General features: G+C 41.4%; 1 protein-coding gene across 1 annotated transcript; it reads right to left on the reverse strand.

Moving 5' to 3' along the window:
* Nucleotides 1-26,068: 26,068 nt before the first annotated feature.
* On the reverse strand, nt 26,069-58,002 carry LOC141478402 (tyrosine 3-monooxygenase-like). The gene is made up of 12 exons (XM_074167491.1): nt 57,805-58,002; nt 56,727-56,901; nt 52,842-52,930; nt 49,818-49,885; nt 48,594-48,644; nt 44,795-44,940; nt 39,196-39,331; nt 38,470-38,539; nt 36,752-36,808; nt 33,630-33,725; nt 27,820-27,953; nt 26,069-26,228 (listed from the first exon to the last, which is right to left on the reverse strand). Exons 1-12 carry the CDS (start codon nt 58,000-58,002, stop codon nt 26,069-26,071), a joined length of 1,380 nt encoding a protein of 459 aa, XP_074023592.1.
* Nucleotides 58,003-60,948: the final 2,946 nt, after the last annotated feature.

A 60,948-nucleotide genomic window follows, 5' to 3' on the forward strand; every position in this document is an offset into this window, starting at 1 on the left:
GCAAACAAATTTTTTACTTGATGGTGGATAGTCTTAAAGCATCCAGCCTATCTTCAGTGCTTATGTAGAATTCTATGTCTTTATTAAAAATCTGATTCTCCTTATGTCTTTTTTGTTGTTATAGGTTTTGCTGTTAAGACTTGCTTTTTTTAACATATCTGGGGAAGAAAAAGAAAAAAGTACTGTTTTGCTTTGTGAACCTAAATGCCTTGTTACAGAATGGGATGGGACATGATCCATTCAACTCTACTATGGATTACAGGATATAGGGTAGGGCAAAAGCTGCTCACTCCCAGTGCAAAGAAGGACAGCTACTACTCGTGGAGCATAATTTCATGGGAACTATGGAAGCTGGGGACACTGTTGCACCAGATAACTAGTATGCACTACTGGGTCAGGTTTGCCTGGGTAGAAATAGAAATAAAAACTAGAGGGTACCATGAAGGACAGAGTAGGGAACGCAGGGAAAGGAGAACCAAAACTCCATTCACATTCTTCCAAAAGTTTTAAACCTTCTAATTTCCAGCCTAAATTTAGCCCTAGCCAATTTACAACCAGTGACACTGTTACTATCCTTAGATTTTCAAATTTCTTCTCTATATCTACTTTTACACCCTCCCTTACATCCGATGAACTTATAATCATGGGGACATCCAGCAGCCTTTGTTTTGCTAGGCTGAATAACCTGTTGGTTTAGGTCCTCTTCTATGAGGCAGACTCTCAGCTGGGTGGCCATTCTCTGTACCTGCTTTATTTTCAATACATCTTCGTTGCACATGGGTGGTCAGAATTGTATTGTATTCATAATGGAGGGTTGCCAAAGATTTTTGCAATGACATTAATACTTCCCTTTCTTTAGCAAGACATGCTACAGTCATAGCTGTCATCTTCTTTGTGGCTGCATCTCGTTAATGACTCATTATCAACCCTTTCCCTCTTCTCCTGTCCTGTTAGAGCCGTCCTAATAAAATCTGTAGTTGTGCACTGTAACTAATAAGACAGATTTTGTTGCAAGGCTATGCCTGGGTATTGCCATGAAAGTTTCAAATTACAAGTTCTTTCTGTTTGCATTGCAAAATTCGCTGCTCACTCTGACCTCAGTAGCCAAAAGATTGTTTTAATAGGTGTGGTATTTATGGGTAAAGTCAAACAAGTGAGGTTGGTTTTGTGGTTTTCCCCCCTTTTTTTCACCTTTTTCTGGTGATTATGACAAAATATCCAGGGAGTAAGATGAGTAGAGTCAGCCTATGCCAGATGGTCCTGCTTCCACTTGATCTGGAGAGCAGAAAGGATTCGCCAGCTGAGTAGCAGGACCACATTGTTTAGGTGATCTACATCTTCCTCACAACCGCTTGACTAAGTAACAAGCAAACTACAGAATGTTCTGGTGGCAGGTCATCACCTAGTGCCATGGTGCCACTTGGCAACCGTGCACACCGTCACAGCTGGTGCCTGCTCAGCCCTGCCTGCCTTCCCTCACACCTACCTGCGGGATCTCCCTGGGCCAGCAGCATTATTTTTGAACAGGCATTCAGTGCTCATTCTCTCACTAGCACATACCTTCATGTCCCCTTGTATCTCAGATCATCATCTGCTCCCTAATGGGGCCCAATGCCCATCTCTCAAATTTGCAGCTCCGGGATGCCTATGCAACTGCAGAGATCATAGAATCATAGAATAGTTTGGATTGGAAGGGACCTTTTAGAGGTCATCTAGTCCAACCCCCTGATGTGGACCATGCGTTGGTTCATCTCGTCTCTGGGAAACATGTTTAAATCAGTCTGTGTTGTTCTGTATGTTGCAGTCATGATCATCACTATAAGCTGGAGTCTGGGACATTTGAGTAATTGCTGCAACCTTTTATCAATAGTTCCATTAAAATGGCACCACCAGTATCTGGTTCCTGGTTGATATAACGCCCTGAGACTGTTTCCCAATATTTTCAGGGAAGAGGTGTCCATGTTACTTGCAAGGATTCCAGAGACACTGACCCTTCACAAGGAAAGGAGAGTCAGTGGAGAGGCAGACTGGATCTTTTGTTAGTCTCTTAAGACACCCTTGTCTCTCCCTTATCCTCAGAACAACTGCAGGCATTTTCAGAGTGCATCCCCGTCTGCTTGTGTCTATCCTTCTGCAATGAAAGTATAGAAAAGCAATAGGAAACATTAGGCCAGAACTTCAAATGGCCCACTAAGCCAGCTCTGAAGATGGCAGAAGACTGGCAACAATAGCACCTACTTGCCCCTGCCTTTGCCTAACTCTTCACTGGTTAGAGGATTTAAAGAAGCCTGGGTAATCTTCTGCCCCAACTTCCAGTGTCAGAGGCTTAAAATCCAGACAAAATAAACCCTAGGATTAGATGGAATCCATTAGGATTCACTAGAACTCCATTAGGAATTCATTAGGAATAGAGTTTATCCCTTCAAAGCCTATTGGTATATTAATATTGCTACTGTTACTACTATAAACACCAATAATCATAAGTATCACAGCTTATACAGTATCTGAAGGACACCTAAGGCTGATGTAAAATATCATGTATATTTTGGATAACACTTCATTCAATATTTAATCTACTGCATGTCTGCCTCCCATTTGTTGTTGATGTTGGTTATCTTGTAACTGTAGCCCAAGTTGTTCTTCGAGGCACATTCTTCTCTGCCTTCCTCTTGTGATTAATTTATTTTGCTTTCCAGCTTTTTTTTTTTTTTTTTCCCTGTGGGTGGAAAATTCAGCCATCGGCAACAGCTGACCCTTTTGCGTTCAAGACACAGGGTTCTCTTTTGTGGTAAGACCACTGTGTTTGTGCGAAAGTAGCTTTACCGCTATGCTCACACTGCCGTGACCAAGAGTATTTTATCAAATCCCTCAGTGGTTTCTGCGCTACTGGAGGGTCCCTATTTTACATTGCTTGTAGCTCCCAAAAGGCTGTTTCTCTAGCTGAGGAGCAATAAGAGCATAAGGTCTTTCCAGTTAACAGCATCATTACCTTGCCACCCTACCCAAGGCAGGGAGGTGAGCAGAGTGCTACAATATTCCCAAGCTGCCATCTTTTGCATTAGAAAAACCTTCCCAAAGGCTGTGAAGCCAGGCGTGAGGTGTATTTATGTCACTGGCCTGCTGCACGGTAGTCTTGCCGGAGCTGGCAGGCTGGCCTGGACCGTAAGCGTATTCTGAGAGGCAGGCAATTCAGAAACTCAGGAGCCACTTCTCTGTGTGCTGGCCACAATTCCTGCTTCCCCTGCCAATATGCTTATGGTTTGGCATTTATAGACATACCACAGCTGTCCAGTTGATAAACTGACACACTCTGGGTGGCCCTCGTCTCTTGAGATTTTACAACTGCTGTTTGCTCCACCAGACATGAATTGAAGTCTTCCAAAATCTCCCACAGAGACTTTCCTGGTACTCCGGTGTCAAGTTCAGAACAAGAATCCGGAGCAGACATTTTATTCCTAATTACACTTGTTTTCCTACCCTGCCGCTCTCCTTCAGCTAACTGGTGCCTGTGATGAACCCAAAATTCTGCTCACTGGTTCATCCTGTTCAGCAGTAGTCAGGAGTTATTTACAGTGCCCTCCAATCCAGGAACCCTCTACCCTTGAAGGAAAAAGGACTGTGTATGCTCTACAGTGATACTCAGGATTACAGATCAAATGTATTGCTGTGCATGTACATATATATGATCCTTGGGCCTTTTCCTGGTGTTTCCTTCATGCTTATTGTCCAGGTTAAAGAAACAGCTATTATCCACTTACGTAGAGAAGAACAACCCTGAAAAATGCAATGTCCCTAGCAGAGGTCTTGAGAAATACGATTACTGGGCTGTCTGCGTTTAAGGTAAATTTTGTAGTAGCTTATAGTGTCTGGTCTGTATCTTGGATCTCTCGTGCAATTCTTGTTTTGTTCATACATTACTCCTGGAATATGTAGCTACTTCATCTAGTAGAAAAGGAGAAAAGTAGCTGGTGATGTTTCAACCACAAGGAACTGAAATAGTTTCAGTTTTAAGTGGCTACCACCAAAAATCTTGTCAGTGTTGCTCTTTTGTGGCTCCCACATCACAGCATTCAGGTAACAGTGAAAACGGATTTACAGATAACTCTAATTTCATGCCAAATTGATACCACAAGAGAGCCACTGTTGGATTGCGGACAGAAAGAGAGGTATTCATTTCCGTTTGCTTCTGCAGTAGATTCATTGAAATGTGTTAGCTCAGCTGTGTGCATATATGCTGATGTAATCAAGCCAGGTGCATGCACAGGATTTTCTAACAGGAGGTGAAGATGAGTCTGGATCACGTGAAGAGGAGATGGAGAGCTGTGCAGGATGTTTAAAGGTCACGAGAATGCTTAACATTTTGTACCAGACATGAGAGGAGGGAAAATAGCACAGGGGCGCAGAGTTGTTAATACACTGAATGGCAAGAGGGGTACGAGTTAGGCATTAAATCAGAGTTCCAGATCATGTATGGTGCAAGGGAGAGAGGAGGAGACTCTTCCCCTTTGTGAGTTTACATAGAAAAGATTAGGGAACCTGGGCTACTTACAGGAAAGGCAGGGAATGGAATAAGGATTAGCTAGGGAACATTTTACTATGCCACTTGAACCAGACCAGATTTTTTAGTAGGCAAATGTTTTCTTCCAGCAAAACAGACCTAGAAGCAGCTCTCGTAAAACATATGGGTTTTCTCAGTCATCCAAATACTGCATTCCAGTTCAGTCTGTAATTTTTCGAGGGAATGTGGTTTTCCGTTGCCTTCTCAGGAGCAGAGAGAGATAAGGGACAAGGGTGTACAGGAGGACACGCAGATTAACAAGGCTGAGCTTGTAAAGAAATTTCTCCAGTTTGATTCTTGCCACCAGAGACTTGTATACTGTTAAACTTCCTAGATAGCCCCTCAGATTGTATAAATGAAACAGACATTACATAAACTGCCAGCACTTTTCTCTTTTTCACTTTAAGAACCACCCTTGAGGGACAGTTGTAAGGAATTTAGTAGGGTTGGCTCTAATAAGTTTCTACAGATAGTACTCTAAAAATACAGACAGAAGAGGAAGCAATGCTCTTTTTTTTCTGGTTTTGTTTTTAACAGTGATAGAATTCTACAAAAGGGATACGATTCTTTTAAAAGTTTTATAGGAGACTGTGGGAAACCTTGCAATTTTCGTTGCATTCTATTACACTTTCAGCATAGAGGAGGTGCTGTTGGGAGGCGCTGTCAGGTATTTTCAGTGGAAATGGGTATGTGCTTTCAGGTCTTACCAAAACCTGGTTGGATTATGTGCTTAATCCCCACCCTTCCTGTGACCTGGTAATTACAGGCTGCATCAGTTTTGCATTCTTAACAATAGCCCACCACTTTGACAGAGACTATTACTCTATCCCTAAAATAAATGACATTGCTGCAGCCCTAGGAAGCCTCCTTGTCCAACTATAAGTTCTCTGATAGAGTTGTTGAATGGAGCAGTAAGTCATATGCCTCCATGCTGGTCATCAGGAGTGCCACTATTCCTCTGTCATCACAAATTAATATCTCCTTTGACCTAAGCAATAATTCCTTAGGTTCACCCTTTCTTCTAGAGCCTTTCAACACCTAAAAGGGGCTTCTAATGAGGGTGGTGAAACACTGGAACAGGTTGCCCAGAGAGGCTATAGATTCCCATCCCTGGAAAGATTTAAGGTCAGGTTGGACAGGGCTTTGATCAACCTGATCTATTTGAAGATGTCCCTGCTCATTGGAGGGGGGTTGGACTAAATGACCTTTAAAGGTCCCTTCCAAACCAAACCATTCTATGATTCTATGACCACAACTGCAGTCTCTTAATACTGACATCTCATGAATGGCTGCAGTTAGGGATCACAATGGCAGTAGTCTGTAGGATAGAAGAAATCCTTTTTTTCTAATTTCAGTAAAAGTTTCATGAAATCCAAATCCAGTTAATTTGGTTTACAACTGATATGGAGCTCTGAGATCAAGTTGTCCCTAAGAAGTGGAGTTTGACATACCAGGTAACAGGCATGGAAAGCAGCACTCTCATTTGTTTTGACCTAGCAGCTGCCACACTAGTGCCTGCCACTGACCTTCCTGGAGGATGCGAGACAATGCATGGCCTCCCACCATGAGACCAGCAGGTCACATAGGAAAGCCCTGGCTCTTACCTGTCCCACATCATGTCTCTCTCTTGTTCCCCCATGGGGTTACTCAAAATCAACTGAATTATGCAATGAAAGCTGACCTAGGTCTCTATTGGTAAATCCAGAATTGCAGGCCTTTGCATAATAATTCCAGGACCAGTCTTTCCCTCCATCTTCCAAGAAATTTGATAGCTATTTGACACCTGTGCAGAGTGACTTTTCCAGATCAGTGGCCATTACCTATGAAGTTCTCATCCTTTACTGAATGCTTACAGTAGCTTGGAAACAATTTCTTCTATCCCTTTTTACCTACACCATTTCGGTATTACCAATGTTACTTCCAAGGTCAAACCTATACCTGTATTCATTTTCATAAGAATCACTAGTAACCTCTTAAACAAATGACCTCATAAATGACAATCTTTGTCAAAGACATTTGGAGGAGAATGGTACCATAGACACATACACACACACACTCTGCAGCTGGGATAAAAAAGGCTCTTCTCAGCACTCTTCTTCATGCATGTTTTTTGTAGCCAAAAACTAGAGTGGGAAAGGAAAAGATAACATCTGAGTTGGGATGACCAAAGTACATAGAGAGAACAATTTAGTCTCTTAAAACAATGCAAGAAGTTAGATTCCAGTAGTAATTCAAGTGAAGGCAGGGGGTTGGGCTACATCCAAACATCTATGCAGTCCCAGTGACCCAAGCTATCACATGTGATATACCTCACTTCTTTATTTGCTTGTTTATTCTGAATGACTACAAGGGCACTTGATGTGATAAAAAGTGTACAATGTCCTGAGTTCAGCTGGAGAGAGTTAGGATATTATCTTTCTGGAGCTTCTCCCTGCAGTAATGATGATACCCGTTTTGGGGTTAATTTTCTGTTGAATAAGCACGTCAGGTTTTAAGGCACTGGTCCAGACTGTAAACAAGTCAGTCTCTTTGGAGCCTGCTTTGGCAGCTCTGCTGAGGTTACTATTTGTATTAAAATATTTGCTAACCTATTCTTCATAAAGCCAGGTATGTTTCCATGAAAAGGAGAGGCAATGTTGACATCTGTCCTCTTGCCAGCTGCAGCAATCATGTTACCTTGTTATCTCAGCTAGCTCTCCCTGCCCTCCCCCCTGGCCCATGCTAATGCACTAAATAAGGGACTGCTGAAATTCTGGCCTGGCGTGATTACATTTCTGCTCCACACACAACTCTGAGTATCTGTGCAAAAGGCAGGAGCAGCTCGGTCCCATCATTCCAGTGGCACCAAGATCAGAAGAAACCTTACTGCTGAGAGAAATCAGAGATAGAAAGCTCTGGAATGTAAATTTTACATGAGGTAGAGATTTTCACATGTGGCTGACAAGCAACTTAAAGCACTAAGGAGAGTTCAAGAGGGAGTTAAGTGGTCCACATAGATATATGGATACTAGAATAATTTGGATGCATTTAGGATGCAGGATAGACAAAGAATTCATTTCATCCCCAAGCTGTTTGGAGCTGTGACTACATTTTGGTTCTCAGCTTGTACAGAGTTTTCTATAGCGAGACTGGCCCCAACTATAATAGTTCATTTTAAAAGCTCTGTTCATATCACGAGATTGGGGAGTGGAAAGCAAACAATCTAAACAATGTAAGACCACCACAATTACTTCAATTGTTTTTATAGGTTACCCATAAAATTGTGGGCACTTTTCAGGCATAGGAAAAGGCATAGACTTGGATTTAGATCTTACAGCCCAAGGCTCTAGCCCAGTGCGTGCTTCTTGCACTTTCAAAACTCCCATTGACTGCAGCAGTAGATCTAGGATAAAATGCAGGAAGTTCCAGATTATTATTTATGACCCAAGATCAAATGAGACGCTTGCACGAAGAAAAAGGAGTAGCTTCTGGGGGACAGAAATTTGCTGTCCCTTTTGTATAAATGTTCAATCTGAAGGCATAGGAGGTTTTACGTGGTTGGGGGGTTTTGCCCAATCCTTCCAATTTGCCATTGGGTAGAGTTATTAGTGATAACTTTGCTTAGACTTCCTGTTCTCTGTTTCTTTGCATTTGATATACAGTTCAAAGTCTAATGAAGAAATATTGGAAATAATCGATCTTGTACCCACAAACAAGGAGGCAAATATGCACTCTCTTGTCTGATTTTTAAATGTTGTGAGATTTACATCTATAAGGCAGAGAATTTTTTTCTTTGAAATAGGTAAGATTTTTCAAAGCACCTAGGGCTGGCCTCATCCTGCTCCCATCAAAGTGAAAGGTTAATGCTTCCACTCGCTTCAGTAGGAGCAAAGGTAGGTAAATGATGAGTATGTTTGCGAGCATTCCCTGTCAAGCAATTAGGAATAAGCGTGCTGCTGGCCAGATCCTGAAGTGATTTATCAACTAAGGAAAACTGATATGCATCCACTTTATTCAGCTGGATCAATTTATATCTGACCCTCTCTTCTGGGAATTCCCAGTGACAGTATTGATATAGCTATGGTGGGCTAAGTATACAGGCAAAATCAGTTTTGTGGGAAGAGGTGACATGTTTATTACTCCAGCTTATATTGTTGGAAAATCAGACAACCTTCAGGGCATATAAAACCCTTTTTCCGTTTCATACCTAAAGGTTGCCCATATTTCTGAAGGCATGCTTGTACTTTTTCTAATTATATTAGTTGGACTGATGGGAGATACTATCTTTCTCTTCAAACTTAGATATAGAGATTTCTTCAAGACATGGCTGTCTGTTGCAGCTCTTTCTCAGATATCTGTCTAGAACAAGGCAGCCTCTTTTTTTTTTTTTCTCATTATTCACTGCTGTTAATTTCTGCCTTTTTTCTTCTCTTCCTCCCACTTCTGCTCATTCCCATCCATTATGGTTCCTTTCTTGTAATTGTTATGCTGAACTCCTATTTAACTTTTTGCCGTATTTGGTGGTATGGATGGGCTTGCTCCACAAAAGACAAAGCACTCCACAATATCTTTATTATTGTGTTTTGACATTTTTTGATTCTCATGTAATTATAGGCTGAGTTACTTTGATATGGACCTGATCCAACATCTGAGTATTTCATTGGTTTGCAAACTGTCAGTGTCAAAAATTACTTTTTTTTTTTTTTCTTAAAGTAACAAACTTCCCTTATTTTTCCCATCTTGTTTTCATTAGCTTTACTTGATGGTAGGTCAGGTTAGGTGCTTTACCATCTCTGCTGCTTCTGTCATCTCCTAATGTCAAAACTGACTTTTACAGAGGCTGTTGTTCTTATCTTTGAGCTTTCAGAGCAATGTTTGTATGTGGGTAGATTATTTTTCCCTCCCTCTGTGTTCTTTGCTGTCTCTGCTTCTTGTCTTTTTGGTTTGTCTTTGGCTTTTGTCTTTCTGTTTTTTTGGCTCGACTGTTCAGTAGCAGAGGCAAAGTTATTGTTAGCTCTGGCTAAGAGAAAATATAAGATGGAGAGATGCTTCTTTCTTTCACAGTTTAGTTTGATGTAAGATCTTCCATTATGATCCTGATTTTGAATCCCACCCTGACTTTTTCAAGCTGAAATTAATCCACCAGAAACTGCACAGCAAACTTCTATGTCAGACTGATATTAGGCAAATCATTTGGGAGATAGGAAGATATTTTAAAAAGTGGGGTGATCTCACTTTTTGGATAATATCCTAATGTTTATTTTAAAGAAATGTCATGACTCAAAACTCTCTTGACCGAGAAACTCCAAATTTGGGTTACTTTGCTGTCCCTGGCAAGGATAGGTGCTTTGGACTCAGTTTGGAAGGTATGGGGGGGTGTTATAATTTAGATATTAGTAACAACAATGTCTACATACATTAGAAACACATTGTTTTTTTGAATACCACATTCTGGCTTGTGCATTGTTTAAAAGCCACATACCAACAGCCTTTGTGCTCTTTAAGGAGTATGCAGTACTATACACTCTTTAGGACTCCCATAGCCAAAGGCTACCAGATGCCTGAACAGTTGCTATTATATCCACTAAGCAACGTTAAGAAGCACTCAGTTTGAAGCATCTTCTGATCTCCACAGGAGTTTCTACAGAGTCTGTCAACTTTGTGGGCATTCTCAGGGTTGTACTGGCTGAGAAGACCTCTCAGTACCTCTCTGGGCATATCCCAAAAGTGAGGTCTCAATGCACCTCGCCCCTAGCCTACCACTTGATTGTGAGTAGTTCCCTGCATTAGCTATTAGGGAAGCACTTAAACACTTCTCTTAAACCCCAGAACGCTGAAATGTGAAAGTTGCCTAAACTAGAATTAAGGCCAAAGAAAAAGCAGTAGTTAAAAGAGCAAGTGGGGATGTGGATGTGCTTGTGGATAAAAGGGTAATCCTGAAAGAATGTCTAGCTGAACTCCTCAGTCACTGGCAAACAAACATATAGAAAGTACAGATATAGGGTAAACTGCCTCTAAACATCCTGATGGAGAAAATGACTTTGTTATGCCTGAATCTTAGTACAGTCAAAGGCAACCTGGTCTGCTATGTAAGCTCTGCACAACCTCTAAATATTCTGGTATGTAATTCCTGGAGTCCCAAGTCTGGGTTTTGGGGTGTTCTGCTCTTAATCAAAACTAATGTAGGTCAGGCAAATACTTTATTAACTGGTATTATGATGGACCATATTGGGATATCTTAAGAGTGAGCTTTGATTCCACCGAGACATCAAAGCAACAGACTTGTCTGGCTGGCTGCAGGTGAGTGCCAACAGGGAGAATAAGGTCACAGGAGCAGACAGTTCAGCAGAGGCCTCAAAACTCTCCCAAGATGGGAGAAGTAGCTCTTACTGAGCTCCTTTCTGGCACAGTGAGAGAGCTACCAGTACACAAGCAAGGCAGCTTAGGTTAGGTAATTCTACCTTATAAAACCATTCTGTCTGCCACGTAGACAAATGCTGAAAAATTTTGAAATTCATCTAATAGCAGTACCTTAATTCATAATGAGTCTGGGATATTGTACCACCTAGTAAAACCACAGTCCAGACTTACTCAGAGTTTAAATAATAAATTTCATTATTCAGAGTAATTAAATCAAACTAGTGAAATGAAATCTACTTCTAAAAAAGGAGACCAACACACCTCCAAGATACTACTTTGAATGGTTCTCTTTTGAACACCCCAGTTGTCAGGGGGAGAGTAGTGAAATTGGATACAGTGCTGTTTCTGAAATCCTCTGCAGAGTAGGGAACCGATGAGGAAGATAAGTCGTCTTGTTGTGAAATGCATGTGTTTTGCCATTTTGGACCGAAGACCTCTGTTCCACTCTGGAGGAATGAGAAAAAAAGGATTATTAGACTAGGGAAATGGGCAATGGCTACCTCTTCAGTAGATACCTAGTGTACTCCAGTGTTTTTAACATTTGGGATAAGTTGTCCAGGCAAAATGTGTATGAAGATAATAATTTTAAGTGCATCTTCTAGGCAACACTAACTACCTTTGGGAGGGTGAATTTTTTGACAGGTTAGGATTTTCTAGAGCACAGAATATATCTGTCCTCCAAAATCAGTCTCAACTGTTTTTGTTGTCTCTTTCAAGCAACATCAGCAACACTTTAGGGATAAAGGATCGTTTTCTAGAGAATACTTTGGTAAGATGAGGGGTCTCTAGCCAAATATGACAATAGTCAACATAGTTCTTTGTGTACTTCACAGTTAAGAAATCTTACTGAAAGTTCAAAGGATTGGATTAAATTCCTCTTGGATTTCCTGTGATAATCTCAGTTGGATCATCTGCTCTTACATGTTAGAGCTCAACAATGTCTGACTCTGTTAAGGAAAAATGACATTTATTAGACACAACTTTCCTTTACAAACCTTCCTCATCTGGCTGGGACAACACATGTTATTTAAAGGACTGTCTTGCAGCTAATGAGAATTTTGTATAAAGAACCAAAAAATAATATCAGATAGGAAAGAGTGAACCGCATTAGCCCTTTATCTTAAAAAAAACCATGGTGATATTGGACTTGGCTTCTCTCTCCCCATATGTTAGAGTCCATTTAATGCATACTGCAATTTCAGTTTTGGTTAGCAAAGGTTAAATTCATCCTGCTTAGCATTGTTGCAGGATCTCACTTGAAACACTCGTACATTATCCAAATTCTTTACTGGCATGCTCAGGAGTAGCTGCTCAGAATGATCATTTTCAGAACTTGTGTGCCAGTCTGAAGGTCCAAAAGGAGGTTCATGATGAGTAATTTGGTGAACATTAAGGGTCAAAGTCCTTGGATATAGACTTTTATTTCAGGAGATGCAATTTATGGGTATTGAAGCATAAAACATCAATCAAATGGACCAATACTTCTTTTGAGTAGAAGAGTTATTCTTTGCATTTGCTCTTCATATCTTTGTTAGCATCCCTCATTAACTGTTTTTTAAGGGAATCTATACTTTGGGAAGGATGCTTATATGTTTGTTGTGTTAAAATCTGAGTAAGCAAGTACTAAATGTTCAGCTAATAGAGATCATCCTCGCCCCACTGATATTAAATTTACTCAGCTAAGCATCTGTTCTGGTCTATGTGAAGTCATTGGAAGTTTTGCTGTTGACTTTAGAGGACCAGATTCCACTCACTCTTTTAAATATTTAAACAACTATATTTAGGAATTGTGACCTTGGTGAGTACTTTGAATGCACCTGATAAAGGAAATAAGTTTGTGATATGTTGTACCATGTGGTGAGAATGTATATATTGTTATTTTGTTTGGTTTAGTCTATTTTTATAGAGTACTTGAGGAGAAATAAAAAAAATTGAGTAGTTTAGTCTACTAGTTAAGCAAGCGTAGTGACTTATTTTGGGCCAGAGATTCTTGTTTCCTCTATTTTTAATGCAGGAGATCCCTTGTAAAGATTTGCCTATATCACAGAGGTAAGGGTTGCTAATTCTGTCTATTAGCAGATGTGGATTTTGCTTGAGCAAGGTTAAGTGACTGATAGTGATCTATGTCATGACTCAAACAGAAGCATGGAAGAAAGTTTGTGCTGGCTTCCCTGAAAGAATGCCTTTGCTGATTTTCATAGGCTTCTTCCAAAACCCAATAAGAGAACTCTTCAGTGCCATTAGAGAGGCAGAAGCATTTCCAAGAAAAAGGAAAATTTGAAAATCTGCATTTTCAGCAGTGACTAGTATTGGTTATTCCTCAGTTTCAAAGTTCACAAGCAGAGAATTCAAAGGAAAATTTGGAAAGGAATCCAAATGAAAAGGGGCCCCAGTTTCAGGTTGTTGGTACTTTCTGCTTTTCAGACTCCTCTTTTGAAGTGTCTCCAGTCAGGCATCTGAATCGCTAGTCATTTTAGAACTCTCAGGCTCATTCTTTTTTTTTTTTTCTCATCTTTTTCTCTTTTCCTCTTCTCTTTTCTATTAAGGTCAAATCCTGCTTCTCCTGATGCCAATAATAAAAATCCCATTGATTTCAACATGAGCAGGAAATATGCAGTTTGCTATTTACCACAACCACCACAATGAATCTCTGGGAAGAATTCATTTATATTCATTCCAACGATGCCATGAAAAATGGGCTCTTGCTATTTTATCACATCCAAACTGTTGCTCTAACTCTAAAATCCTAGCTGTTGCTAACAAGTCAGTGATGATTTGTAAACCAACAATTTATGATAACCACATTCCATCCCCATTATGATGTGTGGTTTGGAAATGGAAAAGTAATCAAGACCTCCTGTTAAGAGACTTTATTTCAGTTGAACGTTTCTGTAAATAAAAGCATTTTGAAAGGAGCATTGCTATATGTTTCTAACTCCAAATTGTTTATTTGATCTAGGCTCTGTCTATGCTCCAAATTCCTGCCAGGCTCTGTCTGTCAGGAGTGTGAGATCCCCAACAGTGGCATGAGCATACTGGCAAAATTGTTTCCATCAATATAAGTATTTTCACTCAACTGGATAGTTTCACTAGACTGGAACAGCAGTTCCATTTCTTGGAGACAGCTATGTCCATTCCTTGGAATACTTCATAATACTTTATCAGCACACTATAAGGGTACTGTGACATAAATAAAGGCCTCCTACTTACAGTTACAGTAACAGATGAAGAATTATAGTCAGACCCATGGTATGCAGTAATGCCCTTGGGAACTAAAAGCCTGCGTAGTTTGTGCAACACTTTGTCTTGGTTGTAAGGATTGTGGGCAGTCACTGTGACACTAAGGAGGATTTTCCAGCACTTTGATGGGAGACCACCTAGAATTACTGGTAAATAGACTCAAACCTTTTGGGAATTTTGTTCCAGTACTAGGTTCTGGTACCAACTAGGTTGCAAACCTTCTTTTGATCTCTTTGACATTAATACACTCTGTCCTTTCAACCATGTGTAAGAAGCCTAGCAGCTTGGATTTGAGGTTAGAGCCACTTTGTTTAGCAACCTGCTAAAGGAGATATCAAATTAGGCAGTCTATGATGTGATACGAAGATAAAGACCACAGTAATTAAGGAGATAAAGCTCTCTTCCTACCCCTTCCTCTCCAGCAAAAATCAGTACTTGATTAGTTTACATATCCCAGGATTAAGCAGAATTCAGTGGAGTTGGGATGTCAGCTCAAAGGATTTATATAAATGCTCTGATTTCCTGAACAAAAGACTGACAACTAAAAATCACGCTTTTATTTTGTGCCCTGAGAGTATGAAGAGGTTTTAAGCATGTGTGAATCCTCATGAAGTGTTTTTTAACTTGACTATATTGTAATGATGGTATGAAAAATTAAAAAATATTTTAAGTAACTTTCTAAGTAGTGACGTCCATAACATTAATGTGAAATATAAATTTTAAAGGTTATTTTACCTCATTTGGTACAACAGACTGAAAAATAAGACACAAATCCTGATGAGAGATCTCATTCACCATGGGTAACCACAGCCACATGGTCTGTGTTATCATGGTCCATGATAAAAAGTGTTCATGGGCTTAACTCCAGTTAACTCCACTCCTGACCTCCTGCGGCAAGCACAATGCCCTCTCATTAGTGGCAGCGCAGCTATCCATGAGCCTGTGTTGTGAAGTACACCTCTGAAATTTGGTCGAAAAAAAAGCAGTACGTGTAAGGGAGAGAATAATAATGTTGAAGTAGTTTCCTGATCTGTCATAGTCATGCTGCCAGGTGTGGTGGGCCCCAACGAGCAGTGGAAAGTGGGAGGGAGTTGTAGATGGGACTGTCTGAAGCCTGTAGTAGTGTTGCCAAAGGCAAAACTATAACCTAAACTAGCTTTAGAAAAGAGCCTAAATATTTCACTACAGAGATGACCAACACATGGTCCTACAAGCTGCTCGATATGGGTTCTGGTGGGCCTTGAAAGGACAAGTTCTACCATCTTGCGCTTTGCAGCCAGAGAGCCACTCAAGTGTGATGTTACGGGCCATTGCAGCCCAGCCAGTTTCATCCCCCTCGAGCAGCATTTGATAATAGCTGGCCTCAAGAGTTCTGGAAACAAGTCAAAATCTCAAAGCTGGGTTACATGACTTTACCCCTACCCTGCATTCTTTCCAAATAATGCTTTGGGCATGGAATAGATTTCTGTATCTCTTCTTTATTTTCACAAATATTTACTGTCTCGGTGTATATGTCTTTGGCCTATTATATCACACTGTTCTTTAATTAGAAAGTTAACAAAAAGTTTGTCAACATTTGTCCAGTAGTGGGAGTCTGTCAGGTAACAGGGCAAAAGTTAAGCGAGCCACCATGTTTACATTAATGCTAATGCTGCGCTACCACCTTGTGGACAAAAGGTAAATAGCACTGAGCTGCTCGACACGCAGGTACTCTGTCGCTGTGAAATAAATACACCACTGCTTGGGAAGGTGACTGTGGGCAGCCTAGCTGATGAGGACAATATAGCCTGAATCCTGCAGAATGAGCCAGTTTAGGATCTGGGGAGACAAGAGAAGCCAAACAGACTGAAAATCTGCTGGAGCTCTAAGGTGTGATAGCAGGTGAAGAGTACCCCTCAAAGGGATATGACAGTCTGATTCTCCTCTACGATATGGAGAGAAGCAAGTAGGAATGAAATTGTGTTCCTATGATGTTACAGTACCAGTGTCTTTATATAGGCAATGCCTCTGGTCTGTCTGCTCTCAACTGCAACACTCAGAGCTCCTTGCAGCTTCCTTGACTGTCTTCTACACTAGCTCAGCTGACAAGTCCTTTGGCAGCGTATTACCTTGGAGTCCCAATTCCTCCGTGGTCTTCCCTCCACATTCTGTGATATCAGCAGCTCTCTTGCATTTCAATGCTGTTCTTCAGGGAAGAATAGAAATCAGAACGCTACCTAAAAGTTCAGCTACTGAACATGTTATTAATAAGAATATTATTGGTAGCCTCTTCATCCCATCAGGATGAAGTGCCCTATGGCACTTAACCAACTCCAAGAGAAGAAGGTGTATTCAAAACCCTATCTTCCTTTTCCCTAAAACTGAAGGAATCCCCCTGCAGGTCTGAAACTCTGCACAACCAGGAGATGTGTTGTCTTGATGTGCCTCCTCACACATGAACTACAGAGGGATTTGAAAAACAAGTGTTACTCAGACATCTCAATTACATGCCAAAGATGATTCGCATGGTCTAATTTGGGTCTTACACAGCTGAAGGCAAAAGCTTTTGAGGGACTGAGCTTCCTAATAGCCAATAAGCTACAGACCCAGATTTATATTGATGCCAAATTCTCTCTGTGGTCTGATGTGATAAACAAAATCAAACTGAGGCTTTCCATGTCTGGAGAACATGTCCAAAAAACACAGTTTACTTGATATTACAGAGCAAGTCTTCCTCAATTACTTTTCTATTAGAGTAGCTCTCTTTGCACAGAAAATTGTGTCCACTGGAGCAAGCACATGAACTTGGGTCTCTAACATGGTTACATATTGCTTTAATGGTGGGCATAAAATTATTTCTGCTTTCCTTCTGTCTCATGTCCTCCATTGTCTACGTATTCATAAGACAATTCAAGCATTTTTCAAGGATCACTTCTTCCAAGCTCAAGAATTGTCCATGCTGCCATGCAGGAAGCCAAGGAAAGACAGCAGGAGGCCTGCATGGATGAAACAAGGAGCTCCAGACAAAACTCAAACATAAAAAAGAAACACACAAGAAGTGGAATCTGTGTCAGATCTCCCACAAGGAATACAGAGACATTATATCATGCAGGGATGAGGTTAGGAAAGCCAAAGCCCAGCTGGAGTTGAATCTGGTAAGGGATGTAAAGGGCAACAGGAAGGGCTTCTACAAGTGTATCTGCCACAAAAAACTGAGGGAAATGTAGTCATGCTGCTGAATGGGGATATGGACGAGGCTGAGGAACTCATTGCCTTCTTGACTGGAGAAATGAGACAACAGGAATTTCTGGAAACTCAGTGAAGTGCAAAATCCTGCTGCTCAGGAGAATCAGCCCCATGCACAAGTACAGGCTGGGGATCCACCAGCTGAAAAGTAGCTTGGCAGAAAAGGTCCGCTGGCCTGTGGATCCTGGTGGACAAGTTGACTATAAGCTAGGAATCTGTCCTTGAGACAAAGATGGCCAACAGTATCCTGGGCTGCATTAGGAATACTGTTGCAGGCAGATGGAGGAAGGTGCTCCTTCCTTTTTGCTCATCGCTGGTGAAACGACATCTGCAGTGCTGCAGCCAGTGGCTGGGCTCCCCTGTACAAGGACATGAACATACAGGAGCAAGTCTAATGAAGGAGCATGAAGATGATTTAAGGATCAAAACATCTAACATACAGGGAGACACTGAGAAAGCTGGGCCTGTTCAGTCTGGAAAAGAGAATGTTCAGTGGGATCTTATTAATGTGTATAAATACCTGATGGAGAGAGTGAAGAAGGCAGAAACAGACCTTTCCAGCAGCATCCTGTGAAAAGAAGAGGCAATGGGCACAAATTGAAATACAGGAAATTCCATTTAAATGTAAAAAGCTTTTTTACTGTGAGAGTGATCAAACACTAGAACAGGCTGCCCAGAGAGGTTGTGGAGTCTCTGTCCATTGGAAAGCTGACTGAACACAAGACTGAGCAACCTGCTCTTGTTGACCCTGCTCTGAGTAGGGTGTTGGACTAGACAATCTCCAGAAGACCCTTCCAACCTCTGTGATTCTGTTCAGTAATATGTTCTTTATTCTAGACACAGTTCTGATAGAAGTAATGCTCCTGTGTACAACTTCTTGTTCCCTTTTTGGCAGAGAGAGGAAAAACATTTCTATCCTTCAATTCTGCTTTCAGGTTAACGTACAGCCCACAGGTATTGTGGGACATGAGTGAGTCCTTGTGTTCTTTTCAGCACTTTTCCTTGCCCTGCTTCTCCTGTTGCCCAAAAAAACTTATTGAAGCATCACAGCTCCCTCCTGACCCCAGCTTCTGTCTTAAGAAGAGATGGGAAAGACCAAATTATATATATTATTTTTTGGTGCAGCAGAAGCACAGGATAAGTATAGGGCATGAGGGGCAGTACATACACTGCAGGTGCTCTTCCACTCCAGCTCTATGGAAAAGTGGTCTTTTAATTCAGGATCCTTCACCCCTCACTCTGTCTCAAGGACAGCAAAACTGCTACGCAGGACTACCATGAATCTAGCACTCTCTCCCATTTATGGTCACCCGCTGTCCTTTTGCTCCTCTCTTCCGCTGACCAATACTGTGAAATAGCAGTGTGCCATGGAGAAATGGGTTGTGTACCAAAGACCTTAATCTTAAAGATGTGTTAATTTCATCTACTGAAATCTTGTTAGTTAAAGATTTTTATGTCATGCCAAAAATAACAACTTCTTTACTGACAGTGGAAGTCTGGTAATGTGACAAATGCTGAATCTGTTTCTCTGGAGAGAATTTTCTAGCAGAAGACTCTGTGATACTGCTGTAGGAGGAATTCAGAGCAAAACAGTTCTTGCTGGTTTTTGTTGGTGTTCTCAGCTAAGGGAGTACATTTTTCCTTACTTCTGTGAGTTGGGTTCCTTAAGTAAAAAATTATTTTTCCTTGCTCCTAGTTTCCTAAATGATATAATTTATCTTCCTCGGTCTTGCACACAAATATAAACAGGATTCCATAATCTCAAGACTGATATATTAGAAAGCACAAGAAGCCTGAACTTCTTTTCCTGAATTCTCAGGCAACATAGTGGGCCATGTACTGTAGCCTAAGATAGTTCTTCTGAAACTAGTGGAGTAATTCCAGTTTATATCAGCTTAGGATACAGAACTGTGAGAATCACTGAGAATCATACTGGGCCCAACTGTCCGCTGTAATAACTTTTAGTTTCTTCAGCTGTTAGTCAATGTCTAAAAGCTTTAGTAAACTGTTGGAATATGAAGAACAATTTGCAGAAATTAATCAAGAAAATCTTTGTACAAGCCATCTTTGCCGTTTAAGTTCTAAAGAGTGAGGTGTTCTGTAGTTTTCTGCATAATGACATCATTGCCTCTTTGCTTCATTTTTTTGGTCTGGTTCCTAGCCAAATTGTCAAGGCAATAGGAAAGTCAATTTTCTCTACCCACATTTGTTTTTTTATCTATCTTTAACTCCATTTAACCAAGTAAGATGGCAATGCAGAAACTAATGATGTATCACAAGGTACTGAGAAAACATGGCTGAATAGTTTGCCCACAACCCAAGCAGGCAATATCATTATAAGCCATTTCCAGATTAGTGATGGGGTGGAATTATTACCAAACTGTGTATGCATTTGATAGCACTGTTGGATGATACATGTGTTATAGAAAGCCCATTCTGGTAACCTTTGACTTGTTTCCTGCCCAAGGATAATGATTGGTAATCGGAAGAAAGTTACAGCAAGCAACAGTGACTACCAAGTTTCATTTATGAAACTCCTTCCTCCTCAAGCTCCCTGCAGCTAACAAATTTTTCATAAAGGGGGCTAAAATTCAGATTTGGTTACAAAGCCTGCCTTTGTAGGACACAAGAGACACAAGAATTGAGTGAAATCATTTTGTTTACTCAGATTTAAACCAAGAAATATGAACTAATGCAAAAGTCAGAAACAAATTGAATGTCTGAAGTACAAGACTTAAACACTGTACAAAATTCATATCATCATCCAACACACATTCCATTTCTAACCCATCAGTTTTGGGATTCATTCAGGAAATACTTAAAAACAGGCCTTTTTTTTATGGGTTCTATTGAGAACGTTTCTAACACTCTTGTACAGAACATAATGATGATCATCTGTGTCATCTTGTGAGATGTTCTTGAAAGACAGGATTTGTTAATTAACAAATTAATAAATATTTTCCTTCTAGAAGTTCATTTTAATTGTCTGTTTATGTCAGACTATTTAAATTGTGCCAGTCTACCACTTCAAAGGATATTTCTATAATACTGATAGTTAAGGGTTTTTTCTCTGTCAGTAAATGTAAGAGGAAAGTACTAAATATTGCACAGTGATATGACTGTAAATTATTTTTACTCCACATTTTAGCTATTAGCTATTAGCATGTTCAACAGAAATTTTGCTGTTGATTCTGAGTCTATAAGTGGGATCAGTCAAACTGACTTCACAAAAGTCAACACCGTATTCTACTTTATGGCATGCCATGCTTGAACTCCACAACTTCAGTGACAGCTAAAATAAGCCATGTAATTGTAAATGGTATCCAAAATTGTTACAAAGCAGCCAATTCAGGTACAGGACTTCCAAACTGGAGGATTTTTCTAGTTACCGTACCTGGCAGGTGTTATGTGCTGTGTTTTATATTTAGTAATTTATGGTTAAATCCATCATGAAAAATTTTGTGAAAGACGTACCTTGAAGACTAACAGTACTGGCTGTAGATAGGAGTAGAGCTTTGTTTTGCTAGTTGTCGTCTCTTTTACCTAAATGTAACAGTTTTCCCAGGTCTTAACAGCCTTTGGCAAGGGCCAGGTTTAAGAGGGTCCATTTGTTGCACAAGTTTCACCCAAAACCCTGGGAAAATAATATTAAACTTTCTCATGTTCAGTGATCTCATTTTCCCCATTTGCAAACACAAATGAAAAGGATCATTAAATAACATTTAAAATAAAGGGACAAAAGAAAACTCATGGCAAAAAAGTCAAGCAGGGTGAAAGCACCTGGCACGCGGCTATAGCAGTAACAATTTTACAGTCTTTTGCTGGGGAAGCAGTGTTTGGCCAGCTGCTCAGTTTCTCCTCTAGCTTCCACTCAAAATTTAGGATTCTTGTGTCTTGCAAGGCAGCAAGGCTTGGTCAGCTTCAGCTTTCCCACACACCATGTAAAAAACTCTTTCCCAAAGATCCCTTTTCTACTTTCTAACCCCATGCTGAAAGCAAGTGTCTTAGATAAGGCTAACACTCCTCAGGCACAGTTAAAAGGTCTTAACTGACCTTGAATCCTCTACACTCTTACAGGTCTGAACTTTCTTCCTTCATGCTATAAAGCTCCCCTTTCAAACAAAAATGTTTCTTAAATTTAATGAAGCAGCATATGCAAAACAAACATGGTTTATGCCTATCTACCAGTCCTTTCAATTGCTTGCCCCTTTGCTCTGCCAGTCCTCAACCAGACTCCTGTTCTAGTCTGACTTTCTTTCCCCTGAGGAATTAGTGTGGTGGGAGAGACTGCTAGAGATTTGCTTTGACTTTGGATCTCAGCCACCAGCGTTACCCAAATTTAATGTATATTTAATACAATACAGCCAGTAACCCCTTCTGCCAACCTCTGACCATGTGCCAGCTGGAGAAAGCTGCAAAGTAATGTCCTCTAACTAAATCTCAAAACCCACGTATAAACTCCTGATTAGTGGTGGGTGAGATTACTGGGGATGTATGTATATACCCCTCTGTTTCTTTGCCAGCTGGAATTTCTCCATGCTGTAGGATATCTACAGAAGCAGGCTTCAGAGAACCTTCTGGTTTTGCAGTCGGTGCGTAAGGCAAAGCTACTGGAGGGTTTTTCCTGGTAGCTTCATTTCCTGCCTCAAGCAGTCATGTAACACTTCTGTATGTGGTTAATTGATGGTCATGATTTACTAGCTAAGTTACAGCATTTCAGTCACGGCTGTAAGGTGATCTTCATGTGTGTAGTTGTACATGGAGCAATTTCATGCTTTAGGTTTCTTCAGGAATACACTATCATTTCCATGGAAGTTTACTTTTTTTTTTGTTTGCTTCTTCCTTCATGGATCAGTACAGACAAGGAAAACTGAGTTTAATGAAGTTTTCTTTCTTGAAGGGTCTTTTTTTCTTTTTTGTTTTTTTTTCTCCTGTTATTTCTTTAATTGGTGAAGTAAGGTTTACACTGACCAGGTAGTATAAAGGTCAAAATGTTAAGGTTACCAGAGGGAAGTGATTGAGAAGGTCCTTCTGAGGATGACAGCTCTGCCTTGTAATACAATACTATTTCTCATGGGAGTGGGTGGGAGGCCTGCCTAAATTTCCTCTTCCTGTCCTGCCAAATTCCCCAAATTGCATAACTGTGTATTCTCCTTACACAGTGGTACCCTTGGCATCCCTAGTAAATCTGCAGGGAAGCAGTGAAGCAGCTGGAGGCTTGAGGGTGGACCAAAATTGGTAGAGGACAGACTTGGTTAGCCAAAAAACAAAACAAACCCAAACCCATGAACTGAATTTACTAACTCTCCGATGTATAACAGAACAACACAATACAGATTTAATAATATACACTATTTTGTTCTAAATGCACTCCATCTAGGAAAAATAAGTTTATCGGGATAAGCAAAGGACCCATGGGGAGTTCATCAGTTCAGTTTCAAGTCACAAGATGTGTTTTACTTGGCTTTGGAGCCTTCTTGTGCAAGATTAATGTGAAACTGCTGAAATGCAAACTGACAAAAAGACATATTTTTACTGGTTGGTGCTTTTTCCTCTGTGCCATGATTTTCATCATGAGGCCCCACCACTGTCTTCCCCATCACCCCTGCCTTAGACTGACAGGAGTATGAGGTACTTCTTGGCTTCTGTGAGGAAATGAAAGAACGACTGTTGGAAGAGCAGCATGACCAGTGTACCTCATAAGGATGTAACCCTGAAGGCTTTTGCTTTGTCACTACACTGAATCAGAAGAGAAGAATTTGGACCTCCTTAGAGGGGAGTGTCAAACATGGCTATCCTGGGGTAGGTTTTGCCTGAATAAGGAGGGTAAGATTTGCCTCCTTTGGAAGAATATTTATGCTTCTTAAAAGTTTGAGTAGCCAAATTCATTACTTTTGAAGCTTTACGAAGCTTCACTGGAGCCTACCTTAGCTGTGTATGCCGGCTGACTGTCATTAAGACAATAAAAAAGCAAGTACACGAGCAGAGGTTTTTATAATCCTGCTCTTATTTTCTGGGTACAGCATACAGCACCTTAAATAGGCTCAGTTCTGTCGCTGGGATTGCTCGAGAGATCAGGTACTACTCAGCGTGTGTAAGGGTGGGAGAATCTGGCTCCAAATGGTTTCTTTTTCTCTCCTTGCTACAGGAACTGGAAAAGACAAGGGTGTGTGGGCGGGCCTGGAGTCCCTCCAAGGAAAGTGTGAGGCCTTGGGCAAAACAAATCCATCAGGTCTCTCACTTCTTCCAAATATAGGTCTGTTCTGAGCAATAGCCAAACTCAAGTCTAAACTCCACATTCAACTGTTTCAGAGGGAATACATGAAAAAGACCCTATGGCTTACAGAGTCCATCTATAGAAAATATTTTGATAGCTCTTCCGCTCTGGCATTATCTTCCACTTAAAAAGAAAGAAAAGGAAAACACACAGAACTGGAGCACATGGTTCAATTTTCACTGTAAAACAACTGATTGATGAAAATAATACTTCTGAAAACAATCTGTTGTGAGCTATTGAGCATTTTTGCCTATGCACCAATTGGCAGGAAGCAGACAGATAAATTATTACAATATGTAACGAAACAAATTGCTCTGAAGAGAAATGGTATTTGTGTGTGTGTGTGTATGAGCAGGATAAGTAGAATTAAATCCATAAAAGTATGCTGAGAGATCATCCTCCATTGCAGCAGAAATATACTGGAAGCAAAGGAACTCACTTGAGCTCTGTCTCTGTCTGAATCTCTAGCAGAACAGGGTTTATGATATGCGTGTTCTCCCGGTGTAGAATACACGAATCCTGGACTTAAATGAAAAAAAAGAAAGAACTTGGGATGTTCTTGCTGTTGAGAGGAAGGGGTCTCATAGCCATTTTGCCAAGATATTTCCGAATTTTTCAGGCATCACCACATTTTAATAAAATGGAGCACTTGCAGCAGATCCCCAGATCTCTACTACTATCTCCCTCAGAATACTCTACTACTGCCCATGGGAAAATTTTCTGAAGTGCTTATAGACATGAAGATTCAAGAGACAAAATCCCATTAACTTTCAATAAGACAGTTTCTTTAGAGCCTGGCACATGAACAAATTACAGTGAGATAAGCTCTGTATGAAGTGACAGCATGTGAATTGCTCTGTTGTGACTTTCTGTGTACATGCTCCTATCCCACAGTGACCAGTTAAGGCAGAGATGATGACTCCTTTTCTATCAAGAGCCAAACCACCTCACATTTAACTCAGAGTTCAGACCGTGTATGCTGGCAGCTAGTGAATAGCGGTGGACAAGCTTGCTGTCTGCCACGTGCTAAATATACTGATGAAAAAATAAGTAGAGATTCTAAGCTGTGCAGGAAAAATCTACATTGAAATTTGTGGATCACTGTCACCCAGCTTGAGCCGCAAGATCCACATTGCCCCTGCTTATGCGATATCTGTAACCTGCATCAAGCCCACCTGTTTGAACTGCTGCTAAGAGGACAGGGAATCATTCTCAGCATGAGCCTCTTCTTTTGTTGAAATAGTCTCTGCTTGTAGATAGTGGAGGAAGGAAGGGGACATGAAGAGCATGAAAGTCTGGAAAAGGCAATTATGGGATTGATTCTGGGAAATGTGATCTGCAGAGTGTAGATAAATTTCAGACACATCTCAGAGAGGGACTGGAGAAGGAGGCAAGATGAGTTGGAGCACATATCTGGTACTGTTTCCATAGCAAGGCATTATGGCTGCTAGTGGTTGGTCTTAGGTTTTACACTAGATGTTCAGTAGATTTTGCCTTTTGGTTATTACTACAGTCATCATGACATCAATAAGAAATGAAGATTTTTAAAAGTCTCCAGGAGTATCCGAGTCCCATGAAAAAACAATGGGACTCTATTTCTTATATGCTTCTTCAAAAAAAAACTTCCTTACACACAAATTTCCTTCCCAGAACCCAAATTTCCCTTTCAAACTAAGCACCCTTTTATGTGACAGTGCCAGAGTACCTTGGGCCTATTATTTTCTGCTTTTTTTAGCCAAGGGATAAATATTTTGCGATCTCAAATACGACAGGAAATTATTTAGCCATATTTGAAGGCTACTGAATGTCTAAAAAATAAATAGTGAGCAAAAGTAAAGGGTTCCTCTTACAAACTCTTGCATTTGCACATTGTAAGGAAACCATTCATAGTTTGTGAGCAAAATAGCTTGTCATAATTGCTAGCAGAAATGAGCTAGCTCTAAGGACTGCTAACTGTAAGCAACTAGCCAACCTAAAAGATTGTTATCATGTCATTTAAGCAGAAAGTAAAAGACTGTATGGCTGAAGTTACTGTGCTATTTTGTAACAGATAATTTGGAAAGGTGGCAGGTGAATAAAAAAAAAAAAAGTAAGGGTCAATAGTAACTGATAAATATACTCCAAACAGCTGTAGCTCATATCACCTACCAAAAGCTTGAGTAATTTGATCTTGTCATTAAAACATGCACAATAGGAACTCATTAATGTAAATAATTCAGCAGCATAAATTACAGTGAAAAGATTAGCTTGACAGAGCTGGTTTGTGGGTTAAAGATTTTTGCATACAACTACAACTTCATCACTAAATCTTCAAGTGCTGGAACCCTCTACAGGTATCTCAGTGCCAGGTGAGATGTACTGCTGTAGTTTTAAGAGAGGTTTTCAAGGGCCAAGCAGAGGTTTTTCAGTTCCTCTTTCATTTGACAGAGTGCCCTCTTGACTTTCTGAGGTGTGTTCATAACCTCTATGCTGCAGGTGAATGGGTCATAGTGCAGAGAAAAAGGCTTCTTGATCTTCATCATGTAGTTTCTGTGGGGGAAGAAGACAGAGATACTAGTTCAAGCTGTTTCCCTAAGTGTAAAACCTGCAGGACCTAATTTCTCAATACGTAGGCAGGGACTTACTGGGGAGCAGAGGCCGCTGTGACACCCCAATCACTGTTACTCCTTAACGTTGTTTGGTGCTGTATATCCTCCCCACAGTGGAACTACTTACAGCCCAAAAGGTCTGCAGTGCCTGCTTTTCGGCGTGGCTGGCACAGACCTGCCTGTGCTTTTACAGCTCTACGTTAAAGTGATTCAGAGTTATTACAACCACAAGCTGAGGAATGCAGCAACACAGCATGTCTGCTGCCTTCACTTCCAAGAAATAACCTGGAGTAGCTCTTTCTGCGTAAAATTCTAAAAACCTGTTGATACTAGGCTTCCTGAGCTATTTTGCCGTCTCTATTGAAAGAAAAAACATGATTGCTTGCCATTTTCGACAATGTTTCCATTAAGTACATGCTGGTAGGAACCCCCTGTACTGATGTTGCCTTATGTTTTCCGTTCTGACAGATTCTTGTGCCTTAGGTTATTTTGAGCAGCTTTGGCTGAGCAACTCTCTTGAAAAAAATGTATGAAAAAGCTTCAAGTCTAAGTGGTGTATTCCTTGTCCTTGTAAGTTCTTTTCAGGTTTGCCTGAGTCAAATGCTCTTGAAAGTCCTCTTTCTTCTGCCAGTGAGTTCTCAGCCACATTTTTACACACATTAATAATTTAATGTGAACCTTCAAGTTTAAGATGAGGGGCCTAATTTGCCATTGCTATAGCCCCAGCAGACAGTGCTTCTGGGGAAGAGGCGGGGGGAGTGAGCCTGACCCAGGTTCTTTTCCTCTAATAAATTCCTCATTTCAGCTCCTACATGCTCCCCAGTAGCTTCACAACCAGTCTTCTGCCTCCAGCCAGAATTGGTCATGTTGTTCTAACTGTTGGAAATGAAGGCCAGATTTAAGCCCCATTTACTTTAAAATAAAATAATTTTAAAAAATCCTTACTGCATAATGTAGCACAGTAAAATAAATGCATTTAGAAACACCTCAAGCTAATTTGAAATAACGTTATTTAGGTTGCAGTCAGCTACTTTGTAGAAATTAGATTGCCTGTGAATGCTGATTCTGCATTCTTGTGCAGATATAATCAGAGAAGAAAGGCAATCTTGTTTTTAAGCCCCCTGCTGATCCATGTTAATTCCTGAGTCTGCTATAAAATTTCCATGTGACCTGGGTAAATCAGTTCTTCATAACCACCTATTTGTATGGACTAGCACAGATGCACCCTAGTTGTGGGATTGTGCTCTACACTCACTATTCAGCTACAGAATTTATCTCAGAAGTTGCCAAAATGAGGCATTGCTAAGATGAAGTATGGGACAAGACATAACAATATATAGCTATGTTTTTCTATGAAGCTTTTATCAGATAAACAATTTCCTGCTTAACTTTGTTGTAAAAAAAGCCACTGTGCAGATGAAGTGCGGAGTGAGATGGCTTGGCATGGTTACTGCAGTAGTAGTAGATGTATTTGAAATTAGGATTCAAGATGGTGTTCCCCCCCACAATGAAATTACCCACACTTTACTTACTGAAGCTTGGCCTTGGCATCTTCCAAATTTTCTGCTACGAAATAGACAGGCTGGAAGGCTTGATCCTGATAGGGGTGAACTGCAGTCACTTCTGGATCAAAAGGCTTGTACTCTGGCTTGTTTGATAAAGCGTACTTTGTAATGGGAACAACACAGGTTAGAACAGGTGAACGAACATAGCAAGAATTAGTGCCTACTGGGTTGTGAAATGCTCTGTGGAATTGTTAAAGGTAATATCAATTCCTGGTCTTTCACAGCTAAAAGGTGCTTTTCATAATCAGCAGTTAATAAACCAAATAAAAATAATTTTTAAAAAGAAGAAAGAAAAAAAAAAAAAGAAATACATATTTCCTGTATTACAGTGATGTATGATTGGTTACCACAGCCACATTCTCAGACAGGGAGGGTAAAGTCTATGCCACCCCCCAAAATCTGAATATCTAAAAGAAAAAATAATACCATGCTGCTTTTTTCAGCCAGTGTCATAGAAGATTCACAGTGCTGTGCAGCACTATTTCCAAGTCCACAGCCCATGTCACAAATCTCACATTTCCTGCTGCTCCTGGTATTTTCTGCACAGCTCCCATGACAGTTAAGCAGCCTAACTATACTCTGTGTGCGCATGTTTGTGTTTTGGGCCCACACAGGATTCTTCTCAGGTTCTTCTACATTTTCCCTTCAGGCAGACAGCAGGATTAAGGCAGTCATTTATGTCCACACTGCAGGCCATAGGCACATCTATCATTTGCTTAGACATACCGGAGCTACCTTGAAACCAGACAGCAGCAGAGCTGGTGGCAGTGTGGTTATGTAGGTATTGGTGTTGGTTGTTTAGTACCTGTGCAGGGTCCTGGGAAGAAAGGGCAGCTCAGGTTCAACATGAGTTCCTATATAGTTTGCCTGACCCTGAGACCCAAGTGATTTAGTTTTAAGCTAGTTCGGCCCCAGTGCCATTTGACCTGCACCACAGATGTGCCTAAAAGCTGGTTTGGCCTCCAATCAGCCAGGATAGTGAGTGCCATGGCCACTTTGGTGAAGTGTCCTGGGTACAAACGAAAAAGAAAAAGGCAACTCATTCCAGTCAACATCGAGATCTTTCTTTCTGCCTTCAGCCTGGACAGTGGGCCCCATCCACCTAGGGACAGTCTTTCAGCAACAACCCCATTTTTGAAGTCTGCGTGTTTGTCTTTCTCTCTTCTTCACCAGTCTTCAGAAGGCTTCCTTCACTATTTTATGATCGAATGCCAACTCCCCTGGTACTTGTAAACTTGTAAAGAACTGGTAAGAGTGGGTGACACTGCACAAGACTTTCAGCTCAATCTGCTAACTGGAAAAATTCAGACAAGTACCCTTAAGCACATTTTTAGATATTTCACTGAACTGAGCCTGAACTCTCCATCGCAGGAGGCCTGCCTTATCCAGTAGGCCAATTTTCTGCGGAACTGGTGCAGAAATTAATAAAGAGCCTTTAAAAAAACCAAAAAAACCCAAGACTATAAAATGCTAAAAGATGGTGTTTTCCCTGTTCTTCATTCACAGTGTCTAAATGAAGAATAAACCTTGGAGAGCACTCATACAATCTAAGACGGATGTTATACACAAACATAAGGCTGCTCTTACAATCTCAAAAGCTCTGGGGACCAATGGGAAAAGATTTTAGAAACTCAAAATCTGACAGGGGTCCTGCTATGCTGTCAGTGTTGAAGCAGAACCGAAATCCCATTGATTTCAGTGGAAGTTCAGCTTGAAACCGGATGGCCTTAAAGGCCTCTACAAGTTAAGTACTTGTCGTGCTGCAAGAAAAGCATGTGTAGCACTGAGTGCTGCCAGAAGTGTGGTATGAGCCATAAGATTTTACAGTATGTAGGACAGAGTCCAGCTGAGTGTTAACAGGAGAAGCATTTTGGATAATGTAGAACAGCTGACAGAATGTAGTGAAATAAACAGTGCAATACCGAGGGCTGTTGGGGAGGAATACTTACAGTTCAGAGGAGGCAAGGTTGGCCAGCAGTCAGACCCATTATAACTGTTTAGTTTAGACTTGGGTATGGTTATCCTTTGCCTTCCGATACCTAGCTGCTGTCATTAAATGATTTGTTAGATAACGTGGATTCAAGTGCAAGTCTCATGCAGAGGGCATCCAGCTCTACCTCCCATCCTCTGCCTTTCTCCCAGGTTATGCCCTGAGTTTGGGCAGGATCAGCTCATCCACAGAAAATAACTACCTGAAGCTGAGTTCAAACTGGTCAGAGCGGGTATTGTGGAGAAGAGAAAAACATTTTGAAGATTTAGATTAGGTATTAGGACGAAATTCTTTACTGTGAGGGTGGTAAGGCACTGTAACAGGTTGCCCAGAGAAGTTGTGGATGCCCCTTCCCTGGAAGCGTTCAAGACCAGCCTGGATGGAGCTTTGAGAAATCTGGTCTAGTGGGAGATGTTCCTGCCCATGGCAGGAGGGTTGGAACTACATGACCTTTAAGGTCCCTTCCAACTCTAACCATTCTATGATTCTATGATTTCGTAGTCAGAATGTGGTTCCCTGGGTTACAGACACACACCCACAGACCGTCAGTCCAGGCTGCAGTTCAGGGATGTTCCTAGGCTCCTTGCTGATGCTAAGTTCTCACATAACATTAGCTGGATGTACTGCTGCTCATCCTCTCCAGCTGGTTAGGTGTCATCTGCAGCCAACCACCTAGCCTTAGAAACTCATGCCTTTATTGCCTCCTCAGAGACCAAATTCCTGGCTCAGAAGACTTCAGTGGTGAGGAAATTTCTCCTTTAATGCTGTGTGTCTCCTCAGTCACACGAGCTGCAGTGAGTCTGCCTGTGCTAAATATACTGATCAGCTAAATGATATGGAATTGAGTTTGGAGCCTCCACCCTCAAGCTCATGTCTGGGCCGATACTGAGAAGATTGGCAGATAATTATCAGGATGGACAATGGCTTTCTCTCAAGCATAAGCAAAACTTATCTAGAGCTCTCTCAAGAGCCAGTCTAAGACTGCAAAATGAGCTCTGAAAGAAACTGAAGGCTGTCATGAGCCTCACTATCTTCCAATCTTCATCTTCTCTAACAAAACTGCCTTGCCACTGCTTTATTTCTAAAATAAATCCCTTCTGTGAAATAGACACTACACTACACACATTTTCTCTCTTCAGCTGTAAAAGAAATGGTATATATTTTCAAGTTGCTACCAGGTGCTTAGGCATAGGACCTCAGTGCTTTACTCACAGTGCCACTGTCTATACTGAAGTTAGAATCAGATGCTTATGCAGACTAGAATGATTAAATGGAAACATTTCTGTATTTTGGTTTTGTTCCAAATAAAAATCCATGACATGAATCAGTCATCTGTAAAAGGAAACTTCAGCACTTAAGGATATGGGTATAATTAGTTTGTGTACAAGAAGTTTCAGATGCTCCAGGTGAAGTGCATGTAACCCATTAAGCTGCTGTCCCAAAAGCTAGAGTGATGAACTTGCAGAGCTCACACAGGGATTGTACAGGGCAGCATTGCTAGTGAAGTGCTTGCTCATCTTCAGACTGTTGAGGTGTAACATGCAAGATGAACACACTTTTGGAAGGGGGGGAATCCTTCTTTGTTACCTAGTGAATACAAATGCTATCACATCTGCATGTAATTTCAGTAATATGATGGATGAAGACCTAGGTGGACCCAGCTGTATCAAAAGTTTATCCAGAAGCATTATCCAACAAGTACTGATGATAAAATTATTGGCAAGAATCTGCCATTTATCAACTCAAGGACCATTACTGCTTCCATTGTCAACCTTAGAGGTAGGGAATTTGAGGTGAAGTGATACTTTTCTGTTATATAGCACGGTTCTGTGAACAAGCAGTTCTTGCCTACTACTTTAATAAAAAGTAGAAGACCTTGTTGGTTTCTGGTGAAGAACAAGGTAGAAAGAGAAGAGAGAGCACACAAGTCTGGTACACTCAATTCCAGCCACCAAAATTTAGCATTTCTAATGCAACTTTTACCTTCATCAGTGTCAAAATTAGACAGAAAAAGAGGTAACCATGCAGATAGATTCTGTGGTGCATATTACTACGAAAGCTACATAAGTATCAGAGAAATTATTATCTCTGCCCTTTATTACCCTGTTTAACATGTAAATGCAGTTGACTTAAAACTATAGAATATTCAGGCCTTTAACTGTACTTTGATATTGGATCCTTTTGGTTTTATCATGTAAATCAAAGCAAGCCTAGGTTTCCTCTGTGTTGGCTGTGAATATAGCAAGTACTGAAGGATTCTGAGAAAACAGTAGCTTCAGCCTTACCCTACAACAGATAGACACATAAAACAAATGCATTGCACTGGAGCCTGATTTGCAGGGGAGTTCATTGATCTGCTGTTTCAAAGCAATACGTTTAACTGTTCTACAGATGAGTGCCATGCTAGTGCTAGCACACTTCTGCTCACATTCATGAGCAGTCAGGCGCAAGATAAGTTTGCTGTGCAGAAAGGAAGGCATGTCTGTTTCTCTAGAGGGCTAATGAGCATGCAGATCTCTCAGCTTATCAAGAGAGAAAGCTCTGCAAATCATATACCACAGAGTTTGCTCACAAAACTCTTCAAATTACAAGTGTTGGGAGAAAGCCAATGCTAAATGCGGTAGGTAGCAAAATGAAGGTTGATGTCTGGGAGAGTTCCTCTTTCTCTATGTCATCTCAACTACCCCTCTGTTGGGACTCCTATTAAAAGTGTCTTTGGTTGCATGTTGTTTCTTCTGTCTGTCACTTGACTGTGAAGGGGGCTGACCTATATAGCATTAGCAGAGTTTGTAATAGGTTTATTGTCATAACAGTCCAACTATCTCCAATTATGGGAGTCCAAACTGTGCTAATCCAGGTAAGGTTCCATGTGAATGTATCATGTAGCCCGCTGTTAGGCTGTTGTGTCTGTATGTTAAGTTTAAAATGTATCTCCCATGAAAACTTTGGTTTGTGGTTTATAAAAACACTTGAAAAGAGTGCTTTTTAATTTTCCTTTGGCTCTTATTAATCCCAAAAACTCATCCAGTACCTGCACAACCTGAAGCAATTGAGACATGCTGATACCAATTTAGCTCTTTTGCACCTAGAAACTGATCATCTGCTTCAGTGCTCTGCAAAACTGAGAAGAAATTAATACCTCTCCTACCAACTGTTTGTCCAAAGGAGGGGAAATCTGTAAGCTTTCTGTAAATGTACACAGTTTCTCTTTCCACAGTTAATCTGTCCAGGCAGGGCAGTATTAATCCTACGTACACAGATTTTCATCTACGTAAAACTCAAGCTTGGGTTAGTTTTGAAACACATTTGGGAAATAAAATTCTAAAGTGTTTTCTTTTTATCAGTGTTCATGCTATTTACAGTTTCTCCATACTTTACTTGGTCCAGTCAGCCAGAGCCTTTCTAACGCATATGTGCATGACGAAGTAGCAGAGTTCATAATAGGCATAATATTGCCCTCTAGTGAGTAATTCAGAAAGGTACATGAGTTTCATATTAAAGTCAACTGTGTTACTAGTGGACGGGACCAGTAAGAAGCAAATCTAATACTTCATAGGTTGGTTGCTTTTGTTGCATTTTGTCTCTTTAGGTGGAAGACAGGTAAAATCCTACAGTAGTTTCCCCCTACTCAGTAGCTTCTGGGAAGGAAGAATTAATTTCTTTGCAAAAGAAAAATCAGTATTTTAAATTATATTGTTTTATGTGAGGAAATAATATTTTGCTCTTACCTAAGAGTTTAGAAAGTTGCATTATAGAAATCTTTCAATACCATACGTTTGACACATACCATAAGCTCACCATAAGATGAAAGCAGTCCTGCCCCGTAAGCTTTGATGGAACCATTTTGCTTGCAGAGTCCAAACTCCACAGTGAACCAATAAAGCTGGTAATAAGAAAAATTTGTGAAAAAGTCTCAACAGGCAGTTCATTTTTAAGCTTCTCATTTTTCCTTTCATTTTCATTTATCCTTATTCCTTAATGTTGTTGTATCTTCAAATTTTATAGTTGTATATTTTAAGAAAATTATTTTTCTCTCAACATGCATAACAAATTATGACATGTATTTTTTCAAAACTTGCCATCCTTCTCTTTCTCACACCCAAATAAAGAAAAAAAAATTGCTAATGATAATTGCATAGGTAAATAAAGACATAAAGTACTATCCCCTTCTTTCTTTTGAAGACGTTACAAATTACCCTGCAAGTTATTAGCTTCATTAGAGTCAGTGGAACCTGACAGATTTCAACCCATAGACCCCAGAAGGAGAGGTAGACCCCCATAGAGGGTTCAAGACTTGAAGGACAGATTCCCTCCTCATTTGTCTGTGTGATAGCGTTCAGAAGAATTGAAGAATTACTTATCCCTTAGCGGCAATGTATCCTTTAAGATTATGCCAATGGCATCTTTATCATGCTCCAGTAGAAAATAACGATACATGTCTCTGGGCTTTTCTTGCAATAAACCATGCTTAGGACTGTACTTCCTTTACCTGCTGGAAAACAGTAGGATAAAAGCAACTCTTGGCTCTGCCAACCTGTTAGCCTTTCCCTTGTAGCATTTAAAGAAATGGACAGTGGAGGACCAATTCTGAACACAGCCTGACCACTGAGCTGCTGGATAGGTGTTGTGCAAAAGAAAAACATGAAAAATGAGGCATTTCAAGAATACAGCTTTGTGTCACAACTCTTCAAGGTTCCTTTTAGGGACTCTTTGCAGCCTCATATACAGGGCTGGGCCTTGACTTCAGTTTAGCCATAGGTATTGCATTCTCAGCACCCTTCTCAAAGAACTGGAGGCAGTTCGTAAAATAATGTGAAACTCTATGTTATTCTCTCTATTCTGCCTCTTACTTTCTTTTTCTTTTTCCCACCCTCTTTCATCTGTCTTATAATTTTGATGACTTGGTTTTAGTCTGCAAATTTACCACTGATGAAGAAAAAGCAAGTCAGAATCTTTCTTTCTGTAGAATCCTGAGCTGCTTTCTCTACAGTTCAGCTAATAATTATGAATTTTTATTGTGTTAATAATCTTGATTCATATTATTTTGCAGTGGAAAGTCTTTCAAGTATCTCCTCATTTTGCAGAAGATCTTTTTGACTGGAAAATGAGACACGAAGGAAGAAGAATTCTTTTTAGTATTTCCTTAGATATCCTGTGAGGCTTTTAGTTAGTGAGGTTCTTAGGCTCTTACTGTCTTAGCAAGGTAGAGGTCGTGGTACTAGTGGTACTCTGTGGACAACATGAACATTGGCAATTTCTCATCTCTTGTACATGGATCCACATGGTTAGAGAGGTCCAGGGACTGAATGAAATAATAGCATTTCAAAGTCTTTCTTACAAAGGTTATTGACCATAGCAACAAGCAAAGTTGAGATTCTTTAAATAAACTTCTAGTTAGCTTAAATGTTGTCATATCATCTAAACTAGTTACCTACATTCTCTTTATAATGAACAGAGAATAACAGAGACTTCCAAAGAGAAAAAAGAATTTATGTTAGACATCCATGTCAGGATAAAGAATACATTGTAGGTTCTTCTCTATCTTCACTTTCTAGTGAGGGAATCTAAACAATAAGACTAGATTAGATGTCTAACTTTTAAACAATTGAAGACTGAGATGTTAATCCAGAACATGTTTACTGTTCACAATACTTGAATGGCACTTACAAAATTGTATTCTCACAGATCCTAAACTGCAGGTAGCCCTTTCAAAAAGGTTCCCTTATTCTACCTCCCCAAACCCTAGATGATACTATCACAATTTCAGATCTGAGACCCATCATTCTTCTAACCTTGACCCTATCTCTAATCTAGTCCTACCTAGCTCAGGGTCAGAGGGGTGCGTGCACAGGAAGGCTATGTAAGCCACTGGCCTTCACCCAATCTCATCAAGACCTGGGTAAGGATGCAAAATGGCTCTCCAGAACCCATAATTCTTTTACCTCTAACAAAAGCATGGATCTTAATCTTACTGTAGTCTCCCTGGACCCTGAGAGGGGTAATTGCAGAGAAAATGTGGCCTCTTCCCACATAGTCCCCTCATAGGACTTGGATGATGCTACAAAAAATCCAGCACTGGGACCTTTTGCACTTCCAACTCTAAAACTACCACTAACCTTACCTAGTTCTGACCCAAGGACGGATACCTGCATATAGATTTTAGGTGAGCCATAATCTCCTTCACACAGCACTTCATTCCACTTCCTCGTGAGTGGGGCTGTGGGCTGGGTGAGGAATTTCAGGAGTGACAGTCTCCTGCTATCGACTCCCTTTCCTGAATGAGCCTCAATCAGCTGGGTGAGGGTAAGGCTCCTCTCCTTCCCTGAAAAAATCACCAAGACTGGGAGATGTCTAGCATTATCAGAAAAAAAAGTAATCATCTGGCCTCAAGTCCACTTTCAGAACAAGTTAAGATGGCAGCAAAGGGCTGCATGAGTTGTTTTGGCAGATATGTATAGCATAGTGACTCAGAACCAAATGATAGTACCTGCTGTCAAATTGCTTTTAAGAGCTCACCTATTTTGTGAGATTAATAAATAGAGGGTACACTGAATTCTGATGGTCCCCTGCACCTTTTGCAGGAAAAAATGCAGGAATCACATGGGGTATCCAGCCTATTAGGTGAATCTGGAAAGCGGGTTGGGACCCTCCTGTGGCTGAAATTGTACAAATTCAGCTTATTCTAATAGAAGGAAAAAGTATAAAGATTTCCTCAGGTGCTTCTGGTCTCCCTCAGAGGAACTCCAGCCCCTCCCTAACCTGTGGATGAGAAGAAGAGAGAACCCTGCTGATGCTCCCATTTTTGTGGCTAATCTGAGACATTAGAGAAGAGCCTTCCCTGCACAGTAAGGGATATGCAGTGCATTGTTTGGGTTTTGCCTCTGATATTAAACTGCCATCTGTACTTACTGTGGCCAGTTTCTCAATCTCCGCTTCAGATGATCCAAGAGAAGCCAGTCCAATATCCTAAAGCAAGTAAGCAGGCAGGCAGTGTTACACTAGTGTGATTATTCAGCCCAAGGGAGAGAAAGAGGGGAAGGGGGAGGACCACATAATTTCTAGCATGAATAGCATGAACTATTCATTGTTTTTATCACCCAAAATGACCTTCCATGGCTTCCAGGATGCCTACCTCTCCCTGGCCCCCAGCTACATACCACTGGGAGCCACATTAGATGAGTGTTTAATCCTCAGCATTCTCTGTGTAAAGTTAACCATCTCTTGGCTTAATGCTGGACTGTCCCTGGCAGAGATCTATAGGGAGGCATGAGAAGGAAGGACCATAAGGTGGGTTTTATCTTCGCCGTTATCTTTCTGTCTTTCACTGTCTTTCTGACAGCCCTTATGAGTGGGTCAGATCTGTGCAGGGAGGATTCTCTTTACTCTCATCTGTGCTCCCTGCTGTTATTCTCACAACAGGAATCTGTAGGTGTCTCTTCTTAGCTATCTTGGGAGCAATGTCATGCAGCAACAAAACAAAATTAGGGCATTTTCACCATTCATTGTCTCATGTTGAATGGAACAAAAAAGAGTTTTCAGGGGGTGAATTTAAACTGTGAAAACACTTTCTGAAAAAAAAAAGTGAAATGTGAAAATTCATTTAATGTGATCCCACGTTGTATAGGCTGTGTTATAGATGGGAAAAGAGGAAAGCTGAAAGTTTTGAAATTGCTGTAATCTCTTATTTCTAATCTGTCTTCAGTTCTGGTATTTATTCTTCCAGAATAAATTATAGACCACTGGGATATTTTAAGTACTACTCATCCGAATCTGATAGTAACCAATATTTATGACCAAAATGGAAACTGGCATGTATCCAAAACAATACAACTGGAAACTACATTATATGAGGTGAAGTGGCTTTCTTTTTAAGGTATTCTGACAGGGACCTACATCATGTAACTTCTCTGCACTTATTGCCAGTTTCCACACTGGCCAATGATTGATAAGCCTAGAGTATAAGTTATCTTCTTCCCTCTGCTCTGGTTTTGAGGCACTTTCAGAGTTCTGAAGTCTTTAATTATACGAGGTCATTGAGTTCACTTGGGTCTGACACTGATTGCCCATCGTAAATAGTGCCTTATTGTACAAAGAAGCCCTGTTTGCTTTTTGGAGCCTCCTTACCAGTGTGAGCAATGCTGTGAGAATTTGGTGAGTTGTAAAAGGAAAAACATCTCTAATGAATGACATGGTGATGGACGCAATTAAAGTATCATGTGAGATAAAAATGTACATCCAGAGACAGAACCAGCCTGGAGGCTCAATGGCTGCTGCTGGTTAGGTTCATGTGGTGTAGGACAGGAAGCCAGGGGAACAGCTCAGACACACAGCACCGCAGAGGCTCCACTGGCATCCGTCTGCAGGCTGATGCAGCCCTCCCACAGAGAAGTCCCACAAGCTCTGCCTGCCCTTCCTTTTACACCATGTCCATAGGGAGCAGCGCTACCACTCCCTTGGAGTAAATGTCTCCCAGGGTGCTGCTAACCCACCACGCCTGGAGGTTGCAACTCAGGCACAATCAAGTCTTAAAATAGCATTTCAAGCATAGTGATCTGCGTGCCTTTGAGGCACGTCTGGCCTGCAATCCAGGGCAGCTGAGTAAACAGACAGGAGAACAAGCTTCTTACCTGAGAGAACTGGGCAAACTCCTTGTCAGCTAGCATGGGAACATGACCCAACAACTCATGGCAGCAGTCTCTGGAAAACAAGTGACTTTCATATTTAATAAAGGTTTCTTTTCCTGCCCTACATGAACTTCCCATAAAGGACTTTAGCTGGTAGACCCCCCAGTGGGAGCTAGTGTGAGGGCTGCATCACAGTAGCTGCCTCCATACCTGGCCTGGCTCTGCAGGGAGCATAACTGAACATTCCCTTCTGCCTTCCATGGGGAGCCAGCTGCCCCCTGCTACCCTGGCTATTGTCTCACTTGGGATGGCACGGGCACTAGTCTCCTATGTCACAACATCTTTGAAAGGCCCCTGTTTTGTCCCAGTATACAACAAAAGTGTCTGTGTGAACTTGTAATTTCTCATGAAATGTAATTGCTGTTGTCTGGCCAGCACTTACTGGGAGAGTTTCACAGCAGGGAATCAAACCCCAGCAGATGGTAAATGAAGGCTGGATGAAAAGATTAAACCAGATATTCTCCAGTCTTTTCCTTCCCCAGACAACTTTGCAAGAGAGACAGAGACCCACACCCTCTCATGCATGACTTCCCCTTCTAACTCTCCAGCTACCAGTTTCTCAAATTGTTTCTTTCTGTGGACTACTGGATAGAGCTCCAGAGCCTTTCCCTAGAGAATCACCCCCAACACATTCAGAAGGATGGGATTGTACCAGGGCATCAGACTTACGGTTCTGGGGAATGCATAGGAGAAGAGAAATGCCTTATGTACTGTGTGCTCTGAAAGACACGAAATGCCAGGCTGGCAAGGAAGTCACGAGCAGACAGAAGTCCTGCTGCTGGTCTCAGCTGGAAACCTGTTCTTTCTGCAAAGGGAAGTCAGACCAAATTTAGGAGTTTCTAAGGTTGACTACATGGCATGCTTACTTCTAAGGTTGACTTACACGGCATTACTTAAGCAGTTTCAGAGGGCCTTCATGCTCTGTTGCAGTAGCTCCCTCCACCTAAGCATAGCAGGGACATCCTGATTTACCCTTATCAAAGTTCCACTGTACTGTTATGGGTCCAATTACTGTAATATTAAATCACCTAATCATACACACAGCAATACTATACAGTATGGAAGTACTGCTTACCCCAGTTTACCTTTTTAGCACATTTAGACACATCTATCTACTATGTTGCACATGTCAGTGATGTATCTGAGGTCACACGCAATCCTTATGATCAAGCAGGGGACAGAACCTGCATTTTCAGTCCTGGCTAGTTGATTAATTCTTTGATTGATTTCCTCTATATCACATATAAAAAATAAACAGGAGTTTGACAAGGGACACACCCCACCCTTACCCTTGTCTGTGTGCACCTGGTTCTTTCCTGATCCTAGGTTACTGTCTAGCTCCCTCCTGCAGGGTTCTTTATTCCCTACACTGAAACCCCTCGTACCTTGCACTGTTGAAGACAGAAGTAGGTGGACCATGGGTCCTGGGCAATTCTGTTCCTCAATGGGCCTAGTTCAGCCTATCCCAGAGGTAGAATTGGAGCATACTATTCAGCTTCATTTCCCTGTGTCAGTGCATGCTCTACATGTATAAACTAGCTCAGCACTGGCAAAACTTGCTATCCATTTTGCCTTTCTGCCCGGGCTTTGTTAGAATGGGAACATGCAGGAGAAAGAGCAAACAGGTCCTTGTCAGAGGTGCTGAAATTTGGCCCTTAACTGTTTAACATCAGAGTTTCCATCAGTGTTCTCACCTATTTTTTCCCTCTGGTTTTTTTTTCACCATTATGTTTGTCTAAAACTAACTACACAGCTTCCCAGTGATGTGATCGTACCTGTTTTGCTTTCCTGTGTCTGCTGACAGGACAAGGGGTAACGGTTTTAAATTGGAAGAGGGGAGATTTAGGTTAGATATCAGAAAGAAATTCTTTACTGTGAGGGTGGTGAGGCACTGTAACAGGTTGCCCAGAGAAGTTGTTGATGCCCCATCCCTGGAAGTGTTCAAGGCCAGGCTGGATGGGGCTTTGAGCAACCTGCTCTAGTGGAGGTGTCCCTGCCCATGGCAGGGGGCTTGGAACTTGATGATCTTTAAGGTCCCTTCCAACTCTAACCATTCTATGATTCTATGATTCTATGTGTCCATAGAACAGAACAGAAAAATGCAAGACTTTTGCACAGTGATTTCAGCTTGTGCTATCAGTGTTACCCCAGAACACCCTGCATTACTATGAAAAGTCTGTGAGAGACAATTTACAAAATAACAAGTCCTATGGTCAGCAGACTACATAATCTGCATTTCCATGGGAAACATGTTGGTGGTCTGCAAAGCTATGAAAATTGAAAATCAGTGCTTTAAAACAGAGCCAATGATAATCTTTTTGAAGTCCTATATTCAAAATCTGTGTTGCATTCTCAGCTCCCATAAATGACATTTCATCTTCTTAAAAGCATAAAACTACATTTAAAAAAAAATGCAAAAATGGCTTTATTCTCCCTTCTCTATCCATATTCTATTGTGTCATGAAGCCTGGAACCTAATTTATTTTATGTAAACAAACAAAAAAAATCCCACCCAGAAACCAAGCCATTTACAAGATTTGTTTTGGTTTGGTTTTCAATGTTTCTTCCAGCATTTCTTGTCTTGTTCTGTCTGGCTATTAGCACTTTTCTCATTGGGAAAAAAAAAGAGGGAGAAAGAGAGAAGAAAAGAAAAAAAAAAAAGGCTTCACTGGAAGAATTAGAAGTAGCAAAATATCTGAAGCCATACAGGGCAAAAAAAAATATCTGAAGCCATACAGGAAGGAATGCTTCTACCTAGCAATGTGAGGGACTAGATGTTTAGCGTTTGCCACAGTTTTATCTTCTATTCCTCCAGTGAATTCAAAGGTAATAGGAACAGAACTGCCTAAAAGCTGAACAACAGCAAATAAAGCTATGGAGATTATGTCTTTATCTTTGTATGCTGAGCAAAGGCTTCAGAGTTAACCAGGAAATTGGAAGTGGTTGTAAAGCAGCTTACTATTCTCCCCACACCCCAAATAAGAAAGCAAAGTGTTTCGGGGAACAGACAGAGAGACAGCTATGTCTCTTTAGGCACTGGCCCAGAGCTGGCACAGAAGGATACTCCCTTGCTGCACGTACCATACTAAGCCAATACAGAGGAAGGTGAAAAGCTTAGAATCTGGTCATCTTTGGGGTAAATTCCGAGTCTGAAAGCACCAGCTGAAAAATATATCAGACAAGCACCAAGCCCTAAGTAACTCAGTTTTGGAAGGACTATGAAAAAGTCTAGGGAAATTTGTATTGCTTTAGCATCCATGTTGGAGGAGCAGGAGGGAAAATGAAAATTACAGCTTATGTTCCCTGAAATGCCCTTTTAAATATAGGCCAGTGAATCAGACAGTCTGCTGATGAAACAGACTTGGCCAGTTGCCTTGAAAAGCCATAGGAAAAAGTTATCTGCTGAAGGTAGTATCTGCAAAATCTGACCTTCTATTTCATTACTGCACAATAAAACCAGCAATCAGTAGAGAAATGGGGGTGTGGCTGATTGGACCTACTGCCCAAAGATCTCTGAAATCAGAATGAGTTGAAGAGAAGGTCATGAGCACTTGACCTAAAGTGATCGGTAAGGCTTACTACTTGGCCTAAAAAACTCCTGTATACAGGCCTGTGTGTTGTAGTGTGAGTTTGCTTGAGTTCACTAGCAGTAATTTCTTCCAGCTGTGGAGGACAATGATTGCCTAAATCCAGACATCTTTCCTAGAAACAAAGATGCACCTAGGTTCATCTAGTTAACCCTTTAGAAAAGCACTTGCCATCTTAAATGATTGCATGGTTAACTGTTTAAATTCCTTGTAAGTAATTATGAAATACTTATGATGTAGAGTCCATTTCTGTTCAAACCAGCCTCACTAGCAGGCCAGGTAACACTAGACAGATCTTCTAGTTCAGTTTGCATTGAATTCAAAAGGAATTGCTTGCCTGACTTCACAGATACTGTTGAGTAAAAGAGATGATGGAAGTTTATTTGGCTGTGTGGGCTGGTTATAGCATGGTCACTTTGTCTCCAGGATACTTCTCTCTTTCTCTCTTTGTATCCCTGTAGTTACTTATATAAAGACTTATCATCACCTGTGCTAAAGAATGGTCTAATCCTTAGAGGCAGAGCAAAGCAAATCTTTGTTCAGCAAAGATACATGCTAGGATTTGTATCCTAACTTGGAGGGTGGGACAGTTCAGGGCTCACCCAGAGCTAACCAGCGACAAGAGGAACTGCACTATGCGTTTCCACATAGGTTGTTGTAGCTGAAACACATCCACTGTATGCCAAGGAATTTTGGGAGACACCTCACAGCCTATAGCTTGATTGAGGTTTGGTTGGTTGGGCACTGGACACCTGTAACACAAGAAAGAGCCTAAGCACACAGTTGATTGATGAGTTGTAAGGACCAAACCAACTTTGTCCTATCTATGCATAATCTTTTGCAAAGCCACTAGGCTAAACTAATCTAGGTTTTATCTACAGTTTAAGAAGGGTAGGACCAGTGCCCTTAAGAGCCATTCTTTCCATTTTCCTTAGACATCCACTCCAGGATGGAATAAAATGCCTCTGAATTGCCTGGTTCTCATGACCAGCCAGAATAGTTCGGACAATTATCTTACACTAGACACCCTGTGTTTATAGTAGATGAGTTGAAACTCACTGTGAATATCTTTCCAACCATTATTAGCAGAACTTTCAGAATGACCATTTTCACTGCATTTTTTTTTTTTTTGTTTGCTTAGGATAATTTGAATGGCATAGAGAAAATTTAGATCCAGAGCCTACAAATAAGTGAGCAGGCCCAGACTCCAGATGATCAAATCCTGTCAACTAACATGATCAATACAACTTGTATTAAGACAGGATATTCTCACATTTTCCTAATTTTTCGCGCTTTGAAATCCCTTGATTGACTTAAAGAATTTGAATATATGTGGTAATCAAATCAGCATTACGTGATTTCTGGAGCTTCCTGCTGTCAGGTACTGTGTAAATGAGATAAGACGAGATCAAGTACTTCATAAGCAAAAATATTTATCAGCTCAGTTACTATAGGTGGGAAGTAAGGTGGATAGTTGAATAGAAGGGAAAATACATGAGAAAACACATAATGCATACACAGAAAAATTCCTGCAGCTGGATGTGATGGTGCTGGTATGCTCATGAGAGATACTTTCAATATGCAAGTCTTCCATTCCCTTACACTAAAGGTGCAATAAAAACTTTGTCATCAAACAGCTTAATCTTCCCTAAAAATGGCAATGTCTTGAAAACCTCTTCAGCAACAGGAAGCCTATTCAAGCTTACTAATATCACCTGCTGATACAGGGAGAAGGTCACTTGATATCCTGAATATTGTATTTAAATTGAATTTATTTAAAGTTAAGCCATATTTTTTATTATTGATTTCAACCTAGTGATCAGCCATCCTCCACTCTCTAGCCCGTCTTCTTGACACTGAGGAGGAGCAAGGAAGCTTCAAAGACTGCCTTTCTTTAGTCATTCTTGATAAAGGTAGGAAATCAGCTGGTTGACACAAAGCACATGGTCTTAGGAATCCATGCAGCCTGTGGCCTCATAAAAATAATGCAGGCTCCTTTCCTCTCCCACCCTTTGCTAGTCAGCCCCCAGCTAACAGCAGCTAGGTCAGCCTAGCAATATTATATGTCCTTTCATCTAAGGCTACATCTTTGTACATTTACAGACTCAGACCACTTCCTTTCTGCTCTCCTGTCAGCTACGTGGTAGGCACCAAAGAGTTTAGTCTGGCAAGTGGGGCCATAGAGAGAGAAAGAAGCAGCATTGTTTCAAGGCAGGTGCTGACTGACTAGCAGGACCTCCAGGAAATCATTTCCTCTAGCACACATTGCCATCCTGCCTCATGCATCAGAAAAAATTGGACTTGAGAGGTATATACCTGTATGTGTCTTTGGGTCTTAGTAGCAGTGTAGCTATAGAAGTATAAAATACAGCCAAACTCATGGAATACCTGTGTGTGGAAGTCATGCTGAGCAGTGTGCTGCTGTGGCTGTACTGCTGCTTGTACCAGAATTAGCTGGTTAGTGCTACACTGACTGCAGCTACCCACAGAGCAAACACAGCTTGGTCCCTGGATGTACCTGGTATTAATGTCCTCTGCTACAGCTCATCTTGCATGAGGGAATGCTACAGCTAATCAGCTCTTCTCGCCAGCTTGTGTCCTACGAGATGGTTTGTGTGTGGATGTGGTGTACATACGTATGCAGTAAACCCTCACATAAACCGTGGTTCATAATGACTGGCCTTTCAAAAATCTGGAGACATCCTGAAGTTGAGGTATGTTATCCTCTTGGTAACCACAGTATTTCTCCAGCTGCTGGAAAGCATCCAGGTACTGTGTACAGGCATGGGTAGGGTAAAGGCTGCTCAGCTTCCTGTAGACTTCTCTCCTGAAAAGCAAAAGCCATATAGCATGACCTACCTCAATAAAACAGTACTTCTCTGCGCTATCTATAGCTCCACAGAGAGACATAAACCTCCAGTATAGGCAACAGTCTAAAAATCTGAACTCAGGACACATGGTGCTTGGAAGCCCATGCCTGGGTGGATATAGCAAAGCATAAATGTTTTTTGTTTTGCTCTTCCTTCAGAAGGTGGGTTCTGTTCAGCAACCCTGTTTTACACCTTCCTACACCCTCCCTTGATATAACAGGACTCTAGTCCTGATTCAGAAGTGTTTCTTGCTTAGGTATAAGGGTGTTGGAGGTGCCAGGGAAATCCCAGGGAGAAAGCTGGGGCTGCGGCCCTCACTATGTCATGCAGTTTAGGGATGGAACGAGTCAGGTATTCCCTCCCTCTCTACGTGGGGGTACAACTTGAAAGCCAGTCCCTCCATCTCCATGCTGAAACCTTGTCTATGTTTGACTTTTAAAAACCTCCTCCTAAAAAAGCACATTTTCTGATACTGAAGAGTAACATCTGGAGAGACAAAGAGGGTCATACTTTTGCGGTTCAAAATGCCTGGCATGTGCTACGTATTTGAAAGACATGCCAACTTCTTGAAGCATTTAGCCCATTATACAAAAAGAGACCAGCTGAAGAAAAATGTATATAACCAGATTTGGGCACAGGCTTCAAGCTTCTCCCAAACTTGATGGAGCTTGGATTTAGAGCTGTGGTTTGGAATATATTTAGCTGTTGCAAAATAAACAAGTAGTAATAGGATGGCAACGAACCTTATAGAAATGGTTATTTTTGTTCAGACATGGCCCTAGGGTGTTAACAATTTTATAAACATTGTTTTATGAAAATTGAGATCATTCTTGGAAATGCTGGCTACAGAAAATGACCTTTTGTTGTTTTTGTATTGTATTTTTTTTTGTGATGCTATCGTTGCTATGGAGGTGATAGCCAGTCCCTGGTAATGGCTCTCTTCATTTATATGAATGTCTTACACAGTGTGGGTGTAATGAACCAGAATGAAGTGAGGGGAGGGAAACCTTAGGAGGAAAAAATATTAAAAGAACAGAGGGAAACAGTGGCTGCTGTCACTATTGCAAAAGCCACAGCAGACTGGGCCATTTCCACAGAAGAATTAGGAAAAAATGAGGAGGACTAGAGTTCAAGTGTTGCCCTGGCTTATTTCCCCATACAATACTACTGACTTCAGTGCGATTGCATAGGATCTGAACCAGCACACCAGTACACGTCCCCTGACTGGAGTCTAGAGAGGGCAGGCTTGTTTACACTTCTGCACATATGGTCTCTTTTACCAAAGTATCATTCTACTGTGTGTGCAGACATTGACTACCACAGAAACATAGGCAGCCTCAGAGACTAGTGATGAATTATCCAAAGCTAAGTGTTCCTCCTCTCTGAGTATCTCTAAGGCAATCATCTAAGTTCACGCCAAAGTCAATAGAGTAGCAGATATCTCCAGACAACTTAGCTTGCCCTGAGGTAGTGTCTTCGCTACATGGAGGTGCTATCGCTCAAAGGACCATTAAGCTGCTACCTGATGGTAATTCAGTCAGGAGTTGGAAAGAGAAACTGCTGAAAGCACAGGCTATGAACGGACCCTCCTAATGAAGGATGGAGCCAGCCACTTGAAAGATATTAAAGGCAATCACCTTATTTTACATAAATTTCCTTATTCTTTTAGAAAAAGGCAGCACTATTCAGTTTTATTATAAAGATGTGACAGGTGCATCCCCATAATTTTGTCCTAGATTCTCCCTTTTTTTTATATTGCTTTTACCCATAAGACATCTTTTATGACTACTTAGTTTCAGGGCCTTCCAAAAAGCCTGCTTGAAAACAGAAACTCAGATCATCTGTACCCTCTGTTTTCTGAAAGTCATATTTCTTCATTTGATTAGTTTTCTTTTTTATAACCATGTTGCTACAAACTGAAGGCATCCAACAACTCTTCAGAGTGAACACCAAGGGAATTTTGTCTGTGCTACAAACTTCCCGTTCAATTGCACAGTGCTCAATTAAGTTGTGCTGTAATGCAGCTGACCTCAGGGCACAGCCCCAGGGGCTGTGATAACCATAGGGAGGTCTAATTTTGGGAAGAGCTTTGCATAACAAGACAACCTGGGTTGCTGGGGTTGGCTGTTTGGGTAAATGGGCAGATACTCCTTTAAAGGCCTATTCTGTTGCCACAGTGGGACTAATTCTAGGTGGAGAAGGTCTGGAATGACGGAGGTTGGCAACAAAAGGGAAAAACAGGAAAGAACACAAAATTAAATTTTCTTAAATATGACATTCCCACACAACATCCCATGCCAAGATTGTTGGCTGGTGGCAGCAATCATGAGCATGACACCAACCATCAATCTTTGACAATTGAAAGATGCTATAAAAACCTATTAGAGCTTAATAAAAATGTGACTGCTTGGATGAGTTGGATGCAAGGCAACACCCCTCAAGCTTTCTACGGCACAGTAGATTTTATTTAAAATAAAAAGATAGGACAGCCTTGTGGTTGAGGTTCTGGCATGAGATAAGTGTATTGATTTAATTCCTGGCATTGACATAAACTTTCTGTATAATTTTGGGCAAATCACTTAAGCTCTAGCTTTTTTCAGTTCTGCAGTTATACAATGTGGTCATCATTCTTCATTTTTCCCACCTTTAGGCTCTCTTACAATTTAAATTGTAAGCTTCACAGAACAAAGATTCTCTCTTACTATGTGCACATGTGGCACCTTGCACAATCCTGGGACTCTGCTCTTAGTTGGGACATCTGGACATATTTATGTTTGTATTATCATACAAACGTGTAATTATTTCTGCTTACTGAGATTTGTTAAACTTAGTGGGAGAAAGTGAAAACAGTTATATGAAATAAGAACTCTGCTTTCTTTCAAATCTGCTATATACTTCACGTAATGTCTCCAAACAAACTTTGAATTGGATTAATTTTGGTTGGTTGGTTGGTTTTTGGGTTGTTGGGGTTTTTTGAGTGGCAAATCTTCAGGAGAAACAAAGCCCCAGTGAAGAAATTCTGCACCCTTGTAAAAGTATCTTCCCATCATTTCCTATGACACCAAAGGCTTTTTTGCTTTGTAAATAATGTATCCTGGAAGGACACTCCAAAATTTCCTTTACCTTCAGTTTGAGAGAATGATGCCTACTCATGTTAACAGCAATGAATACTTGCAGGAGAGCAGGCAAGGCTGGTTTGTCCTATGAACATCAGATTAAACACATCCTTTGAGTGAACTTCCATCCTGTGAGTGGGCATTTTCTCCTGGCAACAGATTTGGAAAGGTGACCTTTCTGTCACCACCATAGCTATGGTTAATCAGAGGTCAGTTAGATGAAATTAAGCTACAGACTCCAGGTGTTTTCTGGCTTCTGATATCTTGGTGTGGTTGGCAGGCAGGGAGATGGTCAGGAAAAGGCATTTTGCTCTAGAAAGTAAATACTTAAGGCCCACCCTGAGAATGGGTTTCTGCAAAACAAGTGACCAAAAGGTGACACTTAGCCAAGGAGTAAAATTTGAGATGGACAAATATGGTTTTAAAATATTATAACTGCCAGTCTTGGCTGCAGTGGAATTGCCCAGGAGTCGGAGTGTAAGTAACAAACTCACCAAGTTGCAGTCTCCTGCGCTGTGTATTCGACGTGAGGCAAAGGGTCTCCTCTGTAATGACGAGAGGAAATAATGCATGTGTCAGAAGCAGGTGTCAAGTTTAGTTTCCAAGTATTATTTTCTTTGCCTGCACCATGAATATTTGCTGAAATGAAGACAGAAATGGTAAAATAGTACAAAATTAACAACTTCATTGTCTTGGTAGGTTCTAGCATGTGCATTTTCTCCTTTGTTCCAGTGTAGGGAAGAAACAGAGGGATATGCTAAGAAATGGAGCCATGTTGTGCTTTACAGAAGAAAAAAAAGGCCTTCAGGCTTACCTGTACCTCCACTGAAGGCAATCTAGCAATGAAAATGCAGTGTGTGGCTGAAGGATCCATCCCTGGAGGATGTGATTAGCACAGTATCATTGCAGAGAAGGATTCATAAAGTCATCAGCAGAGAGTTGCCCAGGCATAAACCGTGTGGCTATCACTAACTTCTTTGGTGGGTGGTCTCCTCCCCTCTTCCTCACTGTTGCTTCTTCAGTAGCTTTGAGTCAGTTAAGTTTTGTGCTGCACTAGCTGTGGTATACAGTGGCAGTGAGAAAACTGTACTCAAATAGAAGTCTCTCAAGATCTGGGAGATTTCACTGGTTCTTGGACACCATGAGGCTGATAATCCACGACCAGTTCTACCTATACAACTGATTGACTCTGTCAGACAACAGTGTGATTCTGGTGAAGTTTTACACATGAAGACAGAACCATTTTCACTCACCCACATGAGACCTGAGAGGTTTTTAGGTAGTGAATGTACACAACTAGAGACATTTTGTCAAACAAATAATAGAAATAGTAAATTGCCTTTCTTTGTCAAAAATATGCACCTAAACATTGTTCCTTATAGTTCCTTGAAAAAGATTACCCTCAGCTCAGGAGCTAGTCCTAAAAGGAACTGCAAAATTGAAATGAAAGAATTGAGAAATTAGCTCTGCTAAGACAAAATGCAGCAATGAAGGAGATCTGAATACAATCCTAAGATTTTTATCTTAAGTTATATTTGCTGTGTTGTGGGAAAAGTCTATTTCATATTGAGCAAAAGCTTCTGGGCCTGAATTCTGTTTTCTAGAAGATAGCTCCATTGATACATTGACAAAAGATAAGTCTCTGGTATAGCTTGCACCCAAAGATGTCTGAAAGCACATGTGAACTGCTGGTCTTTACTCAGCAGCCTTGTACTTACGCTCTGTAGTTAAAGGCAAGGTCAGCAAAGAATGCCCTCCGTTTCATATACTCCAGGTCAGCGAATCCCTAAGTTAGAAAATAATTTGGAAGAAATTTTACATTAAGAGAGATTTGTGGACATAAATAAATTTGCTAATAGAAGCGAAGCATTCAGAAAAACAAAGCCTCAAATAGATTGTTTTCTCTGAGGCAATTATTAGTGAGCCTTATGAACAGGGTAAGCCAAAGTCTGCACTCAGTAACATCCATGACATTTTGATGAAAATTTTGGGCCTGTGACCAGAAAAAAAAAGTAACATGGCATGGTGGGAAGGTTTTGGAGTTGTTCATAAACACTGCATCACAGACCATTACACTCGCAGTCAAATTTAAATGCAAATCACACTAAAAATGGAATTGAAATAGGGGTGTCACTTCTGCTGGAGAAGAGCTGAATCTCTGAATCATTTCTTTCCTGCCCTAAGCACAAAAGTTGCAATATAGGGCTGTGATGGACTTGATGGTAGCAAGCCTAGTACAACCTTGCCAGAGAAAGTACGCTGCATCTGCACGATACCCTGCACTTCAAGAGAAGAAGGGGTCCTCACTGGTTAGAAATCATTAGAGCAACCACTGAATCTGTAGAAAACACAGGCTTTAAGTAAAACCCCCCTTGCCCATTTATTACCATGTTATGATAAAGACAGATTCAGTGGTAACTGTTTAAAGGGGCAGTTTACTTATTAAATACTGGACGGGGTTTTTTTGCCCCCTCAGTGTTTACTAGAAGATGAGACTCAGGCTTCTTCAGCTATTAAATATGAATAGGGATGTGGAATCAAATTCCTTTGAATTTTACATCATTCATAATAGGAATAAAATCTGAAATCTGGCACTGTGCTACTAATATAACTCATAAAGCAGCGTTGATCAGCATCACTGTACAAATATTTAGTATTCTAAAATATTCAGAATTTACTGGAACCACTTTGCATACTACAAGCCAAATTTCTCCCTTAGGTTTATTCACATAATTTTCAGTGTAGCAATAATACCAGTAATACTGCAGTTAATGAGTATTGTGTGCGTGAATCTGAGGAAAGAACTGGATCCCGAGAGCATGTTTATTTTTGTCATGTGTTATGGATATTATGTTCATTGAGATGCCACCCTTGCTTGTCAGTAGCTGTAACAAGTCCAGGCAAAACACATGGAAAAGCCATTGGGCCAGGCTAACTTTGATGCTGTGACCTCTCAGCTTTGTCTCTGATGTTCCCAGGGCTCTGTATCCACCCTCTGAGCAGCAGGAGCCTCCCCGGGGGACCACTGCAGCCAGTGTCAGGGTGCCCCAGAGACTGGTGTGACAATGTTATCTGTTTGCTTTTCTGGCCATTAAAGAGACTGTAAAGAACAAAGGGAAGCTGTTGAGATGGACAGCCCAAACTGCCTATTTGGTAGAAAACGAATATGCAAAACCTCTGCTGAGCTACCTGTACAGCAGCATATTTGGTACTTTCCTCCAACCTGTCTGAACCGTGCTCAGCAGCACAGTAAATGAGCCCACAATGTGCTCCCTCCTGGCACAGGCAAATGATTTTCAGTGCCTGAGCTAACTTGTTTCAAGCTAGTTTAGGTGTTTCTACGTTGCATTGAATTCTGCAGTGTAGCTTTATCCCCACTCAAGTACTTTGGTAACTGCACCACTGGTGCTTTCTCTCATCCTCTTCAGTGTTCACACCTCATATTTGGCAAAGTAGGAGTGGAATGTAGTCCAGTTCAAAGAATTTCCAATGTGCACTCATTGGTCTCATGAGAAACAGCCTCAGAGCTAGCTCAGGAAAATGACAAATACTTGGATTGTTTCTATCAGAAAGATGTGAGGTTAAGAATGAAAGATGCCTTGGTTAAGGAGAATATGAAACTCTCCTAGACCATTATAGTTTCATAAGTGATTCTCAAAAATAGAAAATAGACTTGAAAAGTGGTTTTGTACCACACAGAACTGTACATAGCTAACATTAACATTGTGTAGGTTAATAAAAGGGTCTAAATAGAATTCAGACATTTAGAGAAGGGAATGACAAAATCTTGTAGATTCTGCTGACACATATCTAAATCTTCCTTGTATTTTTCAGTGCAAAGTCTGTGCTTTTTTTTTTTTACTTTCATGCATCTCTTCTATGGTATGTTTGGCAGAACACAACAATTCTGTGACCTACTTTGCCAATCAGCAAATGGCCCTTTGGAGTCCCTTATTTGTCTGTACCTAACTCATATCTCATCCGTACTAAAGTTGGAAAACTTTGATGAGAAATGAGTGTTTGTTTGTTTGTTCTCAGTACTTTGCCCTACTATTACCATCACTAGAGCAGGACTCCACAGTGCATTTTTCCTCTTCCTTTTCTAGAGTTTCTGCTTATGGCAAAGCTAAGAGCACACACACAAAACTATAATGAGAAAAGCCCTTTTTGCAGCCCACTCATAACCAAAACCTACTGCCTGAATCCAAGGCAAAACTCGTCACAAGGATTCTAACAATATTTTGCAGAGTGGTATCAATAAATACTGCTAAAATCCTGTATCCAAAGACCTTGTAAAAAGTCAGATGTAAATTAGGATTATAATCTTTCCAACTTGCTTCCTATTTAAACTTCAGATGCTTACCTCATCTGAAATCACTAGACATTTTGAGCTTCTCCAGTCACATTTAAATCTCAGTTCAGGTATTACATCCATGAATCAGTACTGCCATGTATTTATCTGATTTTCCGTCTAGACAATTTTTGCAAGTTTTAGCATAACAATCTCCTCTGTGCCTGGTGTTAATCATATGTACCTTGATGAATCAGGACCCATAAGCTTTTCTCATTATTAAGTCATTCATTCTATACTCCCTAATTCCGTTGAAGACCAAGCCTTTATCTGATCCTTCGTTTTTTCTGTCCTTTAATGAGTATTTCTTTACTCCTGAAATTTCCCTACAAAAATTTCCCTACAGAGAGTTTCTTTTTAATACATGAAGTAACAGTGACATTAAACTTACAGGGTGACCATGGTCCAAACTGGGATCATATTTAGTGATCAGATGGTGACACTTGTCCAGATCTTGGATTTTTCTGGGGAACCAGGGCACTGGAGAGAAAGCAACAAGAGTTAAATGAGAGAGGATTAAATAATTTTTGAAAGACACAGAAAACAAAAGTTGTGCTGAAGATTGCAAGCTTTCTTTTCATCAATATCTAAGAATATTCATATCTACATGTCATCATATGTAGTTGACTTTGCTGACCAAACTGGCAGACTGGATGAAAAATGATCTGAAACTGACTTGCAATGATAATCTCTCAATTTTAATTAGTAGAAACAATTTTTAAAGGCAAAAACATTTCCTCTTAGGCCAAATGAGATGTTTTGTTTGACACAGCACAATACATGTTCCAGCATTTAAACAGTGACTACAAAAAAGATGGAGACTCCCTTTTTACAAGGAGTCACATGGGAAAGATGAGGGGTAATGGGTATAAGTTACTTCTCGGGAGATTCCAATTGCACACAAGAGAAAAATTTTTCACAATAAGAACAGTCAGCCATTGGAATAATCTCCCCACGGAAGTGGTGGATTCCCCAACGTTGGACACTTAAGATTCAGCTGGACGGAGTGCTGGGCCATCTCGTCTAGACCATACTTTTGCCAAAAAAGGTTGGACCAGATGATCCTTGAGGTCCCTTCCAACCTGGTATTCTATGATTCTATTAATTTTTTTTCTACATTTTGGATTTAAAAAACTATTTTGATCTTGTCTAAAAAGTAGTCTTAGATTTTCATACCTTTAAAAGTGAAAACAACATTTTAAAAGAAAACCATGAAATTTCTAGAAACAAAACAGGCCAAGAAGTATCTTGACTTCAAGTTTTTTCCTTCTGGCTCATTTTTATTTTATTCAGCAAAATTATTCTAGCAGTAGCTGAATTTCCAAATAGTTTCCTTCCCTTGGAGTGGACCTTTTTCTGGTGACTAAAATAAACATAAAATGTAGCCATTTTAACTTAGGTGCTAGCATTTATAACCAATGAATTAAAACAAAAAACAAACCAACAAACAAACAAAAAACAAAACCTGAAAAAAAGACAAAGTTAATACTGCTTTCTGAGGTCAGGCTGATACTGTGATCAGACTTAGTGTGTTACAGCTCAGAAAAGGTCTGCTTGGGGTTACCTTAATCTCGTACTTGACAAGAGCAGACCAGGCATCTCTGTACTGAATGGCAAATTTAGCTTTAACCCTATTATATTCTGTGCAGGCACAGCCATTTCACAAGGGTACAAGGCTACAAATACGCACCAATGTTAGGAAATTCCAATTCTTTCATGCAGTTATGGCCAATTCTGAAATAAGAAAAAAGAAATGCTAGTCTGACTGTTGTCTTAGGTCTAGCCAGAATTTTTTGCTGAGGCTTTGCCTTTGGCTGTACCAATGGTTCTGCATGCAAGATGTCTGTCCTGTCATCTATGTCCCCAAAAACTGTACCTGACCATAAGTCTTCCAGTGTATGGCCCCATACACACCTTGTCTGTCCCTTACTGAGTCCTGGGAGAGGGCAGGCAGGCTAAAGGAGAGGGGAAGAAGGATAATGGCAGAATCCTTGGCCTAGTCACAGAAATGGATGCAGACAATAAAACAGGTATAGTGCTGACAGATGCCAATTTGCCTGCAAATGTCTCCGCTTCATGAAAGAAGAGATAACCACTGTTTTTCTCAACTGAGTACCAAATTAATTTGGGTTAAAGCCTCTACAGGCAGGGCATTGTGTCATCACTGTTCTTCAGCAAACTGACTGGGAAGACCTGTCTGGCTCACCTAAAAACTCCAAAGAAAAGAATAAAAAGTCCAATGGGGAAAATATAGATTAATCCAGGAGCTGGAGCCTCAGGTGATGGGAGTAGCCAGAATGTACATACTTGCATCTTTGCTGACCAGTAACCATGTTTATAAAACTTAGGTATCTCCTAGTTACCAATATGCTCTTGCAGGTGTCTTCAAACCCCACTAGAAAATGAAGCTGAAGCTAGCCTCTTTCAGTAAGATATACCAGTAAAATGGGATAAAATCTTAGACCTAGGGGTTAGCTGAGCTGAAAGTCTTCTGACACTTTAGCAATCCTGAATTCACCTCAATAGGACCAAAGGACCCTTAAGGCTCTTTTGAAAGCCAAAGGCCAAAGCTTGAGCCTTGAGTTTAATCCAAAACTTCCAAATCCCCAGTTCTTGCCGGTGCCTAAGGTGTCTCTGTGGGCCACAAATACCAACTCTCTGACCTTTTCTTCTTGAAATCAAATTAGTTGCTCAGGGCATTACTGAATTCTGGGGTCTGAAACACTCAGAAAAGACTCTTCACAAACTAAGGAGTGCTGTGTATAAGTCTGAGCTAACTTAGAAACTGAAAGACTCTGGCCATTTGCATGCCAAGTGTATTAATTCTAGCATCATTACATCCAAAATAAGCCTGATGACTTTGATGATTGCTGTTCAAAACCATAAGAAAAAGGAGAATGTGAAGAAAATTATGTCCCTAATATTCCTCTGCTTTAATCATAAATACACCTTCTTTAACAGAGCCTTGTTTTTATTGTAGATCACAGTCCCAGCACACCTGAAACTAACTTCTACTTCTGAGAACAAACCTCTCAACTCCCAAGGAAATCCTAAAGACATGCTTCCTCAGCTCCAAATCTTTGGCCTTCCAGCTTCCCTGATAACAGTTTTCCTTTTGATATTCCCTCAGTCCCTGATAACAGCTTGGCACAGACTGCATCTCATCGCTAGTCTGAAGGTGAATTTCAAGCAACACGCAAAGGTGTCCAAACAGTACTGTATTAGCTAAAAGCTCCCTGGGGATTTCTCCCTGGCCTTTTCAAGGGTGGGAAGCCTCGTGGCAACTCTGTATTCAGACAACTCAACCTATGAGCTGGACCCTCAGCCCTCTTATCTACCAGGGGCACCTCAAGCACCTTCAGGATTGTATTAAGGGTCTCTAACAGCTGCTTGTACTCACCAATCCCCTATCTGCCTGGTAACAGGAAAAACACTGGTCTGCCACTGGCAAACTCACTTCTCGTGCTCATGACTGATAAAGATGGTGACTTAAATAGAGCACAGGCAGTCAAGTAGCCACTTGCAGCACTTTGCCAGGTGAAACACTGTTCCTGAAGTTCAGCTTTTGAAGCTGCATAACCTCCAAACAAGCTTTTCAGGTGCCCGGGAAAATGCCTGATGCTCTGTTACTCCAGATTTGGCTGCAGGTCTGTTTTCTACAAGAAGTTCGTTTCCTGGTTCTCCCAGTACCTCCAGACTTTCTGCTGAGCCTCTCTCCCTCTTGCACTCTCAAAGCTTCTTACTACTTGATGCATTTAGCTCTTTTCAGTAAAGGAGCAATCTACCTTCAGACAGTCCTGCTGGACCCAGATGGCATAAATAGAGAGCAACTGCTTCTTTTAACAAAGCCGATGCAATACACTACAAGCAAATGAAATATTCAGACCCTCTGCTATATGACTGCATTCCCATCAAGTGTCTGTGTTCACTCTGCAGAGTTTCAGAGAAGTCGGTTCTCTGCACAGCTCTCACCCCACAGTCTTCCTATCATTGAGTTTACACTTTCTCCTCAACTTCTTGCTTTGCTGCTCTGTCCTTCTCATCTCCCTTTTTGCTGGCACACTTTTCTCAACTCAGTTCCACTGGCTATGATAAAGTGCCTCCCTTTCCACACCAATGGGAATGGTCCTGATTCAGGAAAAACAGTCACGCAGTGAAGAAAAATGAATGCACACTCACCTGTTTTATGGACTAATTAAATTACTACTATGAAGCTAATGCTAAAAAACTTACTCTGGAAAGAAACAAAACACCAACAGATGGATACATTTCTTACCTTTGTCTTCTCTGCTAGTTTTCACATCCTCTGCTACTCTTTGTAGGGAGGTGATAAGGATACTAACATCAGCACTGTGGACTTCGCATTCAACAAAAATGTCAAGACCATCAGCAGAGTTCTTGGGCTTTTGGGTTCCTCTGGTTTCAAAGTGATGGATCTGAGTTTCAAGCATCTGCAAGAGCCAGATGCTCACATGATGAAGCTTCTCCAAAGACTGAAAATCCAAGTAAGTCTAGATACACTTCTATAATGTCCATAAAAGGTGACTAAAACAGATCTTAACAAGAAGTGCAGGTTAAGCAATGACACATAGTAAAGCCCAGTTTAGAAGGAGCTACAGGCAGAGCTAAAAATTAGACACTGTAGAATTAGTTAGAAATAGATGGAGATGAAAGATAGAATACTGTTGACTGTAGCATTTCATCTGTGCAGAAATAACAAATGACTGGCTGTGTAGCTCTTAAGACCCTGGCAGAATGAAAGCAGATCTATTGATGTATAATAACACCATAATCATTAAATAATTGTGAATGATTAAAAATAAGTAACAAATACAATACTTTTGAGTTATTAATTTTTACAAATGAGAGTAAGCACCTGGTAGGGATACTTCAAGTGCCCAGAATATATAATGCCTGTATGGTTTACAGCTCTTGTATTCTCTATATCTCCTGCCAAATATGCAGAGAAAATTCATTGGCTCCTAAAACCCCCACAATCTGAATACTTGAAATGCTGGCCCATTTTTTAGAGGTGGCTGGCCACCACAACTGACAGAAAGAAACAATAGATTGGAATCTGCTTTGAACACCCCTTGTATAAAATGGTGATTCTTCTAAATGACTGTCCAGCTGCTCCCTCCCTACAGAGCACTCTCCTTCTTCACCCAGAATGGCCAGCCAACCTCTCTGTAGCAAAACAGGGACAATAAGAAAGGGGGAAGGCAGCTAGAGGCATAAGTTAGGCAGAGAGCAGACAAAGGGTGAGAGAAGGGGAGATGCAGAGTTGGGGAGGTGAAGACAATAGGCACAGAAGAGAGGGCTCAGTGGAAGGAAGGGAACGGTGAGGTCCGTACCTCAAACACTTTGGCTGCCCTAGAGAGCTCAGTTTTCCTCACATTGCAGAGGGTGAGGGTCAGGATGACAGTGGCTCTGCCTTCCTCCCTGTTGGAGTCCAGGCCGCCTTGCCTGTTCAAGGACTCTGTGCCATGCATCTTTTTTTCCTTGCTGGCGTCTTCCTTTTGGCCTGAGATCCCCACCAAGTCAGTCTTCATTGGGAGACAGCGGAGCAGATTTCAGTTGCCAGAAGTTGAGTGCTTCTCCCAGAGAAATGGCCAGGGGATTTGGTGGAACTGAAGATGCAGGGAATCTATGTGGATGGTGAGATCAGAGCTGACAGACAGCAGGAAAGCAAGCTGATTGCTACTGTGTTAGGTGTAGGGACATTTATGTTGGCCATTACAGACACATCAAGGGAAGCTGCCTGCGTAGGACATGCGCAAGAGCCCAAGATAACCCTCCTCCTCTGGGTAACTTCAAAGTGTGGCCCTCCTGTTCTGTTTGAAGGTGTCTGCAAGCCATTCACCCCTGGAAATGGGCTTCTTTGTGGAGAGGCAATTAGCCTCAGCCCCATTTACATCACCCAGTCTGGATTGCCCTGCATAATGTCTGAGATTGCCCTTCCTCCCCACCCTCTCTTATCTTACTGGGGCCCTCTCTGTGTTGACCATGCCCCCAAGGAACCAAAGAGGCTCTTCCTCCAACCCATATTCTAATCCAAGTGGTGTCCCCTCTGCACAGACACAATTGTGGGAATGTCAGAGAGACCTGAGCTACAGTCAAAGCTCATTGCCTACTTCTGAGGTATTCCTGCCCACAGGATCTGACCTGTCCTACCCTAGTCTCATAAGAGCCGAGTGCTACCTCCAGGCATTCCTTTCTTGGAATTTGTTTTCTGATTTCAGCTCCAGTGAAGAAGACTCAAAAAATCCAGTCGTCATTCTCACAGCTGGCAGGTAAAGCTCGGGCAGGATTCATCTTCTACTGCCAGGGCATGGCATCCTTTGACATCCATAAACATGTTTCTGGATGTCCCTATCTTCATACCCAAGTTACAGTATGCTGGAACCCCTGTGAAAATCATCTTGCAGGCCCACAGGGAAGGTCACCTCACTGTCCTCCCTTTGCAGGTGGAGCCATTTCTGATGTGCCCCTTAGCTGATCCTGGCTGGGTCACACCTGGCTGGGTGATGTATTGCTCTTGCATTCTCCCTGGCCAGGGAAGATGATGACAGTGCAACCAAATTTTGTTCTCTAGAGACCATGACAGCACCGTATTTTACCTTGGCCCAAGACAGAGCACTGGGAAGCTTTCCATTTCCCCTTCTATTGCCTGGCTGAGGCAGAAAAACCCAAAGTGAATTTTGGAGCACTGTGCCCAGGAGGCGGGTCTCAGCGTCCTGAAGAACATCCACCCATCCAGACCTCGGGTACTGCGGGCTTCACAGGCCGTGGAGAATTCCAGCTCGGAAAGAGGTGTCCCCCGGGCCGGGGCGCCGCGGGGCCCGGCGCCGCCCGCGGGCAGGGCAGGGGCAGCCGCTGTCCGCGGTGCTGAACCCGGCCAGGCAAGGGACTGCGGCACCCTCTGCTTCGCCAGCTGCCCTAGCCCCCGCCCCGGCCCCGGCCCCGGCCCCGGCCCGACTCATATCCCGGGGGTCTCCGAGGGGGCAGAATTGCTATTGCAAGCTGAATGGGGTGGGGGGAGAAGACGTGAGCTTTAAGGGGGTGAAAAAGGCTCTTCCCACTCCCACATTCCCCTAGCAGTGATGGCAAGGCTGGGCACCGGAGAAAAATCTGAGCTGAGTATGACTGAGTCCAGACTGGGCCTCTCCTGTGAAGGATGGGTGCATGCATCCCCCCCATCCAGCCCACAGGCATGGCATGAATGACAAATGGCCCAAGGTCCCCTGCTCCAGCTACATGCAGACATATAAGTGAAAGCCCTAGAGCTTGCCACGCATGTTTAAGGCACTGGTCACAAATACTGGCAGAGCAGGGCCATCAGGCTCCTATGGCTGTCTTTATGCTCTAGTGTCAAAGTTCCATCTCTACATGTTTGTACAGTACTAAGCACAATGGTTCTGTATGTGAATTGAGGTGTCCCTTTAGAGCCAGATGGGACTCATCAGCCAGTACGACAGCTGAAGCAGTCTAGTTAGAGCTTACACCACAGCTTTGCAGACCATTACAGAAGCAGCACAAAGAGCCCTGACTCTCCAGGTGGTGAAATGTCCTTCCCCAGCCAGTGGACACTGCAATACCACCTTGAACCCGTGCTTGGGGCAGGCCCAGGAGGCCTCACCCATGATGTAAGTCAGCTCTGCTGAGATGTCCCAGAGTTCTGCTTTCAGCTTTTTTGAAGACCTCTCGGAGTGCAGGAAGAGAGGTCTCAGGCTGGGTGCTGCAGTTTAAAGGTCTATGCAAGGACTGGAGCACAGTGCGTCATCTTTTCCCATGGGGACAGGCAGTTTCTCCCAGCAGAAGGGGGGAACTCCCATCCCAAGAACAGGCTCATTCCTTCTCATGTAGTCCCTGGGGTGGGTGCTTTAAAAGGTGATGGCTGATGGCCACAAACAACCTGCCCATTTTTGATCTGTTCCCATTGCAAATATCTCCACTCTGTATGAGCACAGTAATATTCGAGAAGGATGCAGCACTAATATTTCTGTTTATTTAGGTTAATTTAAATGGTTACATTTGAACATTAAAAGAGTCTTTTCTGCCAGCTGCCAGCATGGTTTGAAGCAACGAAGAGACAGGCTTTAAAAGAATGCTGTCCTGTAGAGTCCTCTTGTGCTTAATCCCTCTTCTAAAAATTTCTGCATCCTTTGGGGAATAAAGCATCCCTACTCCAAGGCTACTGTCATATCTATGCATCTTAAGACACCCAGAGGAGATCACCTCTCTGTGTAACCTTTGCTGACAACTCCTCCCTCCATCACCATCACTGACCTTGACCAAGGTCACTGCAAAGGAAAAGGGCCTCATGAAAGGACTTCTTTGCTCCCCTGAAACAGAGCTGGAGATGGAGACATCAAAAATGTGAGCATAGTGGGATAGAAGAAAGGCAGGTTTCTTAAAAAGGTAGCTTGGGATAGGTCAGAGTAGCATACAAAGAGGTAGAGTATGTAAAGGTAGAGCAATCAAGGCTTTGCTGTACA

Source organism: Numenius arquata, chromosome 2, assembly GCF_964106895.1.
Source record: "Numenius arquata chromosome 2, bNumArq3.hap1.1, whole genome shotgun sequence".
NCBI lineage: Eukaryota > Metazoa > Chordata > Aves > Charadriiformes > Scolopacidae > Numenius > Numenius arquata.

Excerpts from the sequence above, each read along its gene's own strand:
- LOC141478402 (XM_074167491.1), bottom strand. The coding sequence starts at position 58,002 with ATGAAGACTGACTTGGTGGGGATCTCAGGCCAAAAGGAAGACGCCAGC. Across the intron at positions 38,540-39,195 it reads CCTATGCATTCCCCAGAACC|AGACTGCTGCCATGAGTTGT; the intron begins GTAAGTCTGATG and ends CTTGTTTTCCAG. Across the intron at positions 33,726-36,751 it reads AGATTGAGAAACTGGCCACA|CTTTATTGGTTCACTGTGGA; the intron begins GTAAGTACAGAT and ends TCTTATTACCAG.